This window comes from Sinohyriopsis cumingii, chromosome 3 (assembly GCF_028554795.1).
Source record: "Sinohyriopsis cumingii isolate HCF-2022 chromosome 3, ASM2855479v2, whole genome shotgun sequence".
NCBI classification, from domain to species: Eukaryota; Metazoa; Mollusca; class Bivalvia; order Unionida; family Unionidae; genus Sinohyriopsis; species Sinohyriopsis cumingii.
The window spans coordinates 150,714,219-150,775,166 of record NC_142963.1 but is presented as its reverse complement, the minus strand read 5'-3'; the positions used below and the strand labels follow the sequence as shown (position 1 = coordinate 150,775,166).

The 60,948-nt window shown below is 37.5% G+C and overlaps 1 protein-coding gene across 2 annotated transcripts; it reads right to left on the bottom strand.

The window, feature by feature from the left end:
* Positions 1-630: 630 nt before the first annotated feature.
* LOC149804148 (actin nucleation-promoting factor WAS-like) lies at positions 631-34,420 on the bottom strand. 2 transcript variants are annotated; one of them, XM_089954117.1, is made up of 11 exons: positions 34,250-34,420; positions 31,310-31,450; positions 29,812-29,898; positions 28,943-29,057; positions 28,198-28,242; positions 27,288-27,329; positions 9,440-9,597; positions 7,111-7,252; positions 4,617-4,936; positions 2,266-2,374; positions 631-1,008 (listed from the first exon to the last, which is right to left on the bottom strand). In XM_089954117.1, exons 1-11 carry the CDS (start codon positions 34,364-34,366, stop codon positions 947-949), a joined length of 1,338 nt encoding a protein of 445 aa, XP_089810243.1. In that variant the 5' UTR covers positions 34,367-34,420; the 3' UTR covers positions 631-946. The 2 variants fall into 2 exon arrangements, with proteins under 2 accessions (XP_089810243.1, XP_089810242.1); XM_089954116.1 differs by having other exon boundaries at positions 632-1,008; positions 27,288-27,332.
* Between the last annotated feature and the right edge of the window lie 26,528 nt (positions 34,421-60,948).

Sequence of the window (60,948 nt, the reverse complement as noted above, 5' to 3'; positions counted from 1 at the left end):
AACTTGCCAATAATCTACAGAAATTATGGTTCAAACGTTACTTATTCAAGGGAATGATGTGTAATAACTTTGCTCTTCAACAGGCATCCTGAGTCTATACATAATTGGGTTGTTCCACTTCATGTATTTTACCTAGTATGCAAATGAACCTAATGCACTTCCCCACAGCAGTGTTTGAAGAACTTGACAGCAACATCCTAGGTATATGTATTCTCAGCCAGTTAAGTAATCTATGAAATGGTGGTTGCTTATCCATGTCTTATCTTTCAAATGACCCCATGATAATCAGCTGTAATCGAAGAATAGTTTTATAAGAACTCTAGGCAGGATTGTTGACCATTTATAGATACAACATGCTATATATTTAGTCATGGTCAAGTTTTTCTTTTCGATTTTTAAAAAGAAAATTGTCTTTTTTGAAACCTGACAGCATCAAGGTGTTTGGGTGTCAAAATTCACTAGCAACTCTAAGATTGATACTAAATATGTATATAAAAAAAATGAAAAAAAATAAAAAAATTTAAAAAATTGCACTTGTAATGTTTAATGTTTTTCTTCTTCCTGGGTTTATTATGGTATAAATTGTCAGTTGCCCGATCACATAGCTTACACAATATCCATTACTGTATGATTTGGCAATGTATAGTTTATACCATGATAAACCTGGACATTTTTTGGATTCATTTCAACTGCACATCATACATTTTCATGTTTAATAATAGCAATAACTTGTTACAGTGACAGTAGTATACTGCCAGATAATTTTTTTAAGTATTTTAAGCAGTATCATAGGACACATATATCACTTTAATCAATACTTCAAAACAAAATCCGCAATATCACTATTTTACTCATTACTAAACACATTGACATTGTTGCCGAATGAATAATTTTTGTATACATTTTAGGTAAAAATATATTTGCACAGGCCAAACATTTTTTAACTCTAGTCATCCCATTCATCATCTTCATCTAAGTCATCATCCAAATTATCTTCACTCTCCACATCTGAAAATATAAAAGGATAATATTACAACTTCTGAAACAATGTTTTCAACACTATGATTTTTATAAAAAGGTCGTCAGTATGCCCACTTTTGCCAAGCCGACAACTTGTTTTACCAACAAAAAATATAAATATTTATTACCTCTCTGCCATCAACTTTTTAGTAAAGTATTTTTTAACTGCTGATGATTTAGTACAAGAATACATAGTTTTTAAGAGCAAATATTTTAAACAGAGATGTGTAAAATAATGCATTCATTTCCTTTCAGACATTCCTGTGTTGTTTTAAACTTTCATTAAACAGTCATCTGGATTTATCATGCAAAAACTTCAGAGTTCATGTGCACCAATTTTGCATGTGGAAATTTTCTTTTGGTGTCGATATACCTTGCTATCAGCATAGGATAAACACAGTTTAGCTCATCTGGCCAAAGTTGCATCATCCATCAACAGTATTTTCAAATTCTCAGAAAAAAAACACTGGACCATTTCAACCAAACATGGCAAAGAGCATCCTGTCATTCATTACATTCCAACACCAGTGTTATATGTATTACATTCCAACACCAGTGTGATATGTATTACATTCCAACATCATTGTGATATGTATTACATTCCAACATCATTGTGATATGTATTACATTCCAACATCATTGTGATATGTATCACATTCCAACATCATTCCAACATCAGTGTGATATGTATTACATTCCAACATCATTGTGATATGTATTACATTCCAACATCATTGTGATATGTATTACATTCCAATGTCATTTTGATATATATATTACATTGTAACATCATTTTCATATATATATCAAATTGCAATGTCATTTCATTATATATATATATATATATATATATATATATATATATATATATATATATATATATATATATATATATATATATATATATATATATATATATGGAAGCCAGCATAATTTATTTTAAAAAACCCAAAACCAATGATTAATGAATCATGCTATCATAATAGTAACATTATGACCCCAAAGGTAGAGGTTTTGTTAAAATCTGAAATGTTTCATGGCTGTAAATAAGGATTCATCTACAACTGATTACTAGTCATATTACATGGAGACAAAAGCCATTATATATATGCCGTATCACACCAAATGATACTTTTCAAATTTCTTTCAATTTATGCTGTGTTCATTAATTTACAAATGTCATTTTGCTTCCATGGCCTAGAACTAACAGGGTTTAGATTTCTATACTAAATAGAAGAAAAATACCAGAATCTTGGATATGCTTATGTCTGTCAGCTAAAGCTCTTGCCAAAGCTCCCAGAATCCCATCAATATCCTTCTGGCTTGGTTCCTCATTTTCTTCAGACTTTTCAACCTGTAACAAAAATACAGTTACCATTCCAAGACATATCCTGATTGAGTTTCTTTCCTACAATAAATATTGACAAATAGACATTTAACTTTTTAGTCCAGTCAGGTGCCAAGAATCTTCCATGTTTCTAGATAAACAATAAAGGCTTTTCCAAGTTGCAGTCTGGAAATATGGCCATTTGAAGAAAAGAATAATAAAGAAAACCTCTCTTCATACACTTAACACATTAACCCCTAGCGACGACTTTACGGGGCAGGAGGTAGTAGCTTACTGCCGAGTTCTGTAGCGTCATGGTCATGCATGATACACTAAAGTGGGTGGTATTATGGAAAGGTAGACAGATGTAGCTCTACAATGATACCAAATAAATCTGGAATATCTAGTTGCACTACAAAATACAGATAGAAAAACCTTATTTTTTGGACCCGACTTTTTTTAACCCAAAATTTTCGCCCATGGTCAGAATCCGATTTTGTGTCTGGATTTTAGACTTTTTGGTCTCAGATCTAAGGCAAATTGGTATGAACTGCAAACAGACAGATGAGTCTTTGCAAAAAGTAGGATGAGATGGGCATTTGGAATAAAGAGTGGTCTCCATACAAAAATAATGGCTTTTACCCTTCTGCTCATGCGCGAGTCAAATAGCCAATGAAAAACGATGTTTCTAACACAGCTAGGCAGTATGTTTTTGAAAGCTGACTGGGGATTTGGTGATTTTGAGTCTATTCAGAAATAGCTTTCAAAATGTATTTCCTAGTCAATTTTCAGGCAAAAATGTCAAAAAGCTCCAGGGGTTAATGTGTTAAGAAAATCACAGTCCAAAAATTCTGGCTAAATGCTGATGTTTGCAGAACTTTAAAACAAATATTGTTAAATCATTTCACATGCTTTTAAGTGATAAAGGATTGGGGAACCTGCTGTTTTGCTGAAGTAGTAGTTAGTGACATTTTGAGTATCAGATTTGGGATGGGCCTTCTTGTGGAGTAGGAAGTAGTCCCCCATGAATGAATGTTATTATCAGATTTGGGATGGGCCTTCTTGTGGAGTAGGAAGTAGTCCCCCATGAATGAATGTTATTATCAGATTTGGGATGGGCCTTCTTGTGGAGTAGGAAGTAGTCCCCCATGAATGAGTGTTATTATCAGATTTGGGATGGGCCTTCTTGTGGAGTAGGAAGTAGTCCCCCATGAATGAATGTTATTATCAGATTTGGGATGGGCCTTCTTGTGGAGTAGGAAGTAGTCCCCCATGAATGAATGTTATTATCAGATTTGGGATGGGCCTTCTTGTGGAGTAGGAAGTAGTCCCCCATGAATGAATGTTATTATCAGATTTGGGATGGGCCTTCTTGTGGAGTAGGAAACCTGAATGAATGTTATGTTACAAATGAATAATAGTCGATCAGATATTTTGAGATTAAAAAAAACAAGAGTAAAACCCACTGTGAAGACAGGAAGAAATGATCTGATTTAGGAGGTGGTCTGTTTACAAACAAGTTTATAGTTTGCTTTACCTTTTAAATGGTAATAACCAAGTATGGTTGTGTATGGAGTGGTGCATTAATTGGCTGGCGCAATAAGATATATAGTTGGTTTTGGAGCAAGTGGTCATAGAGTTGGTTTAGGGCTTCAAGTTACAGGGTTGGTTACGGAAATAAGTTTTGGGACAGTTCAGGCAAGAGGTTATAGGGTTAGACTGGGGTGTCAAATAAATATAGTATTAGTACTAATACGGCAAAAAGGTGGATATTTAAATTTTGAATAACTCACGAACCTCCAGTCTGCAATGCCAATAGCCTAAATACATGAACAAATCTAGGTAATATATATAACAATTTAATCAATAATAAATAAAACTATTCAAGTAATTTCTGGATATAAATCTTCCAATTACACTTCACTCATAAATTAATATATTAATTGGCCTGTTAACAAATGCCTTTCTTTATTTCATCACATGAGAGTTAACATCCTAACATGAGAGAGTGTTCTTTCAGTGAGTAGTCCCTTGTACTCATCTGCATTCATTTTCCTCTTTTTGTATTCTCCCTTCTTCTTCCCACACACTCTTCCTGAGCCACTTCTTGTGCTATTTCTCCTTCCTCCTTCACCCTTCCTGTGCTGCTTCTTGTACTCACTTCTTCTTTCTTGATTGCAGCAATAAAGTTTTGGTTAGTCTGGGCAGAATATGCTGAAACTAATGCAACCATAGAGGTTAAAAGAGTTGGAGAAAAAAAATACTTGACCTTTCTAAGAGCATGAGTGCCAGAGCATATTTGCTGCAAAAGCTGACTTCTGCTGTCCATTTCTGGCAGACCATCATCAGGCATTACTTTTTTCAGTGTTGTCCCTTTCTGTGAAGGTTCCAACATGGCAGCTTGTTCACCTCCTTTTCCTGCCCCTGCCATTGAGAAATTTGGTGGTGGTGGTGGTGGCGGCGGTGGTGGTGGTGGTGGTGGAGGAGGAACTGGTACAGACTTTCCACTTCCTGACTGTCCTGGAATTTTAGTTGGGGCTCTTGATGTAGGAGGCCCAGTAGATGAAGTAGTTGTGTCCTTTTTCAGGTCTGAAAAGGAAAGAAATGGATGTGGGTAAATAATAATAATAATAATGAGGACTTACATTATTAGGTCTTTAAGTTTGTTCTTGCAGTCAAAATAAGTGAGTTTTAAGGGCACTCTTGAATGTGATCACTGTGTCTTTGTGTCTAAGTTCAGTGGGCAATTCATTCCACATTGCTGGGCCCTGGTATGCAAAAGAACGCTGTCCATATGACATTGTTTTCATAGTGGGAATAATGAGTATACGATTGTCAGAAGAGGAGCGTAAGTATCTTGCTGGTGTGTACACATGGGTGAGGTCAGATAGGTATGTTGGACTAGAGTCCAACAGTGAAACGTAGCACAGAGAACAAATTTTGTGTTTGATTCTGGATCGAATGGATAGCCAGTGTAGGGTACAGAGCAGCGGGGAGGTGTGCTCTAATCGTGGTACTCTAAGTATGATCCAAGCATGTGTTTTGAACTTTTTGAACAATCCATTTATTCACCCAAAAATCTAATATCAGCGCTATATGGCATATTCAAACTAAACTAAACCAAATGAGTGAAGTCCACACTTCCCACTGTCATCCCAGCCTTCGTTGGACAGCCCAGTCTTTGCTGGGCTCCTTCAGTTTCTGCTGAAGAAACTTTACTCAAGGGTTATCCATTACATTCTGTCAAGGAGTGTCACAAACCAGCTGTGACCTCTGTACAACCACGTTGTGCCATTCAGTAGCCGCTGGATCACTCACTGACAGAATGAACCAAAGCAGTTTCAACAGTAGCAGCAGACACCCCCCCCCCTTGCAAACATTATAATTATAAATAAAAACTTAACTGAATCTGTGTTTTGTTGCGTATATTTTAATGTTATAATAACAAAGTCTCTTGAAGATTGCTGGCAATTGGCAAATTTGCTGTTCTTGGTGAATACACCCTCCAAGGAAAAATTTAGTCCAGCTGATCCAAAATTATTCGATGCAAAGGAGACTATTTATGTAACAGGACTATTCAGTTGTTCACATTCAAAATCTGTTGACTATTTATGTAACAGGACTATTCAGTTGTTTACATTCAAAATGTATTGACTATTTATGTAACAGGACTATTCAGTTGTTTACATTCAAAATCTACTGATGAAGGCTTCTGAAAATTTATGAACTGAGTGGGACAGACAGTTAACTCCAATATATATTTATATGTTGCCTTCGATTAAAATTTTAAAATCATTATATAGTTATGGAATATACTTAAAATCCTGAAATGCTGCTAGAAATGCAGACATCAGATGCATAACAGTTAAATTTACCTGGGCCAAATGACAATGTACTTCAAAGATAGGCTACAGGTAGTGTAGCTGGACAAAGACTTTGAAACAGAACCACTGACACTGTAAGAGGAGAGTGGTTTGCTACTTCCTGTTCTGTCTGTGCACTGTACACATGAAAACAATTATCTAGCACGTCTGAATCAATTTCTTAACAGAAGCTCACAGTGTCAAGAGGTATTATATATATTTATCTATATAAAAAATACAAATCATATGATGAATAACAGTCCTTTCAATGCAATAAACTGACAAAGAACAGAGCAAAACTAGTTTCTAACTAGCCAGAGTGCTTTTGATTCTGTCTTTTTCAAAGGCAAACACAAAACAGAGACAACAAAGAAAAAACGAACAAAATAGAAAAATCAGTGAGGTTAAAAAAATCATTTTTTCTCAACTAGTTCACTTAGTCTTGTCAGATTCAGATGCTGAAAAATATTTTATATAGACCTAAAAATCCATGAGTCATATCACCATCTGTTATTTTATGTAAATTTCTGTATGCGCAAATTATATCCCAGACATTTCAGTATTAAATTTGTTATTATAGGCTATTGTGTGACTAATAAGGATTTCTTTTGTACATTGCTCTCTTTTTCTAGTCTTCTTGGTTTAAACTGTTTGGTTTCAATGCTCTGAGGTGGCATATCCAGTAAGATTCCTGAGGTTTAAACCAAGAAGACAAGCAAAAGACAGCCATGTTCATATAAAATCATAACACCTGGTCCTTGAGATTTTCTGGTCTCAGTATGCAACCATACCTTGATAGATACCCTTAAGACGTTTGGATGATTCAATATATGGATAAATTGCTTCATTCTTTTCAAAACCATTCAAAATTTAATATTATTTTTCAAGTTAAATATTTACCATTTTGCCTATTAAAGTCCCTTTGTACAGCATCCATACCCCCATGGCTCTCTATAAACTTCACGATGAACTCCTTCTCTGTTGTACTGTTCACTCCAAACATCCCAAATAGCTTCTTCATTGTTGGATTTAAATTATCCACCTGAAATAAATTATATTGGATATAGTTATTGATTATTTATTGATTAAATCATATTGGATATAGCTATCAGTTATTTACTGATTAAATTATATTGGATATAGTTATCAATTATATAATGATTAAATAATAGAGATTTAGTTTCATCTTGATTTTATTATTATGTTTAAATTTATTACAATTACCAAGAACTGTCAAGACTTCCTAAATAGGGTTCAAAACTAGCTTTATTTCTAATTTCAATTAACCATATCTCCACCATGATGATATGTTTAAATGATACAAAATTCCAAATTTCAGCAATCTATTCCTGAATTTGTCTATTTTACCAACTGACCCGATTTTGATCCCAAAAGATCCCAAACCCATCAATTTATAAAAATATCTTCTAACTCCAAAGTTTATTGCATGAAATTATATCTAACACAATAGATTGTGCACAGTGTTTCCCAAGGTAGAGTCTATACCAAAAAAAACAAAACAACAACAAACAGAAAATCACTATCAGCATAGATAGTGAGTGTAACATAAAAACCTTAATTCCAGTATCTTAGAATTTTTGCTTGCAATTTCCAACAGATTAAATTAGGCCAATAACACATGCATATTAGTAAATTATTTTTGCTGCAGTGGGTATTTGCAGATTAATTTATCGATATGTTTTGATAATTTTTAGTTCAAAGTTATAACAATTACTCTAATGCATCTACCAATATTATGTTCACCAGCAGACTGGTTGAAGTTTAAAATTTCTAACAAGAAAATCTTTAAGGGGACCTGAGTAGCTCAGTGGTCTAAATTGCTCACCATCATAGATTACTGCCATCTCACCTCAATCTGCTTGGGTTCGAGTCTCAGTCTTGGCCAATGCGGGTATGTGAGAAAATTTGCCACTAACTTCTCATGGGTTGGTGGTTCTTTCCAGGGTTTTCCCAGGTTCTTCCTCCACCATTTATACTGGCCGCCATGTATGGCCAATATAAAGGCAGAAATTTTTATCTTATTTTAATGTCACATTGACCCACATTATGACATGCTCAGCAATAATTACTTTTACTTAATATTTGCTCCTATTATGACACAGTCAGAAATAATTACTTGTTATGTTACACTTAGATTATGACATGACCACAAACACTAGTAATTACATTTTATGTAATATTGCTCACATTATGACATGGTGAAAATAATTACATACATTTCATCGCACATTTGACTCACGTTACGACATTGTCAGAAATTATTACTTTTATTTCAAATCTGGCTTGCATTAAGACATGGCCACAAATAATTATTTTCTGCCACATTGACATGGTCAGAGATAACTACTTTCATGTCATACTGTCTCACATCATGACATGGCTTTGTATGCCACAATGACTTGTATTATGACATGGCCACAAATAGTTACTTTTATGTCACAATGACTCACATTATGATATGGCCACACAAAATTATTTTTATGTCACAATGACATGCATTTTGAAATGGCCACAAATAATTACTTTTTATGTCACATTGACAAGCATGATGACATTCCCACAGAAAATTACTTTTTTCATAAAATGTTTCATCAATTAGAAGTATGATAACTTTTTCCATGTTTTCATATATTTTGACATCAATTTGTGCATGCATTTATGCAAAATTTACATTTCATTTACTTTACGAAGGTGTCATTAATTAAACTCAGTTTGTCAAATATAACAGGAGATACAAACTAAAATCCCTAAAAACATGATAGTTATTATTCTAATTATTTTACAATTATTTTTGTATTGTTTTCTGATTGAGGGTCATCCATCTAATATATTTTCAAACTTTCTTTCAAGAACATGTATCAACCTGCAGTCACTCATTTTTCAAAATTAAATTTCATTATACTTAGATACACTGTAAAACTTTTATTTGAAATATTTCCTATTACATCATACTTTTATATTACAAATTCACTATTTTTCATCGAGTACCAACTTCTGTTGATTTCATCATTGCTACAAACCAATCATTTAAAGACCTAAGGAACACTGATCCTAGGGTGAAAACATATCATTCCATTCAACAACACAAGTTATGGTACATGTAGGTAAAAGTTATCATCTTGCTTCCTTTTCTTTAGCAAAGTTTAATTCACTGTCAACTATTTTACTTTGTAAATTCTTCATTCTGAAAAATATTTAAAATACAAACCTCCATTACTCTGCTGGAAGGATCAAATCCACCATGTTGAACATGCATGAAACCGGTTGGTAAGCCAATATCAGTCTTTGAAACTTTCTTTTTGGGATTCTTTTTTCCTTTCTTTCCTGTGTCTGTTTTCACCGTATTTTTGATGCGCTGATATAAACCTGATATTTATAGTTAAACCGTATCAATCACCATGGTGTACAAAGGTCACATATGTATGTAGGTTCACCTTTCCAACAAAGTTTTTGAATAAATACCACGCACTGAATATAAGTACATTTATTATTATTATTATTATTATTAACAGATACAAATTTACATTATTATTATATTATTAACAGATTTAATTTAATGCACTACTCCGCAAAATCATAAATTACATGTATATTTTGTTCTCTTCCAAAATCACATTCAAATAAAGGTTGCTGAAAAGAATCACCAGCACTTTAAAAAAATATCACCTATCTTTGTATTGTGCACTGTGTTAAAAAACTAAGGTCACTAACTGAGAGCTTACATATGAATGTGAAATAGAGGTCTGACTCTTTGTTTGGACAACCGGCACAATCCAACTTAGGAACAGTTGTTTCCATTTCAAAACAATATCTGGATTAACCAGTTCCTCAACTCACTGAGAATGAAAGTGTGATAGGCATGTTAATAGGGAAAGAAAACAAGCTGTATGTACATTTAAATGGCATATCTATATGTAACTGGCAACCCAATTATCACATGGCATTAAACTGTGCATAAATACATGTGATAGGCAACCCAATTATCAAATGGCATCAAATTGAGTGTAAGGGTTGCATATATATACACATGATAAGCAACTCAGCTACCAAATGGCATCCAAATGTATCTAAGGATTGCATATATAAATGTGATAGGCAATCCAACTACCAAATGGCATCCAACTGTGTCTAAGTATTGCATATATAAATGTGATAGGCAACTCAACTACCAAATGGCATCCAAATGTGTCTACGGATTGCATATATAAATGTGATAGGCAATCCAACTACCAAATGGCATCCAACTGTGTCTAAGGATTGCATATATAAATGTGATAGGCAATCCAACTACCAAATGGCATCCAACTGTGTCTAAGGATTGTATATATAAATGTGATAGGCAATCCAACTACCAAATGGCATCCAACTGTGTCTAAGGATTGCATATATAAATGAGCAGCAGCAGAGGGGCTGAACAGACCACTGTGGGGAATGGTCACCCTTTTTTTACAAAAAAAAGAGAGAAAAAATAGTGACCAAAAAATGAGGTCATCAGCCCCTCTGCTGCTATAATTAAATCATTATGAATCTTCATGAAGTTTATCTTCATCTGTTTCATCTTCATCTTTATTTGTTTTACGTTTTAAGTAATACTCCATTTCTGATGGTGGTTTTTCTATTTTTGGATTTATGTTCTTTCTGTGTTTATAATATATCATTAAACTTCGATATCGATCTCCACCACAATTTGCACAAATCTGATATAATCCTCTAACGCCGTTGTTACAACCAAAACAACTTCGTGGACCAGCATGAGGGTTTTTCTTTAAAATATAATTGTGTTTTTTGCAGTATTCTCCACAGCATCTTTTATCACATTTGTTAGTGGTTCCTTGATGCAGCCACGAACAGTTATTCATTATATTAATGATATCAATTTAATTTTATCATCACCCCCTATCCAAATATGTTATCAAGTCCAATACGATATCTTGTTCTAGGATCGTGCAAATTTATTGTTATAAATCCGTGCAGAGTAGCTTGCGCTCGTGAAAAGAAATTTCTGAATTTAATTATATCCATGTCACCGCTGCACCAGGTTTGATGAATATTTCGCAACATATGTGTGTCTACGCCATTAAACACAACTAAAATATTACAGTTATCTCTGATCACTTTTGGTATTTGTGTGTATTGTTGAGTAACATAAATAACATCGGTATTTTTATGTCTACCTCAAGAAAAAATCCTAGCTGGGTTTGATTGTTTGTCCAGCATCACATCATTGTATACAACTAAATTATTAATAAATCCGTCTATGGAATCAACCGATGGTGCTTCATCAATATCGGTTATAAACTCAATAACGTCGTTAGCATTTTCATTAAAATCCTTAAGTACATTATAACATCGTTGATCATCAACTGACGGGGCTACCAAATATAATTTATCCCATTTTAACCATCTCATTATAAAATTGAGTAACAACTGTGTCTTTCCACTTCCAGATGGTCCTATTATTATCATTCTGATGGAATTTGGTAACGCAGGATGGTGCTTGATGGGTTCTCGTTTTCTTGTCGCTGAGAAATCAATTATATCCATGCTGTATAAAATATCTATGGATTTATATTGTTTACGCTGCAAAGTTAAAACTCCAACCACTGATTTAGCTACAGTTATAACAAAAAATAAAAAAATAGCATATGGTGGAAAATGTTCTGTGTGCGGTAGAAAGAAATTTTCGTTTTTACCTAATAAGCGCGGTGGTGATATTGCTAATTTGATGTCAAAGTTTCCAGGTACTCCGTGGGCTAAATACGCAGGAGAAAAACATCTACCAGGATATAATTATTGCGGTCCTGGTACTCGACTTGATATCAGGCTTGATAATCAGGATCAACCAAAACCAGGCGAGGAACCAATAAACGCTATTGATCGAGCTTGTCATGAACATGATGTCGCATATAAAAGCAATGATCTACAACATAGGCATATTGCAGATGTGAAATTAATTCATGTGTTAAATGTTATAAAAAATAAAAATATCAAAGAAAAATTAGCTAATTGGTTAGTAAGATCCGCGATGAAAGGTAAATTAGCACTAGGGGCTGGTAATATATAAATGGAATTGATTTATTATTCACCAATTGGATACTGGAAGGGTAAATCAGCAATTAGTAAACTCGCCGATGCAGCAGCGGTTAAACATTCTACTGCTAAAGCGTGGTTATCCAAACAGGCAATATGGCAAATTTATCTACCACCACCGAAACGCATTCAGTACGCGTATTTCGATGTTAGAGTTCCTAATGAAGTTCATCAAGCTGATATATTATTTCTACCACATGATACTATGCGCAGAAAAACGTACAAATACGTGCTAACTGTCATTGACGTTGCAAGTAGATATAAAGATGCAGAACCGTTAACGACTAAAACAGCAACTGAGGTAGCCGATGCTTTTAAACGAATTTATCAACGAGATGGTCTACGATGGCCACAGCTGTTACAAGTTGATCCTGGCAAGGAATTTCTTGGTCCAGTATCATCGTTGATGAAACAACATAATACTAAAATACGACGAGGACATACTGCAATTCATTGTGATCAGGCAATTGTTGAAAGATTTAATCGAACACTTGCTGAGCGGTTATTTGGATATCAATACGCGAAGGAATTTATTCAAGATAAAAGATCTCGCGAATGGGTTGCAAGATTACCAAATGTGATAGCAGCGTTAAATAATGAGATTACTCGAACAACCAACATGAAACCTATTAATGCAATTGCAAGCGCGCATATACCTACACAACAACGTAATTTTTCAGCACAACCATTATTAGGTAATATCACTGTTAGGTATTTATACGAGCCTGGTGAACTTGAAGGCGGTACAAAAAGAGCGACTGATCCTATTTGGAGTGTTACCACACATAAGATATCCACCGTGACAAGATCCTCAGCTAGACCCGCAATCTACAGACTGGATTCAGCTGCTCCTCAACGTGGATTTGTGCGTGAACAATTACAAGTAATTCCTAAGGACACACAATTACCACCCAAATCACTTAACTAGCACCACGACATCGATTACATTCAAGACAGGTCAACATGATATTTTCTCGTGTATGACCAAAATTGTTATTTTTTCTATCTACAGTAAATTGTCTTGGATCATTTTTCAGATACCGCCATAGCATTATACAATTACAACTTGCACAATGATTATTCTGTTGTTGTTTCAGCGCATTAATAAAATCAACATCAAGATCAAATTCTCGATTATTTTTTTTATCACACTGTTTATAACCAGATAATTTTTTTCTTATTATATCGCTTTGACAGCCTCGATGATCGAGGTCATCGTTGATTGACGAGTCCATGACGATTCGTCTCAATTGAGATATTTTTCTAACTCGAGACACTGCAAGATAAACCAAGTTCGACCATTCGATACGATCATCAACGATCCAAACAACTGTATCAGCAATAGTTAATCCCTGAGATGAATGAATTGTCATTGCGTATCCAAGTGTCTACGGGGATTTATCAGCATGTAGAGTATCTTCAACAACATCAACGTCAACTGCAACAATATCATTCAATACAAGATTCTGTTTCCTTGACTCGGTGTGTCCTGGTATATCAACGTCAATATTTTGCCGTCGTGTATCTGCTGGTCGATAACATAACGGAACTGACAACGTTGGAAACTTTTCTCGTTGTAACTGAAATAACTCCCGTTGAAGTGTATCACAAACTATCTTTCTACTTGCAACTATCAAATCGTTTGGTCGCCACGCGTGCAAAAAGTCTTTCATGGGTGTTTTTGAAATTATCTCGCGCATTACTTCACACTGTATTTTATTCGGTTGTAGTCTGATTAATTTTTTAAATTCCTTCAACGTTGCATCAAGTGCTCTATGATCATCAGTTATTTCTTCAGCGTGGTCAACGAAATTTTTCAGCCATCCATGTGGAGATGGTCCAGCTACGATGGTGGTTGACCGTGATCGCCGCACATTATCACTGTGGTATTTCTTGTTAACAACCAATCAAGAAATGTTTTTAGTGTTTCTAGTGGTACAGTGCATATTTCATCCCATATTATAATCCTTGGAATGTCTTTCTCGCCCAACCTTAAAGATGTCCATGTATCACCCTTCCATCGGAAAAAGCTGTGCAGGAATTAACACCGTGTTGTTTCATCTCTCGCGCTAGTCTATGTGTAGGTGTTAGTACAATCATATCTGAATTCTGAAATAGTTCGATAGCTCGAGTGGTTTTACCAGAACCGACAGGTCCGTTTAGATAAACCGCTTTGTGTCTAGTTATTGGATCGTATACCGATGGTAACAACGAAGTTGTCAATGTTTGATATTTTTTACAGTAAATATCTTTAACCGCAACATCAGCGGATTCGGAATAATCGAGCATATATTCCTTCTTTATTCTCCATGAACCCCACAATGCATAAGTGCCTATGTTTAATCCTTCTAACAGTATTGAATGTTTTTTACTTATATAAAACGAATCAGTAGCAACTCTGACGGCATGCGTAGAAACCTTATTTATCATCGATAACAGATTTATTGAAACATACGCGAGCATCGATGATCTTAAATGAGTATACTGAGGTGACTCACCGTCCATGTAGCTCACAATGGTACCTAGTTTATTTCCATTTGACAAGAAAACTGTTTCTCGACTTATAAACATGTTCTTGTTCGTTGTATCAGCGATTATAAAATCTAACACAGCATCGTCCATGATCAATCTTGTGCAATGTCGTCTGTGATCATATGCTGCTCCTTGGGTAAATTTGCCAATTATTTTTCTACCAAGATCCTTCGAATCGGTTTCGTCCGAATGTGGTAATCAAACCTCGGTTTGTTTTCGATATGATATAATTGCTTCGCTGATCGTTAGCGATATTAACATCGTACAATCAAGCATATGCCGTAATAGTACTATTGGTGTCCACATTTTTTCTGAAAAATGTTTTCCAAACCAAACATAACAAATTGCATGCAGTCCTTTAGACATTTCGAATGACTCGATACGAGCAAATCCAGTTAGGTCAAAATCCGGTAATGGTCCATTTATCGATACTCGCGTCATTTCGTGCGTCAGATGACCGAATCGCTCAAAATACACAGAACAATCTCCGTATCCAAGAAAACTTCCGGGATAACATGCAACCATATCAACTGAAATAACATCTCTGTGATTATATTTAGTATTCCATAGTCCGCTGTGTCCATATTCGACACAACTGGATACTATGTCATTGAGAAAATCAAACCGAGTTGGTTTCCACGAATTTTTCTTTCTAGCAAAATGAGCCGCAACTGATGGAACAGTAAAACAGTTGCTTAATAGTTCGTCAGTGTCATCAGTATATTGCAGTGCAAGATTTTTCATTTTCTCGTGAAGAGGATTTGTTCGATAAATAACGCCATTTGGTCTCACAAACTGATCAAATTGATTTTTTTCTTCCACGCAAGACTGAAATAACCATACTGACATAGGATCGTTTTTACTTATTTCGTTAATAAAATCAAACATGCCTCCTCCAGAATTATCTGGGGGATAACATTTAACAGCTCGATCTTGTGGAAATATTGTTACTGCGTTAGTCCACGCGTGTGCGTTATGATCAATAATTTCAATCGAAGCTCCTTTTGATCTGTGTTTTGATTCATACAAAATCTCTCCTGTTATCGTCGCTACGGTTATTGGAAATTTTAATTTTTTTCCTAACTCAGCGACATCTTTGATAGACGCACCGGTATCTTTGACCATTTCTCCCCACGTTTTTATTATTTTACGTCTTTTATCCGTTAGACCGTTTCCATGAGTCAAAACGGTAAAATGTTCTGTTACTCGTTCAGCCACACAATTTATTTTTGAAAATTTCATCGGCGCTAGTTTATCAACACTGGGTTTTTCATTTATCACATAGATTCCATAAATAACCGCGGTCACAGGATATGCTTGTTCATAATACGGTTTGTCAATGCCAGTCAATAGACCTGGTTTGGAATCTTTACTTAGTACGACAGTTTTTTTATTACCGTGGACAGGATCATATTTGTCACCGATAATCCAATCATCTGTTTCTGTCAACACAACGAATTTTATTCTGAAAAGATACTTGCGATTATCGAGATAGTTAATGATAATTGCTGCTCGTTTGTCGTTCATCATAGCGTTAATGATATTTTTGTTGCGTATAATCTTAAACGTTGACCAGACATGAGATGCACCATCTGTGTGAAATTCTTTCTTGGCGTCGTGGATTTTCGTGATCAAACCCTTGTTTTTTGGATCAACCAAATCTCGTATCGGCACGTCAGGAGATATTCTGTCGAGGTTGAATTTATCTCCGCTCAAGGGATTTATTCGGGATAATCTATCGAATTCGTTCATATTATATTTCAGACAAGTATTTAAATTAAAATATTATGTATACAATGTCTCAATGCAGATGGCTCATGGTTGGTTCATTGACTCGTTGTAATAAATCCTGTAAAAAGGAATTCTGCGGACAACACATGCAAAACGTTTACCGTGGAAGCTTAGGACCAATACCATGTCTGCGATGTGACGCTGGAGTGCGAGGAAAAACAGAATTACGTGGAAAGTGTGGTGGTAAACGATACAGAGAGCTTAAAAGATATTATGACAAAAAAAATAATAATAGTGAAAATGCTATAAAATCCGTGGAGGATTATCTAACTAAGTTTTCAGACAAACAATGATTTAAACAAATAATATTATTGTATATGGAGCAAAATGAATTTGTCCAACATCCTACAATAAGAAACTACGAATCAAATATTAATGGTATGATAAGACACTGTCGGAAAAAAGTACCAGTTGGTTATATTAATAATCATGGTTATCTATTGTTTACTGTTGGGGAGAAACCTTATCTCTGTCATCATTTCACATACGAGTGTTTCTTCGGAGTGATCAAAGATAATCTTGTGATCGATCATATTGACACAAACCCTCAGAACAATAATTTATCCAATCTTCGAGCTATCTCACAAAGCAAGAACGATACACGTGGTAATACTGGAAGATGTAAAAAAATTATAAGGAGGATGGTAAAGTCTACATATACAGAAACCGGTGAAGAGATTATATTTCGATCGATGTATTCAGCTGCAAAATATTTTGATATTAATCCACCTTCAGTAGGATTTGTCGCGAAAAATATATACAGATCTGCTTTCTGAAAAGTATATAAACAGAAAATCACCTTTCAATATTGTTAATGCGATAAACTATCATTATTACCTTAGATTTATCATCATTACTTTAGATTTATCATCATTACCTTAGATTATATTTATTATTTTGAGTCGCAGTATATCCCCCTTATACTACTGAATTTTTAGTTATGCAAAAGGGAGATTACTTTGTAATATATAGTTTTCTTCGTAAATTTCCAATTTTTATGGTTGTCATTGGTTACTTTAACCATTTACGTCGTAATTAATTACTCGAAGAAGTATATTTATGGTTTTTAAATATTCCCATCATACAACATAGCGGATCTGTTACGAGAAGATGAGGTAATTTGACCGTTGAGGTAGTTATAACATGCTGCATTCACAAATCGATCTGTAGGTGAAACATCTGTATTCATACCGCTTAGGACCGCTGTTATTGATTATCAGGTTGTATTTACAGTCTGTTTAGGAACCGCTGTTTTAATACAGATATATTCAGAAACTGTTCTTTTAATACAGATATATTCAAAAACCGTTGATTTAATGTAGAAATAGCTATTCTAATGTAGAAACTATTCCGCTGTTTTAATACAGAAATATTTGAAATTAGTTCCTTAGCTACGTATTAATTTCTAAAACATATATTGTTAACTGATTTGATAGCTCAATCGGTATCGTATTGGACTGTGACGCTCGCGGTCCAGGATCGAATCCCATGACTGACAATTGGTCGGGTGGTTACGCATATTAGCGATTTTTATAAATAATTGGGGCACCGCCAGCCCCCTCTCCGCTCTCAGAACCCTTCCAACCACATATCACTGGTGGTTGATATATGTTTTGTGTCACCCACGGGTTGATTATTTGGTTTGTGGGTGTTCTGAGAGCGGAGACAATGGCCTCATTTCATTTCATCTCATCTCATTTCATTTTATCTCATCTCATCTAATTACATATATTTCATTACATTACATACTTAATGAACCTGCTAAAAGACTCGAATAGAGGTTCATTCATAATATATGTTTGCACTGTCCTTAATTAAGATTGCCATTCATTCAATGCATACTTAAACCTGCTAAAAGACTCGAATAGAGGTTTATACATTTCATAATATATGTTTGTGCCGTCCTCCCTCTTGGGCCTCCAGACCGTTGTTTGACGGGTTAGGGGCTCTCGCAGAGGGAATATTTCGTGTGCCTGATGAACTTGGTAGATTGCGGTGGCAAGCTACGAGTTCTTGGTTGTACTGTCCCTTCCCCCTTGAACTTGCTAAAAGACTCGAATAGATGTTCATAGGGGAAATATTTTTTTATTTTATATATATATATATATATATATATATATATATATATATATATATATATATATATATATATATATATATATATATATATACTAAATAATGAACTACGAAAATATCAATGATGTGATTGTTGCTATTAAAAAATTGGAAAAAGATGAAATTAATATATCCGATGAACTAAATCCTGAAAAAATAGTTTCTGATTTTGAGATTTTACAAGAACGTAAAAACCAAGGAACACACACACTATCATCTGAATACAAGCTCATGAAACGGATTCAGGTGGCAATGTTTCAGTCGCTAGCTACCGTAGAAGATAATCAGGTAAAGGAATTCGTTCCTCTCTCTGCCGCAGTAGAAAGAATTAGATCGCTGTTATCCCACGAGTACGAGGAAAAGAAAACAATTAGTACTCGCATAAGACTATTAAGAAAAATTATGTTAGTGAGTAACCTAGTTGGTGAAACGATCCAAAGTAATAATTCTGGTGAAAATGAAAATGACTGGCCTGACCACGTGTAGACTGATCAGAAATATTATTCTGAGATTATATTTATTATATTTTTTCAGAGATTATATTTATTCTGAGATTATATTTTTTCTGAAATTATATTTATTATATTTTTTCTGAGATTATATTTTTTCTGAAATTATATTTATTATATTTTTTCTGAGATTATATTTTTTCTGAAATTATATTTATTCTGAGATTATATTTATTATATTTATTCTGAGATTGATGGGCTAGTTGGTACTTAGAATCATGCAAACCAATCAATTTCGTAATTTTGATGGGCTAGTTGGTACTTAGAATCATGCAAAACAATCAATTTGGTAATTTTGATGGGCTAGAACCATGTAAAATGATCAAATTTTCAGAAAAAAATAGAATATTTCAACATTTGTCAAATTACAGTTTTTCGTCAGGTCAAACCTCAAGCGGTTCTATCGATAAATCGTTAAAATCCTCATTTTTTTTTCGAAAATTAACAAAAATCGCATGAAAAATCTCATTTTTTGAGCTACTTTCACTGATTTTTAACGATTTATCGATAGAACCGCTTGAGGTTTGATCTGACGAAAAACTGTAATTTGACAAATTTTCCTTGACAAATCGACTAAAATAGCTGAAAAAAATAACAAATTTGACTAAAAATGTTGAAATATTTCTGATAAAATAAAATAAAATAAAAATATTTCTGATAAAATAAAATAAAATATTTCTGATCAAAGAGCTATCATTATGATAAAAGTCAGAAATTATTATGATAAAAATCAGAAATCTAAGACTTTACATATAGATTTATCACAAGCTCTTCTCCACGCAGGTCAATTAAGCGATTAAGGTGGTCTGTGAGTTTGAAATTTATTCGTGACAAATACTGATTATGTGTGCGTAGATAAACAGGATTGGTTGGTACTTGCACGATCAAATCGCCAGGGGGAACTTGTGGTGTGAACGTGTATAGGATGTATCCTTGTTGAGCCTGATTTGATTTTCCAAGATCTATTTGATAACTGCCTTCGATTACGTCACAAACTAGATTAACCGCGATTGTCGATGTTATATTAACGATTCCCGGAGATACATGTCTGCCGCCGCCGTGTGGATCATTATTATATCTAAGAACAGTTGCTGGTGGAGTTATTTTTGTCCATGCATCAAGTATTTTAGGAAAGAACTCATCAATGACATCATTGACAAATTTTCTTAATCCATTTGGATTATAATCAGGGAACTTAAACGTTACAATGTCAGCTTCGGGTATTTTGTATTTGGTTGCGAAAAACCTTCTGATGATTCAAAAACCAGGTTTATGATTCTGTTATGAAAATATTCAACGGTATCAGCTATATGATTTAAAATTTCTATTCGTTTAATAATTTCTTCACGCGTAGATGTCAAATCAGACAAATATTCATGAAAAAGGGCACGTAAATTAGCTAGTTGTTCTTCGTGATCTGAATTTATGATATTAATGACATTATTGATATTTATATCGTAAAATGAATTATACAGGTTATTACCGTCATCAGCGTTGTGTAAAAGCCAATAATGTTCACCAATATTATTGACACGAAATTGATCACGTTTATCCCATACCCGTTTTTCTATGTTCCACCAAAAACTTGTATAATTCATTTTAATATTATGATGAAAACTGTTCGTTGATGTAAAATCAGCCCGAGTTGGTTCTGGTATCTGTGCAGGTATTTGTGGTGTTATTTCAGGCCAGCCTAGTACGGATCTGATTGAAGATTGATAAATATCAACGACGTAATCAGGGGAGTTTATTTCAACCGTCGAGGACAGGGTCGGCTCATGAACATTAATTGATATTTTTGCTTCTTTTCCTGTTATTGATTTTATTCTACGAGCAAATTCATCATTGATTTGTTCGACCTCATAACTACCAGTTGGTATTCCAACAACAACCCAGTCAGGTGTTCCATCGGGTTTGTTTTTATCAGCAAATACAAGCGAATTATTTGCTGGTGTACCATTAAATGATCTCGATCTGATGTTTGGCCAACTATAGTATACTCGTAATTGCGCTAGTGCAATTTCATTCGCGCGAATTGCAGTTGGAAAATTGATGTTAAATTCAGGATTAATCGAGCTTACCGAGATCATCGTGGTCTTGTGCGGGGTTGTGTTCGTCACGATCTGCTGCAGTAATTCCGTCATTATTGATACTCGTACCTTTAATACCAACGCAGTTGTATACGCTAATCATCTCCGAAAACTCAAAATCGGATATAATTCCATCACTGAGACTCGCTGATAACAACGAGGATAACCTCGTGTATGCGACAGTTGCTATGTGTAATTTTATCTTGTAATCGGATAATTTTTCATTCGTGCAAGTACATATTTTTTTTGCAATGATATTAAGCACACCTGCAATTGTCGTAGTTGCACAAACACAAATAGTCACAGCTACTGGTGCCATCATTGTTACCGCGGATAATATTATTCCAGCTCCAGCAACAACAGCGGATACCGAGTAAACAACAACGTCGATGATAACTAATCGTCGTTGATACTTTTTTATTTTTATTGTATATTGTTCAACTCGATCTTTCAACGCTGCCTGCCATTCACGCGCTTGATTGTACCTAAATCTTTGAACGTCGATAGTACTTATTATATTTTATGCAGTAACCAATTGAGGTGTTTCAGCTACAAATTCCAAGCACCACCAGAAAGATGTTGCGGTTAATTTCTTATCAGCTGCTTCCAGAATAAATATTTCCTCGGTTCCGTTATTTAATATAACAGATACAACCCCGGAAAACTTATCAGTTGAATGACGCCATGGAAACGTTGTAAATATTTCAAATTTTGCACTACTAAACACAGACATCCTGTACACGCCAGTGACTGTTGCGGTATATTTGATAGTTTTATTTTGCTGCGACCATGTTGCAAATCCCGATGATACCGTGTATACGATGTTTGTAATATGCCCGGAAGTTATTCCGGCTGGAATTTTGATCAGACTGGTTTTATTAACAATTTCAGGAATTCCCGCTACGATGTCTTGCTGTGTTTATTTAATCGTGTCTAGGTTAGTATTGATATCAACGAGTTTCATGTCAACGGCGTGCGGATCACCAAAAAATTCCTCTGTGGTTTCATTAGTTTTTCTAAAATTTCTACGGAGATTTGCAAACGCGTTTGTGTGAACGTCATACTCGGCCCGCAACGTGGATAATTTACCATATACGGTGCCATAGTTGACGTCGACGTATTTTTTTGTTGCTGCGTCTTCGTCGGATGTTGGATCTCTTAGTACTACTATCTTATTTCCGTTCATGCTAAGTTCACCTGTCATTATGTCACCGGTATTTCTTACGCGATTAGCGACAGCTGCTGTAATTTGATTTCTGATGGTTGTAAACGACATACTTGAATCTCTGATTCTGCCGCTGTCAGTAAACACGGGTATATTATCCGTAACTGCACCAAGTACTCGTCGAATTATATCATTCCATTTGATATTGCTCGTTTTTAGTTTACCATGTTGATCCTGAAAAATAACAACCTCATCTGAGTCAACTCCAGCCAGGTTCATAATATCAGCGAGGTCATCCTTAGTCGCGTACTTTGACAGATCAACGTCATCGGGCTTTTTCTTAACGCGGGAAGATCTTCTTCCGTAAATATCAACCATTATATAAGATGTAAGATCTGTTTAAAACCAAGCGGTTTCTTGTATAATCATGCACGACTTTCTGTGGCGGTTTGGATGATTTTGATATAGCGTTAAGTACATTAATTACTTCACGGCCGCATATTGGCGGATCTGTCATTGTTTGTGTGGGTAGCGTTGAATACCAAACTCTGCAACCAGAGGTTCTTGCGTGAAGTGGTGCAACATACTTGATAAATTCAACAGGTGGAGCTAACCCGTATGAATCAAAATAAACGATTCCACGTGGATCAACCGCGTATGACACCCAATGAGTGCCGGGTCCGGAACGTTCGTCGAGATTAATAATACCTGTTTCGAGTTTGTTTGGTTGTTTTGGTAATTGATCTCGCATGAAAACACCTTTAAGGCTTTTATTTTTAATCGTTTAGCAGCATCAAGTAAATCAAAATTTGATGCTGGAGCATCTAACGTGGAAGCCTTAGACCTCTTCCCCAACGAGATCCTGGCAATCTTAAGCCGCGTCCCTTTTTTTTAATTCCATTTCCTGTTGCTTTCTTGAGAGCCATTCCAGCAGCTGTTCCAACAGCACCAAACGCGGCTGCTTTTGCTACGGCTGGCGCGGCAGCAGCTATTAACGCTGGAATAGCCGCGAGAAGTGGAAAAATACCACCTGTTTTAATTGAGTCTTTAACCGCACCCGCAGAGAGATTAAGTTTGACGCCTGTTTTTGATTGTTTAGCGTCGTTGAAATGTTTAAGCTGGCGTTCTGATAATGATAGTTTATTTTGACCACCCGTGATCTGATCTCGCTTTAGTGATATTTTCATTCCGCAGTTTTTTGCTGAATTTGATTGAAGGTTTTTAATCTGACCGTGAGTCAGACTGACACTAACGTGATGATATGGCATTTTATGATAAATACTTACCACACTCCAAATGGTGATTAAAGATTTTCCACTGGTGCATCAACGAATCTCATTCGACCACTACCACCTTCAAGTAATATGGCTTTATCGCTGAGTATAACCGCGATTGCTCTATAATTAACATTACCCGTATCTAATGTTGCTTTAAGATGTATATCAACGACAGATTGTTTTGATAGATCAAGATGCTCCAGTGAAAAATAATAAATCGGATACAATTTTTTAAAATCATATTGTGATATTTGCAACCCAGTATCAACATTTTGATCATGTCCCATAAATGACATCAAACGATGATATGCACGTCCTATATGATTTTGTGCATAATTTAGTTGTATATTCTCTGTTGGTTCTTGTTGTCCGTTTATCCGTAAGGAAATATTTGTGAGACCTAGTTGGTCAAATATCATACAAGAGTGAGTTTGTGAGTTTAAACGATTAGTTTCCTGAAACGCAATAAAAATATGCCGTGGTGCAGAAACACCTTGTTGTGATGCTATATGCCATGTAAACTGACCGTTAACGTTAGTTTGCATACTATCTGTGCTTGTTATTAACCATGACAACAAGGATTTACCACCTGTGTCCATGAAAGAAATCAATTTTTGTTCTTCTGCGATCGTTGGAGTCATTACCGGCATCCACAGTGAAAGTTTCGATAATATTACTTTACCAGCATCACCAATAGGTCTCCACAGAGCATCGTTATCATCGTTCTTTCTTACAAGAACAACCGTGTGTCTAGCTCCAAAAATAACCTTTTTAACATTCCTGCAAAATCCAAAAATGTTTTATAGTGGAATTGTACATGAAAAACCTCTATTGCCTTCTAGCAACATATTTCTACGTGCTGCAAATCCCAAGTTGAAATTTTCATTAGAACCATGAACCACCGGCCACACAGCAGCATCAGCGGTATTGGTTTCGTTTCTTGGTCGTCTTATATTATACGGATCGCTTTCAGGGTTATCAGAATTATCTTTCACAAACATCATTGTGGGACCTGCTGATCTTGTATAATCATCAGAATATCTTGCCAACCCTATTATTGTTGTAGCAACGTCGACATCTTTCTCAATCGATTCGATATTTTTTCCATCAATCATATAAGTGGCGCTATCAAATAATGCCATGATCCCGTTGTTGACAAAACCAACTTTTACTGGATCTAAGTAATTAGTATCATCCGTTTTTATAATTGTACCTTCTACCTCAATAAAAGCCTCAGCGGGTAGAAAATATCTACTTGTGTCATGAACTTGTAGTTCAATTCTTCCACGTTGATCTGGTACTCGTGCTTCATAAGAATAAAACTGATAATCACGTACCGATTCATCCTTAAGGACAGGTGCTTCCATGTCAAATGCTGTGTCGGATACGCGCTTGAACATTTTATTATAATTATTTTCGTCTAACACGTTGATTACCGCGTTCGGAAAATTCCACCTCGGGAAATTCCACTTCCGGATATCAAACTTGAGATATTATTTCCCGATTCACCGAGTCATTGATCTGCTAACGCTGCTAGTTTTTGATTTGCAGCTTGATTTATTATTTTACTTACGCCTGCGAGCATAATTTCAGTACTTGGTAATTTTACTGGTGGTTGTCGTTTTCGTCGCAATAATCGTGCTAGTCTATCTTTGATTGCCGAGAACGCCTTACCAGCAACATTGACAACTGCACCAGGAGCTTTTTCACGAACAATATCAATAGCTTTCATCGATAATTGTTTTGCAATAGGCGCTGCTTTTGGGGCTAAACTTGTAAATAATCCCTGAATGACATCGCCAAGTCCATCTCCGTAAATAACCCTATAGATTGGTAATCGTGAGTTTACCGCTCTGACCGATACGGATTTACGATGATTATTGTATACGATCATGTTATCTTATTTACCATTTATCTAATCGCAGTGACTAATCATCAACGAGCTCATCAATGAGTCCTCGGTAAACGCCAATATCCATAATACCGCCTTGAAATAATCGCCGGCAAATATCAACTGCTTCATTGGTTATTTCTGTTGAGTTATTTCCGGCACGTTTCCCCCCCCCCCCCCATGAGAACTTCTAACCGTGACACGTCATTGATAATATTATCAGGACAAACAAAATTATTTTCTCCTGGCACTGCAGTCAGAAAACCACTTCCTACAGCGCCAGGAGGATCATCATCATCCTCCCCCTCCAACCGTTCTCTTTTTTCTGTTGTTTTCTTAAATAGTCTTAAGGGTGATTTTTTTTTTTTTTTAAGTATCTTCTCAGACTTCTCAAGTTCCAACATCAACCTTTGCTGCGGTGAAAGTTCTTCCTGCTGCGGTGGAGGAAGTTGATACTGAGAGAGTTGTTCTTGTTCTAGTTGTTCCAGACTCTCTCTGTAAAGTCTTTTTACTTCTCTACCAAGACTTTCGTATTCTGAACCTCTAGCTTGTTTTTTGTTGTAATATACGCGATATATCCATTTAATGAAATTATCATCAGTTACTTTTTCATGACTGGGTTTTAAAATACTAGATTTATTAAATATACCAAATAATATCATTTCAGGTAATTTTTCTCTTTCAGTATTTCTAATATCTTCAACAACCCCTTCGTTAAATCTTGCAATTAATTCTAAGTTTTCTCCTGCTGGTTTGGGTTTAGATGCATGTTCTTTTTTTACGTCGGCTTCAGTACGAAGTTTTCCAATACTTTCAAGTATTTCCTCACCAACATGTGGAGGCTGAGCCGCAGCTATATTAGTTGGAAGATCTCGTAAAATCTCCTTTGTCTGTTTAGTTCTTCTTGCTATTTTTTCAGTCTGCGCTACAGTTTGTTTTGATACCGGAAGAAGATCTTCTTTGATGATGACAGTTGTAGCTTTCTCAGTAGCTGCAGTGACGGGTTTAAACAGATTTTTAGTTTCTTCTTCGTACTCAACTTGAGCTTCTTGCTGCGCTTGTAGATTTTTTCTGAATGAATCTCTAACAGGAAGAAATTTTTTAATTGCTTCTAATCGTTCTCGAGCTATCCTTGCAGTATGAGATTCCGGATGTACCATTTTATTATAACATAATGATTTAATTATAGCAGCAGAGGGGCTGATGACCTCATTTTTTGGTCAATATTTTTTCTCTCTTTTTTTTGTAACAAAAGGGTGACCATTCCCCACAGTGGTCTGTTCAGCCCCTCTGCTGCTAAATGTGACAGGCAATCCAACTACCAAATGGCATCCAACTGTGTCTAAGGATTGCATATATAATTGTGACACACAATCCAGCTACCAAATGGCATCGAGTTCTGTGCAAGGGTTGCAGAGCTAGGCTGGTTACAAGAAGAGTGAACTGATGGACTGACAGGCAGAAGGATGAAAATAGAAACAACGATTGCTACAAGTATTTCATGTGTCAATGCAGTGCCTTAATGACCCTAAAACCTTAGTCAAGAAACCAACTAGCCAGATGAGGTGTGTATAGTAGCCTACATTACCAACTTACCTACATTTGTTGAAGGTTGATCAGCGGGGCTCTTTGGCAATACTGCTACAAAAATAAAACAAATTAAATATATGACTAGAATCATTTTAATACAATGGAGAAATTAACCAAATATCTATGAACTGAGAATTTTGCACAAAGAGTCTTGCATACCTATTAAGTCTGAACAAAACTAACATCTACAGAAGGAGATTTAAAAAGTTGATATATTTGTCGCTTTTTTCTTATATTATTTAAGAAATTATTTAATAAAAAGACCATGGGGAGAGAGTAGCTTTCAGGTTGTTGTTGTTGTTGTAGGGTTTAACGCCATTTTTCAGCACAATATAGGCTATACATGGCGGCCAGTATAATTGGTGGAGGAAGAACCCTGGAAAACCCCGGGAAGAACCACCGACCCACGAGAAGCTACTGGCAGGCTTTCTCACGTACCAACGTTATAGCTTTCAGGTTAATACTCAGGTAAATGAAGGTCATCAATGTTTTATTCAGCATCAATGGGTTTTTTTGGGGAGGGGTCTCAGACAGAATAGCTATCTGGAATGTGACCTCTGTATAAACAATGCTTTTTCTGATGTACCTCCCTCCCCCTCAGATTGTGTGTAAGGATTTTGTATATACATGTGACAGGCAATCCAACTACCAAATGGCATCCAATTATGAGCAAGGGTTTCAGATCTAGGCTGGTTACAAAAAAGTGTGAACCAATGGACAGACAGGCAGACATGAAAATGGGAAAGATGATTAGTACAAGTATTTCACATGTCGATGCAGTGCCCTAATGACTTTACGAGCTTAGTCAATAACTCATCTAGTAAGATGGGGTATTTGTAGTAGCCTGTATTAACAACTCACCTAGCAACCCATCAATTAAGATAGGGTATTGTAGTAGCCTGTATTAACAACTCACCTAGATCTGTCAAAGGCTTTAAAGCGGGACTCCTTGACTGTTCTTCTGCAACAACAAAAACCCATAATAAATATATGATTAGAATCAATTTACCATAATGAATGGAGAAATTAACCAAATATCCATGAATTGAGATATTTGCACCAAGAGTCTTGCATACCTTTAAGTCTGAACAAATATAACATCTAGAGATGGAGATCTAAAAGGTTAATTTATTTGTCCCATTTTTCTTATACTATTCAAGAAATTATTTAGTAAAAAAGACCCAGGGGAGCTTTAAGCTTAATATTATTTCATTGGTAAAAACAATGTCATCAGTGTTCCATCAATGGGGAGTGTCTCAAAATAGTTTTCTGGGATGTGATCTCTGTGCATATCATGCTTTGAATCAGCACCTTCAGTTTGTTCAATTCAGATACAAAACTCTAACCCCATTGCATTCAGCTTTTAAAACTTTTGAGAAACAACTGAGAGAAAAGTCTGCATATAACATATGCTTTTTAGAAATTCCTTTGTGTAGATTTGGAGAATGTAAACATTATTTTTCACTGATTTAATTGCTTCTTTGTTTTGAGACATAAATTTATCAGTTTTCATCAAAAATCAATCTGATATGAAATATACTTTACAAAAACCGATGCAACACATATTCTTAAATTTATAATGAGCATAACTAATTATTTTATCTCAAAAATCATTTTATATGACTGATATAATTTATGTAAAAAAAAGTAAATATTCTTGCCAGCTCTTTGACTTTTCTCAACTTTCTGTGATTGAAGGTTCAGTTTTGACTGGACAACCTTTTTGAACATATCAGCTTCATCATCACTAGCAAAGTTAAAACCTGCATGACCATCCTGAAAATAAAATTTATGTAAATCACAATGATGTATTTGCAAATGCACAGTCCCTTTTGTATTGTCTTACTTGAAAAATGTTGCATAACTTTAAATTCAATATATGACCTTGACCTTTTGCTTGATGATCAAATAAGCGTGTAATGTCATATGGCAAAAATATTTATAAGACCAAATGCAATCTATTTATGCAAACAGAACTTACAAATGATGTACCCATTTGAAACAATTATACCTTAGGGGTAATCATGGATGGAGAGATTGGGTCATGGGTCATGGGTATTGTGCATGCCATTTCTGTTTAATACTTTTCATGGAATAATAATTTGCATGGATTTTAGAGTTGCCGCAATTAGTATATTCAAAGACGTTACAAATGTTATCCACCTTTGAAAATGAAAATAATCCCACTACCACAACACAAATGTATCATACATATTCACTTACAAGTCCAGTTCAACAACAAAGAACAAAGATCTAGGTCTATGCAGTTTGCAGTTGGACTCTACTTGTGAGTATATACGGTAAGTAATGAAAAAATATATTTTATTGGTAAAATCACTCAAATTTTAACCCCACAAAATTTTATGCACAGTTAACTTATATTAATATGCCTTATCTTTGCTATAAGCTTCCAGTAGTGTGTCTTCTTAGGACAATTCTGTACATCTTTATATCGGTAATATTCCTGGCATTTCTTGTATTTATCTGTCTTCTTTAAAACAAAATATGGTTTGCCTTAAAGGATACTCACGTCTGTTTCAAAAGTATGGAAAAATGACTGAGAAGTCTTGTATACAAGTTGAAGGTAGAGTTCCTGTTCCCAAATTAGCTCTAACTTCTGCAGAACAAAAAAATTATACAATAAATATCATTTGATAAAAATGTAACGTGTCCAGTGAGAAATGTGTCAATATGACACATATGCCCCTGCTAATATGATACAACTGAAGGGCAAAGTTCCAAGTCTCTGACATTTTTAGAAACCTATGATAGTTCTTCAAAATATAGGCATTAAACCAAATATGGTTTGAATCAATAAAGTTCTTTACAAGATAGTGACACTGAATGACAAACTCCCAAGTCCAACAGGGACCATAACAGGATGAAATTTGGTTGAAAAATGGTGAAAATCAAAATTACTCCAAGGTTTTTGTAATGTAAAGTCAATTTCTTTTTTTTAGTCCATTAAGTTCTTCAAAAGTTGTTGAGTGGATATTAAATTGTAATGCTTCACATCAAACACGAGAACTTAATTCTGTGACCCTGTGCCAGAAGATAGTAAAAGATCAAACTTAATCAAGGTCATCTGAATGTAAAGACTCCTACCAAATTTTGCTTCAATCAACTCCGTTAAAGGTTATTGATTGGAAACTGCAGTGCAAAGTTCTCAATCTAACAGGGGCCATAACTCCCAAAATAATTTGGTCCGAACAGATGAATACTGAATTTGACCTATGTCTTTTTAATGGATATCCCCTCACCAAATTTCATTTCAATTAGTCTTTTGAAAGTTACATAATGGAAACAAAATTTAATTAAAGACAAGACGTGACCATATTTGCTTGCCAAGGATCATCGATCTACAGACAAAATGCATCGGTGACATATGGCTAGTATAGATATAACATGGTGGGATGAAACAGACAGACATGAAAAACACTTAAACCTCCTTCTTAAGGGCAAGGCAGAGACATAACAATTATTTGTTGCAGTACAGTTGTTAAAAATCTACAAACAGTGACCAATATTCCATAAACGCTTTAAAATTCCATAAATGTTACAGTGACTACGTGGTACCATGGGAATAAATTCCTTTGTTCATTAATTGCGAAAATAATTACTATTGTAAAATTTGTGAGACCAAGTAACTTATTCAAGTTAAATTTTACACAGTAAGTAGTTGTTCTGGTAACAGTATTTAGAATGGTTTAGGATCTGATATGATCAGACACGTTTTTTTTCCATTGTTATTTATTCTCTCAACACTAAGGAAAGTAAATATGCAGATAAACTTGATTTATCTAAACTTCATTTATTCATATTCCTTTATCGGTTTATCCAAATATGTATTTCCTCCAATCCTGGAGATTTGTTAACCCAAACTCGTTTACCCGATTTCCAGCTTATTTTATGAGCTTAGTTAAATGAGGAATAACTACTATACATATGATTTATTGAATACATGTGTTATTCCATCAAAAGTGTCTTAATAATATGCAACACCAAAGGAAAATAACAAGAACTCTTACCACAATATCATAGACTCGCATGAAATAGCTTCGTTTCAAATTGTCCTTGACAAAGCAGACCACACCGCAGCAGAATTTGTCCCATGTCTGGTGATCAGGTGGGGAGGAAAGATACAGCTGAACTACTCCTGTGGATAGTGTCTGTTGCAAAACAGCATAAAACTGGGATACAACTTACTGGCACAGACTCACTTATAAGTAGAATCCTAGTACAAACTGTACTAAGCCAGATCTGTCATTACATAATACGCTAACATATCTGGGTCTATGCAGTTTGCTAAGAGTGATCAGTAGAACATAAATAAAAATGGTGACTGACCGGCACATTATGAGATGGCAAATCAGGGTCTATATTGTTTGCGGATGGACTTTTTCATTGAATGTTACATGTATACCTATAGCATCACAGAACAAAATTCTGGTTGTGTAATAACACTCAGTTACAAGTCGAGACCAACTGCAAAATTCACAGAATTGGATCTGTCATCACGTAATGTACCTTCTGATCTACGTCTATGCAATTTATTAGGAGTAATGAGTACAACAAAACATCATAGACCCTCATATACCAGTGCATTGTGGGACAGTATATCAAGGTCTATAATATTTGCAGCTGGAATTTGCTTATGATTAAGTATACATGGTAATTGTTCACAATTTACGATGGAATGAACATGTGTGCAAGACCTATGCAAAAAAAAAAATAAATATTCTCTGCGGTTATTAAACATAATTAGACCGTATTTGTCATCTTTAATATATGATAACGTATTATATATTTTAAAAAATTATTTAAAAAAAACTATATTTAACCATATCAAAATTAATGCAATGATGTCCAGGGAAACACCTCTGATAGGAATGTTTACAAATTATTTGGTCAGAATAAATAAACATAAATTTACCCCTTATAACATTTGGCATGAAATTAACAAATTTCTAACAGTTAATAAAACATTTTTCCTGAAAAGGCTAAATTTTGCACCAAATTTCAAAAAGCAAACTCCAGTGTTTCTGCAGATATTATCTTATGTTAGAGAGTGAGGCAATGTTCCATTTTCTTGTTAGAGAGTGAGGCAATGTTCCATTTTATGTTAGAGTGAGGCAATGTTCCATTTTCTTGTTAGAGAGTGAGGCAATGTTCCATTTTATGTTAGAGAGTGAGGCAATGTTCCATTTTCTTGTTAGAGAGTGAGGCAATGTTCCATTTTCTTGTTAGAGAGTGAGGCAATGTTCCATTTTCTTGTTCCCAAACCAAAGAACTATTTTAAAAAGTGTTCACTAATCCAGTTCATCTCATTTTGAACAGGATTGCAAAGAAAACAGAAGAAAGTTTAACAGTAAGTTAATTTTGCTATTATTTAGCAAACGTAAAAGTCTTGGTTTAATTTAGATACGTGTATTGTACCCACTTCATGTATATACGCCGTCCGCTTCATTGCTTTTTGCTAACTATACTGTATAAATAAGTTTGTAAATAACTCAGTTTTATCATGGTCTTGTATATAAATGTCTCAACATATTGTTGAAACATACATAATGTAATGAGCATGATTTTACTGTACTCACTCTGTACAACATATTGTGGAAACGTACAAAGGTAATGATCATGATTTTACTGTACTCACTATGTACAACATATTGTGGAAACGTACAAAGGTAATGAGCATGATTTTACTGTACTCACTATGTACAACATATTGTGGAAACGTACAAAGGTAATGAGCATGATTTTACTGTACTCACTATGTACAACATATTGTGGAAACGTACAAAGGTAATGAGCATGATTTTACTGTACTCACTATGTACAACATATTGTGGAAACGTACAAAGGTAATGAGCATGATTTTACTGTACTCACTATGTACAACATATTGTGGAAACGTACAAAGGCAATGAGCATGATTTTACTGTACTCACTATGTACAACATATTGTGGAAACGTACAAAGGCAATGATCATGATTTTACTGTACTCACTATGTACAACATATTGTGGAAACGTACAAAGGTAATGAGCATGATTTTACTGTACTCACTATGTACAACATATTGTGGAAACGTACAAAGGCAATGAGCATGATTTTACTGTACTCACTATGTACAACATATTGTGGAAACGTACAAAGGTAATGAGAATGATTTTACTGTACTCACTATGTACAACATATTGTGGAAACGTACAAAGGTAATGAGCATGATTTTACTGTATTCACTATGTACAACATATTGTGGAAACGTACAAAGGTAATGAGTATGATTTTGCTGTACTCATTAAAAAAAGAAAAGAATTTTCCTGCATTATATTTACGCAGAAGTATGTTTTCATATTTGACAAAGAAAACACCCGAGAGAGAGAGAGAGAGAGAGAGGGGGGGGAGGTATTTAGTTTATTAGCAGTCATGAAATAATAGCGGGCTACAAGGTAGATTAATTTAGCAAAACTGCGTTAGACTCCATAAATAAAGACATTATTATTATTATTATTATTATTATTTCAAATTTCTCCTGTGTCACTTCGCTAATTCTGCACAAAAAGTCACAAGGCAACTTTTTTTGTGATAAACTGAATCTAATGAACAGGCACATAAACAGATATATGAGTGGACAGAAGGGAACACACACAGACACGCCTGTTAAGGAGGTCACCTCCATTAAGAAATCACCTGTCTCACAATTTCACATTGCCGCCTTTATGTCCTTATTACTGTAAATAAATAAAGATGCGTGAAACAGCCTCAAAGAGATGTTATGTTTTACTATGCTGCTGACGATAGACATTGTTAATAGTGAAGTATGTTCAACTACTAATACACGTTGATAAAGAGATCCAGGTTTCACCATGAAGATAACTATTGTAATATACAATTTTATACATGTAGATAGTTCAAACAAGGTTAGAATCCACTTTCAAACAAAAGGAGTATGTTTTGCTTACCACACATTCCTGTCCAAGTAAAGTCAATAAAGCATCATTTTCCTCAGGTGAAAGTAGCAGAGACGGTTGATTTGTTGCCTTCTTTCTGGCTACAGATTTACCACTCACACTGGACATATTTCATGTTTTGATCTACACGCCTGATTACAGGGAAGTACAGCACAACGAACAGATATTTATCAGCGGTCTATATATTACTTATTTTTGTTTATCTATGCATTTCAAATCGCATTTCAGAAGTTACCATATATATTCACTTAGCAGTTGAGTCCGGTTACAAAGAATATAGACCCTCATCTATGTTTACACCTAACAAACTGCGAAGATCCAGATCTGCCAGTGCGTTATGCGAGCGCAGATCTTGGTTTGTGCAGTTTGCAATTGGATTTGGCTTATGAGCAAGTATATATGGTATGGGTAGATAATCATACTATGTTATAACCGAGTTTGATATGTAGCGAACTTAAATTTTAGAACGTATTTTGTCATGATTACTCGCCACATTTTTCCCATGACGATAATTTACGATTATGTACTTTAAATCTAATTTTTGATAACTTTTTGGGGCAAAATCTCTATCCAAAACTAAACCTAACCACAATACCAACAGAGCTTTTACAACACATACCCGATAAACCAATCACAGTAGAAACAATGTCTATTTATCTAGTGATTAAATTGTATACTTTTAGCAATACAGTAATTATGAGTGGCATGTACAGCTAAGGCTGAAACGTCCACATATGAAAACAGCTTGCTTTAGTTTACTGCCTGTATTGAATGACTGAAAACTCTTAAATAGCTTCAAGAAAGACACGTACTACAAAATGTCGGATATATTCAAGAAGCACGTGTCTTACAAACTGCCGGGTAAACTCAACAAAGACACGTCTTAAAAACTGTTGGATACAGCCAACAATGATGGGTCTTACACACTGTCGGATATATGCAACAAAAACGTGTCTTGCAGTCGATATATTCGACAAAGACGAGTCTTACAAACCTTCGTATATATTCAACAAAGACATGTTTAACAAATTGAAGAATATTTCAACATAGACGTTTCGTACAGTCAGATATTTTCAGCCAAGACAGGTCTTACAAACTGTCGGATATTATCAACAAAGACGTTTGTTAAAACTGATATATTCAAACAAGACACGTCTTACAAACCGTCCGATACATTCAAGACGGGTCTTACAAACTAAAGCATGCCGGACGTACAAGAAACGAAACAGGCGCAAAAGTTGAGTACAGCATGCACATTATAATAACTGTTCAGTAAAATTAGAAGGTATGAGGGGATACGCCTTAATCATTTTGAGTCGACAGCATCATTTCAGTTATTGCAAACCCATGTTCATGTTTAGACATTTGGGCAAATGTCTCAACCATGTGCATCTTTTTACTCGAGTAGCGACCTTTTAATTATGAATGTTTGACCTTAAATAATAAGCATCACTACTGACCGAAAAGAATTTCCAGGAATCCAACATTAAAGACCGTTTCTTCAGTTGGACAGCTGAATATTGTAACCATCTCCGATATTCTTGAGAATTTCCAACAATCCAAACTCTGTAATAAATATATTTTTCTTGCATGTCCAAGTTAAGATAATTGCAAGGTATCCCAAAGTGCAGACCAAAATTCTGTGTCATGGCCATTGACCTATATCATGATTTGAAAAGCAGCTAAAATATACCCACGTGCTAAGTTCATCTTTATAAGTGGCATTACTTAGGAAATTCATCAAAGATATACACAGAGGATTTGATATTTTAAAAAATCCATTTATACTGGTTTAATTTGTTTTGTTTGGTGTTTTACAGCACAGTAACACAAGTCGATTATTTTAGTATCAATGCAATTAGAGTAAAGTGTCTTATCCATGAATATACCAAGGTCGCTGACTAGAGGACTGCCATGAGACTTTAGAAACACATGTATCCCAAGGTCAAGTTGGTCCTAAATGAAAACGATGCTGCAAAGACATTCAATATGACTACTACAATGTCCGTCATGTAAATGTCATCACTACTCCTCCTGCATTGATTCTCATATTGACGTGGGTTTTCACAATTTATATATATATATATATATATATATATATATATATATATATATATATATATATATATATATATATATATATATATATATATATATATATATATGGCCACCCTGTTAGTCATCTGGAAAAATATTGATGTCGCAACACAGTTTAAATGGAAAGTTATATTGACATGGGGTTTTTACCAGAAAACTCTTTATAATGTATAGCATTTTTTTAAAAGGTGCACATCTTAGTAAGACCAAGCTATGTACTCTTATAATCACAATTACACCTGTCACTCATGCACCAAAATAAAGGGAATTCAGGTTCTTCGAGGAATACCTAAGAAATACAAGGTCTTTTTTTAATAGCCAGCATAACCAACAAGGAAAACCTGCAATGTCTTTTTCTTTAAAAATCTAACCCTATTCAAAATACGAAACTGTTGAGCGCCACAAATAGATCCAACAAAAGCTAACATGCAGGTCTGACCTTGGACAGCACATCCAACAAAGCCATTTTCCAGGTCTAACATGGAACAGAAGATCCAACAAACCGGACTTCCTTGTGTGACCTGGACAGTAGATCCACAATACGGACTTCCTGGTCTGATCTGGGAAAGTAGATATAACAAAGAGGACTTCCTGGTCTTATCTGGGAGAGTAGAGCCATAAAGCGGACTTCCTGGTCTTACCTGGGACAGTAGATACAACAAGTGCATTGTTTTCTTCTGAAAAGAGGAGGTCGGCTACAGTATAAAGTTAAAAACTGACATGACTTCAATCTAGCTAAAATATTAGTTGTTCATTCTGTTTTATAATCCACCGGCAACTTAAACACAATTTGGTATTATTGAAGTAAACGTTGGGAGAGGGGTCTTATTTGACTGTGATAGGAGTCGTTTGGAAGAATTAATAAAAATATTACTCCAATTTTGGATTTTAAAGGCCAGTTTGGCTTGTAAAGGTCATTTGTTTTGCAATTTATATGAATGACTTAATAGACAGACTGGACGTTATTATGCCATTTGAAACAAGTTGTTTGAATCTAAAATTTAAAACTTCCCCACTAAAATCATGTAGTTAAACATACTGTAAGATATTATTGTTTTACCCTTGTAAAACATGCGCCTAGCTGTCAGAATGTATGTATGTGTATGTAAGTATGTATGTATGTATGTATGTACGTACGTACGTACGTACGTACGTGTAGTGTAGTGTAGTGTAGTGTAAGCCGTAATCTAATTAGCTTTGAAATATCACTTGACAGTAAAAGTAATCAGATATTCCACACTGGATTAGAACTGATACACACCAACAGCTGATTTATGTTATACATTCACCAGGGTTTAAGTTCCATGGGAAATACATTACCAAGGCAGTCTTTACTCCCCTTCCTAGCTGTATTGATGTCTTGTATTTAATAAATAGTATAGAACGCCTTCTGCAGTAATTTTGTAATAACATATAACATTACATGCTGGCAGCGGTAAAACACAGGAATGAAATTATCAGAGATGAAAATGGCTTTATTTCAATTTACAAATCCAGACTTTGACTTTTCGAGACCTGAAACTTTGGACAAGTGGTCAGCGCTTTGAATGCTTTCGTCAAGCGTTTGGACTCGGTGAAAAAGATGAAGAAATTTAAGTAATTACCTTGCTTTATTCCATGGGAAGTGATGCTGATGACATTTTGTCTTCGTTCAACCTGACAGAGGAAGATCAAAAGAAGTGGAAGCCCGTGACAGAGAGATTCGTGCAATATTTCATTCCAAAGAGGAATGTAAATTTTGAAAGGGCAACAGTTAATCAAAGAAAACAGGAAGAGGGAGAAAGTGAACAGTTTTGTTACTGCTATCTATGTGTTAGCATATAATTGTAATTTCGGGCCACTACAAGATGAAATGATCAGAGATCGACCTGTAGTTGGACTGCGAGATTCAAAACTGTCAGAAAAATTGCAGTTAGATGTGAATCTAACTCTAGAGACTGCCATTAGTCAAGCTCGACAAAATGAGGCTGTGAAAAAGCAACAATCAACGATACGAGCAACTGGAGAACGAATGACTGAAATGGATGCAGTAAAATCGTCTTCACTGAAATATGGGAAACAGAAACATAACACCTCAAAAGTTCAACAGAATAATGTCAGCATAAAAGGATGGATGAGATGTAGAAAGAAAGATAATCATTCTCGAGACCAATATCCAGCAAAAGAAGCAGAATGCCACAAGTGTAAGAAAAGGGGACACTATGCAAAATGCTGTCTGTTAAAATCGGCAGTTCGCACAATAGAATCGAGAGCGGAACCTGAATTTCTAGGGACTATTAGCACAAAGAAGGGTCAGCCGTGGCTAAACGCGTGAGATTGAACAACGCTTCACTTTTATTCAGGATTGATACTGGAGCTGATGTGACTGTAATTCCTGAGAGGGATTTACGAAAAATCGGAGACCAAACTCTGATCGAAAACTGTATGACCTGGAAACTCTGAACTTAAAGTGCTGGGAAAATTTACATATGGACTGGAATCAAACAATGCGTTCAGTGTACAAGACATATCTGTTGTAAAGGAACTGAATCAGGCCCTCTTGGGTAGGCCCGCGATTCAGGCTCTCAAGATTATTGAACAGGTAAATATATCCTCAGTAAATATCTCAGATAAAAACTCACAAAATGCAAGCAAAAGTCACGATAAATCTATACATTTAGATAAGGATTATCGCGAGAAATTCCCAAATTTGTTTAAAGGTCTAGGGAAAACACAATGGTTCTATAACATAACTGTGGACAAAAATGTCAAACCTTTTGCCTTATCTACCCCAAGAAAGGTTCCTGTCCCTTTACTGAATAAAGTTCAAGAGGAGTTGGATAGAATGGAAAAAAATGGGTGTTATTTCAAAAGTAGATGAGCCCACTGAGTGGTGCGCGGCAATGGTTGTCGTTCCGAAACCAAACGGTACGGTAAGAATTTGCGTGGATCTAACTAAATCGAATGAATCAGTTAAAAGAGAGAACCATCCACTACCATCAGTTGAAGAATCCTTGCAAAATTAGCAGGTGCGAAGTTTTTCACAAAACTTGATGCGAACTCAGGCTTTTACCAGATAAACCTCCCAGAAGATTCACGCCGCCTTACAACTTTCATTACTATTTTTGGTAGGTTTTATTTTAATCGCATTCCATTCGAAATCGGTTCCGCGCCTGAACTTTTTCAAAAAAGGATGTCAGAACCCTGGAGCGACATTGCGGAAAACTCTGTCACATGGACGATGTTCTTGTTTTGGGGGAATCGCAGAAACAGCATGACGACAGACTAGAAATGGTGAAGAAATCAATGCAATAGGCGGGCGTCACTTTAAACGCTGAAAAGTGTGAATTTTCGAGACCATCTGTTAGATTTTTTGGGCATGTTGTTGACAAAAATAGTTGCAGACCTGATCCGAAAAAAAAATCAAAGCTATAACTGAAATGGAAACTCCGAAATGCGTAACAGAGATGCGACGATTTCTCCATGGCAAATCAGCTTGGCAAATTTAGTCCAAATTTGGCAGAAAAATCAAAACCATTACTGAGCTTTTCAAAAGTAAAAACTCGTGCACTTTTGGTCCAGATTAAGAATAAGGTTTTAGAGATATCAAACAAGAAATTATATCTTCACCAACTTTAGCACACTATGATCCAAACAGAGAAATAGTTGTATCTGCAGATGCATCTTCATTTGGACTAGGTGCTGTGCTACGGCAGAAGCACGGTAGCACTCTGAGACCGGTGGCGTTCGCATCGCGAGGCATGTCAGAAACTGCGCAACGCTATGCTTAAACAGAAAAAGAGGCCCTTGCAATCATTTGGGCTTGTGAAGGCTTCAGTAGCTATTTAATTGGGTCACAATTCAAACTTGAAACTGACCATGAGCCATTAGTACCACTAATGAGCACAAAAATCGTTGGAGATTTACCCCCTAGAATTCAACGCTTTAGAATCCGTTGATGAGATTCAACTTTTGTCTAGTTCATGTTGCTGGCAAAAATCTATTAACTGCTGATGCTCTATCCAGAGCACCTTTAACTTACCACTCTGAGAGTGACAGAGAATTTCAGGCTGAAACTAACGCCTATGTTGATTTCGTAGTTAGTAATATGCCTGCATCAAATACTCGACCTGAGCAAATAAAGTCTGAATATCGAAATGATTCGATTTGCAAAAAACTTGTACAGTTCTGTGAAAACGGGTGTCCAGAGAAATCTGCTGTTGACGGAAATCTTCAATCGGACTGGGCAGATCGAGGTGAATTTAAAATTCAAAATTGTTTTTTATAGTTAAATGCCGAGAACGCGCCAGAACATCAGTCTGGTTGAAAAGACTAAGTACTCAGCTAGAACACTTGGTAAAGTCTTGCCCAAACTGCATCGAAAACTCAAGAGATCAAGCTGAACCAATGATACCAAAATGAGTTTCCAAGTCGACCTTGGCAAAGAGTCGCTTCAGACTTGCTTGAAATAAACGGTCAAACAAATCTCTTGGTGAGTGATTATTTCTCACCATTCATCGAAATAACACAGTTGCAAGGCAAAAGTTCATAAGCAATTGTCAATCATCTCAAATCAATCTTTTCGCGACATAGTATACCAGAAGTATTAGTTTCAGATAATGGTCCGCAATATATATCCGCAATACTCAAAGAATTTGCGACAAATTATTGATTCAGGCATATTACAAGTAGTCCCAAATATCCACAGAGCAATGGTCTCGCTGAAAAAGCTGTTCAAACAATTAAAAGAATGCTTAAAAATGCAAACGATCCTTGCATATGTCGCGCAACACCATTACCGAATGGATACAAACATGCCGAATTCTTGATGGGAAGAAAATTACAAGCCACTTAGCCAATGACACCAAAAAACTTACAACCGAAATGGCCAGATTTAATAAAACTGAAGAAATTCAGATGATGGCATCCAATTATGTGCAAGACCTGCAGAACTATACTGGTTACAAGCAAATTGCCATACAAAGATATGACGTTACCTTCAAGGGACATAACTCTATCAAATATGGAATAGACGAAGATACATCAAGGTCTGTGTGACAATGACGCACCAAATTAATTCAGAATAGGTTGAATGGTTCCTAAGCTCTACGATAATGGAGATTTAATTTGATAGAACAAGGTGAATAGATCTGAAAAATAGCAAATCTAACTGTAGTAGGTAATTCATTTACCAAATGTTATCCAGTTGTGTTTTAGGGTAGCAGAGGTAGCTATAAAAGAAGTGCGAACAGATGGACAGAGAGATGGATGGAAAAACAGAAACAAATAGTGTCAATAGGGTTCTAACATCTCATTACATATGAAATCCTTGTCACAGTTGTCAAATCCTAAAAAAAATTTTATTATTTCTACGATGTATCAATCCGTAAAAGTAAAAAAGAGTTCAGGAAGAAAGTCACCCAAGCGCATTAGCAATGTATTGTAAACATGACAACAGTTGAGATACTTTTTGAATGTGGGTCAGTAAATGAGTGATAGGTTATTATGGCTGGCCATGTTTGTAGTACCAGATGAACTTTATTCAATATTAAGGTCACCCTAGCTAGGCCGTTGTGACCCATCTATGTTACACACTGAAAACTGCCCGGAAAGAAGTATATGGTGGCCTTAAAACGCACACAAACACACTACTCCAGCCTTTATTGCTGAACTAAGTAGTGCTTCACACACTATTAATATGTCGGGTCAGTAGTCCACTGTAGTTCGGAGGATGCAGCAACTGAAAGTTGATGCCAGAGAGGTTGAATATTGATTTTAGTCCCTATTGCCTCTCTTCATTATGGGAAAATTTCTTGCAGAATTCTTGAAAATCAAAGTCAAATAATGCATATATAGACTGGTCTCTTGTGACAATTTTCATGCAATAAAATTCTGCTTTAATTGCATAAATCATCAACATAAATGACCAAATTAGAATTCCAAATACCTTCCACCAGATCTACAAACAGTATTTCTCCCATGATACAGGGCTAAAACGTCGTATAAAGTGAGAAGTGGGCGTTTTAATGAAACCATTTTTTCCTAGTAAAATATGTTTCTTTACTAACATTTAATCGATGATAATATCTTATGAGAAATACAACTACTACCGCGTAAATCCTTCCCTCCCAGGCAGTTAGATAGGATGATCCCCAAGGCATGGATAATGTCAGCCAGAGAACAACTTCACTCCAGTGGTATGCTTGTGACGAATGCCCCAACATCGTGAGCCCAGAAGCGAAGCAGATTCATTTGATCTGGAGTTACTTCTGATATATGGAGGGAATAATTCATTTTATCCTGGTCGAAAGTGCACGTGTTGATAGGCCTTTCCCACTTTGAGGGGATAAGAAGAGGCCTCATCTCCGACGCAGTCCTTATCAAGTACCACTTTAGAGTTGCACTGGGTCTATAGGCGACTTAATATGAAGTGTCTCGAATCTATAAAAAAGCGTCGACTGCCCAAGCTGTCGGATTCATGGTTTGGAGTTTTGAGTCCCCTTTTCTATCAATATATCCAACAATAGTCGATCCCAGAGGGCACCAGTGCGAGTAAAAACCGAGGAATGAAGCGACCATTTCTCTTGTATTGGTTGATTCTCCCGGGATAGAGTCCGATGATACCTGTAGTCGTCCTAGAATATAACGAACTTGGATTTGTCAGCTAAGACACCAGCTTAGAAATTCCCAAAGAAGATCGCAGAGGTCTGGGGACTTCGTTCCATCTAGTCTTCTGAGGATTCACCACAATGAAATTGTCGGATAGAACGAGAATACCATTTCCATGTAGATTCTTCATCCTTGTGACTTTCATCTCAAAGAAACTGATATGCAATAGACGATCCTGACAGAGCCGCTCTCCTATTGGACTAGTAAATGACGATGTGCACACCATCCCGTTGTAGCTTTTCGCTCGCGTCCGTTACAAGTCCGACGTTATGCCAAGTCATGTTCTCTTATCTCCTTTGATGAGACCTTGGCCGTATTGTTTGTTACAAGGATCAAAGTTCTGGTCGCCACTGAGGCAATATAATTTTAATGGTCTCATAACTAAGCGATCTAGGACAATGATGTCCACTGCCGCATTGAGTACCTCAGTAGGCGAAGGATCCTCTGACTTATGCACTGTTCTTTGTATGAACTGTTGAATGATTTAAAATGCATGTTCATGCTGGGAGACAAACCCTGTTCAGGAGGAACTGTCGGGCTGAAATATGATTCTTGCGAGGTTTGAGCTGTCAATAGTGAATGGGGACGATATGCGGACAATGGGGATTAGCATTAAAATTCCCCCCCCCCCCCGGGGCAATATACGGACAAAATTTATACGGACTTAAGGTTGGGCCTGTATACGGACAAGGAACATTTGGGCCTATATACTGATAATATAAATTGAACAGGGGTGATGTCACGGTACTGGACACTGGCAACAATGTTGCAAGGGACTGACCTCAATCGGGCGGACCAGTTTGGCAAGGGGCTAACCTGAATAAGCGTTACGGTAGGGACAAACAGAGACATATAAATATACAAACAAACAAATACATCAACATGGCAAAGAAAGAATAGATATCTTTTCGAGGCAATGGAGCGGCCCTGTAAAGAGCCTTCGGTCTTTTTTATTAACACCATTCAGTTAACATAGTAGGTATTGCACGGATCTTCTTATCTTCCTCAAACTTCGTCCGACCACTGGACCGTAGATTAAGACTCGCTTCAGACAGCCTTGTCTCTTCACATAGATCCTTCGTTTCCAAAGTTCCGTCTCTGTAATCTGGGTAATTGCCCATGATGATCTGACATACATGGGATAGTCCGTGTTGAACAGCATTGACGATATGAGGATAGACGATTGTACGTTAGTCCACATCTTGTGACGAGAACTTTGAATGGAATGAAGTGAACTGCGGTTATTTATAGTGGAAGAGCGCATGGAAACGGACTGAGTTCTTTCACGAATCCTAACACGCGTTACAAAATTCAGTCAGAGTGCGAAGTTTGTCTTCCAATCACATGAGAGCTACCTGTGACGTCACATTCTCTATATAGGTGCGCTAGCGTCTGTGCACAGTGAATCAATGCGACAGAGTTAGAACATGACGGAAACTAAGAAGACCATGAATTGAGGTGCACGGGCTGTGGAGACGATGAGTAATGGTATAGTAGCGGCTACGAAAAAAACAAACACAATCATTCCTCCAGAAGAGAAGGATTTTAATTGGGATTTAGCGGATTTTCTCTCTTCACAAAAATTTGTTCCGGTATTAGTACCTTCTCCGCTTTCTTTTTTCTTACCGTACGTCGAGGATTTTAAAAAGAGGCAGAAAGACGAACTGGAGAAGATTCTACAGCAGCAGAAAGAAGCGGAACAAGCCTTTATCATTCAACAGCAACAGCGAGAAGAAGATGAGGCAAGAAGAAAACGACAGGAAGATGAAGAAGCAGAGAAGAAACAAGGTCCAGGAGAGAAGGAGGACAGTGAAAGTCAAATGGTGACGGTAGTCTTAGACATTTCGGCAGAGTTAATGAGTCTGAAAGAAATGTATCAGACTTCTTTAATACGACCCAAGAGAAAAAGACCTTCCCGGGCTAAACACTCCAAACACGTTAACACTCCCAAATCTACCAAATCATCGAAAGTAGCAGGTCCAGAAGTAGGTCCTGGCCGTGGCAAAAGGGTAAGGCAGTTACAGCTCATTACCTCCCGTTCGTGAGTTAAAAAAAAAACAAAAACGAAAATACACACCCCAAATACCCAACGATCCTTTTCAGGACCTTTCACCTCTCTCGAAAAGAGACTACCCCATCTTTGCCAAAATCAAATAAAACTCAAATCCCTTTTTTTATATCCACGATGGATGGACATGTGTTAGTGCGTGAGTGTAGGTCCTTATAAAAAATCAAAACCAAAGACACTTACGTTTTTCTTTCTGGTATACTCAGGTAAAAATTACAATCCATTTTCACAACACATCACTTTAAAAGGTTCATATTTTCTTCTTTTATTTTCACTCTCTCCTTTTTTGAAGTTTTTCACTGTCACAGGCTTATCCTCTTCTTCCTCACTTTCTTCTCTTCTTTTCTTGTCTTTCTGGAAGTGTCTGGGTTCTTCCTTTTCGGAGAGTACCTCTTCTTCCTGTTCGGAACCCTCTCTACCTCCTGCTCCTGCTGTTTCTTTGGGCAGTCAGAAGATCAATGTCATTTCTCTTGACAAAATGATAACAGGTAACTTGACCTTTGTCTCTTTTGACGTCTGTCTTGTTTTGACGTTTGGACGTAAGGACACGTCGATTTTGGTCAGCATATATAAAGGGAAAACGTCAAAGACCGATAGTTTATTGTGACAACGATTGTCAAGCGAGAAAGATGAATCTTTTCAAACAGACACCATTCAAGCTGTAGACATTCTGAAGACCAATTCCCATTTTTCTTACAGATAGAACAAGTATCTTGACTTTTATCTCGATAAGAGAGGGAATAGTTTGTCGGCTTCTCTGACAAAAACTTTGTATGACAGATCGCAAAGCTCTGATCAGAGGTTCCATCTGTGTTGGTAGGATTCAGAGTGAAACGAATACTTTGAGGGGCGATACTGACCCTTTATAAAGGGAAGATACTGGCCTTACATTGATATATATGGGACCATGGCGTTTAAAATGTAGTCAGTTGACATTTTGCAATCAAGGTCAAACGATCGCACCATTTCGTGAAGAAAGGAGAAGAAAGTAAGAGGCAGAAACGTGACCTATCGCCTCGCACAGATGCTGACGCCATGGCTCAGATCCATGCCAGCGATGTCGAAGATGGCATGAGTGAGCCAGAATACAGACCCAGAGAGACTACGTCAAACCAAAGTCCACCACCAATAACCCCTGAAAACTAATACCACACTCGAAAGACGGACAAACGCTACTCGAAAATTTAGAACCACGGCCTAGGTCTGACATACCGTTGGAGAATGCAGAGGGATTCATAACGTATTTGTGGAATTCTTTGTTAACCGCACTGAAACGGCAATGTCGAGCGAACGAAGACGATCCCTTATCACTTTCCATTTACCAAGACAGTATGAAGTCACCCGTTTGGGTCGAGTTTAGCAGGTCATCAAAACTGACACCTTCCCAACTCATTGACAAGATTCAACATGTTCAGCAGTCCAACGACAAGTTTCACCAATCTAAAAGCGACACTGTACATGGCCCACGTTTTTCTTCCCCAAGGGACCGGACGCAAAAAGGTGTTATTGGCGAACGAACTTCTCAGCTTCAGGTGTAGCCTTATCCAAATTAACAACCCTCTAGACAAAATGTGTATTGCCCGTGCCATCGTGGTGGGCCGAACGTATGCCGGGAAGAACGACAGAGCAGAATGGAAACGAGCCTGGCAAACTATTCAAAAATCGAACCGAGCTAAACAACGAAGAGAAGCAGAACTCCCTTTCAGCAAGCTGATCTATCTAAAGACACTGATGCGGCATTCCTGAAATACAAAAATGCAAGACGCCTTAGCTCCAAGCTACACCTTGAAAGTGCACCCTCAAGAAGTGCGCGGATGAACATTTCGATGCCATTACCAGTAACACTAGATTTCTGGGATACAGTTATTATTGCCAGAAATGTGATATGGCTATAACAATCGAGAGCAACACAAGCATTTTGGATCGAAATGTGAGGGATGTTTGGCCTCTAAACACTGTCTTGACGAAGGACAACAACGAGTGCCATGCACAGCTTGTCAGCACACTTTTGTCAGCCCTACATGTTATCAACAATATCTGTAGGCGCAAGGTTCATAGCAGAAAAGTGCTTGTCAACTCCTGAGATGTTGTTCTGCATGTGGACAAGTCATACGTACCAATAGTGCCAAGTTACAGGTATGTCGAGGAAAGAAACGATATCACATTTGTCATCCCATAGTTGACTTAGAACACGAATGCTACATTAAAAAATACCAACCTCCCCAGGAAGAAGAAGAAGAAGATCATGACCAAAAGAAGAAAGGCAATTGCATCCTTATCTATTTCGAATGCATGCAAGAGATCGGCATTCACATTCTCAATTTAAGCGTGGCTCATCAAGCGTGCGAGAAGTGCATTCCAGAGCATATCCTTAGTCATGAACCTCATTGTAGCAAGATTCCTGGAGGACGTGAAAAAATCATTCGGGGACCAAACACGCTGACCGATTTTGAGCGATGGATCTTAGATCCTATTGACGAAACGTGGAGCCAAGAGGACGTCGAACGTTACGGAGATTGCCATCGCTATGCCACGGTGATGGCTCACAATTTCTCAGGAAACGATGGTCAGTTTCTTCTGAGATAATATACATAACAAAGCACCGAACTTCCTAAAGTCACTTTGAACGTAGCCAAGAACATTTCCATGCAAGTTGGACAAGTGTAGTTTAGAGATTAGATGAGTTACTTGACCATGCCTTTGATTCGATTGCCTAAAACATTTGGAATGCCAGAAACAGCCAAAGGTTATTTCCGCACCTTTTCAATACCGAAGCGAATCATCACATCATTCTACTCCATTTGCATGATGCTAACTACTACGAACATGCACACTGAACAACGAGAATCTTTCTACTCTTGGTACCAGACTCACGCCTCGGACCACTTCGACTTTCAGGAAATATTAAAGTATTGTCGATCAGACGTGGACACTTCACGGCGTTGCTGTGGAAAATTTCGAGAATTGTTCATGGAGCACGGAGAGATCGATCCATTGAAAAAAGCCTGCACCATCGCCAAACCATATTCCCCAGTGTATCGCAAATGATTCATGCCCGAGAAGACCCTGGTTGTCATACGTCCTCAAGCGACGAACTTGCCAAAGTGATGTTGAATTGTTTTGTTTTTTTTTTTTGGGGGGGGGAATGGCACAACGACCGTGTTTACCCAACACGGACTATCTGACAGAACCTTACCGTTACTTTCAGATCATTCACGACACAACCAAATACGTGAAACACGTGGACGTCCTTCGTGAAGACTTGATCGTAGTCAATTACGAAGAAGAACTAGACTTTGTACAAGCCGACGAATTAGGAAATATCATCATTGCGGCCTACGTAACAGTCCATGCTCGCTTAAAATTGTACGAAGCGTTACACCAGTTAGGAGACTGACTCTTAATTACCGCACGAGTCAAGCGGTGAACTTTGCGATATCTAAAGAAGCCTTGCAATCTGGAGAGGATCAACATTTTAAAGTAACCACACACCAAATCATCAGTCGATCTTTGGAAAAAGTGTATCAAATAGTGTGCCAGAAGCGAGTGCGACTTCCCAGCCACATTACTTTGCCGTACGGACACGTCGATCTTGGTCAGCATATACAAATGGGAAACTTCCAAGTCCGATAGTTTATTGTGACAACCATTGCCAAGCGGGAAAGATGAATCTTTTCAAACAGACACCATTCAAGTTCGATGATTCTCAAGTGGAGTGTCATGCTGTGCTTTGAGATGACAGGGATGCCGAACCCTATGACCACAGCGATTCAGTACCACATGGTACCTGCCATGGAAAGTGATGCTGTGCGTGTCAAACCTGGCGGATGCGAAAGCGCTGACACTCGTTACAGAACACCTTATCACTTTACTGGCTTTCATGTGTCATCCTCAACGTGAAGCCATGCTCCTACCACCGTACGGATATCATACATATCTGAGCAAACTACTGAGGGTTTCACCGAACTATCATCGAAATGAACCTGTGAAAGAAGAACATTCGTTCCCTGTGCGTTTGCCTGATTACTGTGACTTTGAAAGTTGATTCCAAACCTTCCAAGGAAAGTGGCCTAAATATCTGGGAGGACCAACCCCCGAATACTTAGGTAGATCCGGATTTATCTACTTCGGCAAAGGTAATAAAGTCGAGCGCTTCAGTGCGGTGTGTCATTCACCAGAGGGAGCAGGAAGATTCAGCTTACCTAGAACATGCTCGATGGTCTTCGCACTGTCACTACCTAACTTTAGTAGGACGATCTCAGTAATCTCGTGTTAGATACTTTACAAGAGAACATTCATATTTTGCCTGTGGAGTTGAGAGAACGCATTTACCGATAGTTGGTCAAAATACAAGTCCAACGCAAAGAACAAATGCATCATTACGTTACCAAGGTTGGAACCACTGGTACCTGAATACTATTACAGGACTGATTCATTTGAAAGCGTTCCAATGGTCAGACACTGATCAGCTGGACGCGAACCAGAAGACTTTGTTAGCTATTCATCCTACTTCTTATAAGCTAGACATACTACAACGAATTCCAGAGGAAGAGTTAGAGGATTACCAAAATCTTTCACGCTATAAAATTTTGTCTGTATAGGAAAATTATGTGCAGTGTGTAGTGTGTGAGCTAGTGACTAAAAAATTTGGACAAGCCACTGGAGTACGATCAGTTATGTGCATAAAGTACACTTATTACCTCCGAAAAGAAAGCATTGCTGTGGATGTCTAGTTTAGAAGTATAAATTTAGAATCTACCTCTGGAACTGAGGGAACGCATTTACCGAGAATTAGTACAAATATAAGTAAAACGAAAAGAACAATTGCATCCGTTATGTCACCGATGTAGGAACCACTGGTATCGGAATGGTATCAGAAGATTAATTCATTTCAAAGTTTTCCACTGGTCAGACATTAATGAATCACGTGAGATTCATACAGTTTTGGATGCCACTCTTTCTATTTACAAGGATACCATAGTACACTGAATTTCAATGGAAGAGTTAGAGGATGCCAACAAATCTTTACAAGGACTATTCTTGGTTCAAGAGGAAACTTCTGTGCGACGTGTGGAATGTGAGTTAGTGATTAAATAATTTTGGTACGGTATTGAAATAAAACCGCTTCTGTTCAAAAAGTACATTTATTACCCTTAAAAGAAGGTATAAAAACTGGCTACCCTGCCACGACCTTTATCATTAGTGATACAACAGATTACGTGGAAGGAAATCAGTGACACTATTCAGACTGTGGAAGATTACCAACAATTGTCACAAGAACTGCCCATTAAATTGGGGTCATCGTGTGGTGTGTGTCTTACTAACTTCCTTTCTAGGATTTCGTTTACCAGCCGATTCCTTGTGAACTCATTACGAACAGTACCTACCACCAAAACCATAGGAGTAGTACCTTTAAAAGTGCACGATAGACTCATTCTGTTAAAAGGCTCGTGCTTTCATCTCGATACTGATCGAACTCTGCGTGGAAAAAAAAAGATTCGTCAACTTTTAGGCTCTGAAGATGTATACGAAGATGTGTGTGTGTAGGTTGTGACTTACATCCTCACTGTACGTGACTGGAATCTTGGTTTCAAGGCTTGGAAAAAAGAAGTGGCAAACTATGCCCAAGATTTGTAATCATCAATTCAAACATTAAGTGAAAAAGTAACTTGTAAACCTATGTTAGCCACAGTGTCAGAAGAAGAACCCGACACCGAGGAAAACCACCCTCTTCAGAACAGGACTGGCATTGACATGGACATCCACGAAAGGCAATTTCGTCAGGACAACTGTGTGACTGTGCCAAGTGTGGTGACTCCTAAGAACATTACAAAATGACCCTTGGACACCACACTTTCGTCACCAAAAATGTTGTATAGTGACTTGTTCATATTCCACTTTGATCGTTTTGATGTGTAATTTATCGATGTACCAAACCATTTGGCTTTGATGTATTTTTGTCTTTCGTGTTCAAGTCTAATTTTTTTAAAAATAAATGTGTCTGGAAAAAGTATAAAAACTCTTGTCTTGACTGTGTTCGTTTCAAAAGTGACATTCCCTGCACTATGGCTACCTCTACTGTCTCTGCTCCCTCTTCATCCACTTTAAAAGTCATCGACGATCGTGCCAGTTGGGAGGCATTGTTATCTTCGTCATCCTTTTATCATGTTATTTGCTGGACCGAGCGGTTCAGGATAAACCGAATTTGTCAAACGTTTAATAGAACATAAAAATCATTTGATCGATCGTTCACCTCAACGTATCGTGTGGTGTTACAAAGAGTGGCAATCTGCGTACAGTCTTATGCGAGAAAGTCAAGGCCATTCCATCGTGTTTGTGGAAGGCTTTCCTGGCGAAGACGATGGGATCGTGTCTGACCCCAGTCAAACCCATCTGGTCATCCTCGACGACACGTTAGGAGAAGACGAAGAAGAAACTAAATTGTGGCTTACGGGCAAAGGACATCATCGTAATGCCAGTGCCATTTACATCACCCAAAATTTGTTTAAACAAAATAAAGCCCATAGCACCATCAGTATCAATGTTCATTATGTGGTCTTGTTTAAAAGCCCTATAGATAAATAGCAAGTGCAAGTCTTAGCCAAACAGTTAGGAACTCCTTGGCTGACTCATGCGTTCGACAATGCCACTCAAACCCCTCACGCCTATGTACATGAGGATTGAAAATCCATCACTACCGATCGTTTGAGATTTCGTAACCATCTGTTTCACTACTGGTGCCAAGACGGAAGGCCTGTCCCAGCAGCAGGGAGGGCGAATCGGACATTTTGTCCAAACGTCATTTGGCTTAATTAATACCTTCTGCACTCAGCGGATCCAGCGTCGTCAGCGCCTGGTAAAAAAAAAACGACGTCGTCGTCGGGGGATCGTCCAATCGTCATTTGGTTTAATTAATACCTTCTGCGCGCCGATCCCAGCGTCGTCAGCGTCCGGTAAAAAAGCGCGACGACCGCGTCGATGTCATCGCCCTCCCTGCTGCTAGGAGTTACAATGATCTTACAAACAGAGTGATCACTAACTCCTCCTCTTGTAGATCAATTAGGTTATTTGACTGATCGGTAAGTTTAAAATTAATTCTCGTTAAAAACCGATTATGGCATCGCATATAGACCGGATTAATTGGACTCTCAACGATTAAAAATCCCGGAGGGGCTGTTGGTGAAAATGAATAAAGGATATACCCCTGTTGAGCCTGATTTGATTGCTTGGTATCCACCTGGTAACTCCCTTCGATAACATCACACACTAGATTAATCGCTATCACAGACGTAATATTTACGTTGTATGGAGCAATATGCCTACCATCCTCTCCGTTATCGTGTCTGAGGATAGCGAGAAAATCATTAAGAGATTTTCTTAGTTCTGGCGCGTTGTATCCTGGAAACTTGAAATCAGGTAAATCATTATACTCGGTTAGGAATTTTTGTTTATTATCATCGCTGTTAGCAGATATTGTTTCAACGATTCGTTCATTAATATATTCCATGTCTGATATAAGTTGATTTAACACCTCAACGTGTTTTCGTGCTTTCGTTTTCCGTAGCTGTTCTAGTTGTGATTGGTAATTACGATTAATCTCGGCAAACGCACCAGTGATATCATTTAAACTAACTGTGACCACGGCGGACGATTCAGGAGTTTCCTTATACGGAAAATACCATTGCGTGGTATTCCTGTCTTGAAATATAAACCTGCTGGGTAATAACGTGTTTTTTATAATAGACAAATCATCTCGATAAGTGGGATCAATCTCATGATACGATTGCACATTCGTGTGCAAGTCCGCGGAGATTTCATGAGGTGGATTCTTAGGCCATCCTAGTATGGTTCTTATTGAACTGTTATAAATATCAACCATATACCCCGGTGTGCTTATTTCAATCGTCGACGATAACGTCGGTTCATGAACCGTAATAGCGATTTTTGATTCTTTTCCTGTGATCGATTTTATTCTGCGTTGAAATTCTTTATTGATTTGTTCTATTTGGTATGACCCAGTTGGTATTGTAACCTCCTTCCAGTCTGGGGTCCCATCGGGCTTATTTGTCCATGCAAAAACCAGCGAGTTATTAGGTTGTTGTCCGTTAAATGCGTCCGCTCGGATATTAGGCCAACTGTGATATACTCGCAATTTTGCCAGCGCTATTTCCTTTACTGGAACCGATGATGGGAAGTTCACACTGAATTCGGGTTTCGTTGACGTTATCGATATCATACTTGTTTGTACCGGAGTGGTGTTTTCCGCGATCCGTTGAAGTAAGTGAAACCCTTCGGGGTTCAGCGACATTATTATTATTCGCTGTTTTTAGTGTTTAATTTCAACACCGAATATTAACAACTTGCTTGTTTTCAGAAGAATGTTTTAAGCCCATTGAAGTGGTTTCAGCGACGTGGTTTCCGGCTTCCAGTTGAAAATCCTCGATTTTTGACATCGCGGAGCCATACAACTGGACCATTGTGGAGAATTCAACATCTGATATGAACGAATTATCGATCGACAACGAGATCAACCCGGATAATTTCGAGTACGCGTCGGATACTATTTGATGTTTTACTGTATACTCGTTGAGTTTTTTTTGAGAACACGATGATATCTTTCTAGTGATTGCGTTGGCGACTCCAGCAATTGTTGTCGCCGCGGAGATAGCGATTGGAACAGCGATCGGGGCCATCATGGTCACCGTGGATAAAATGACACCGGTACCAGCTACTATACCGGACACCGAGTACACGGCCACGTCGATGGTGGTTATTTTTCGACGGTATTTTTTTATTTTTACACGGTATTGTTCGGAAAGCGTTTTCAAGTTCGCGGAGAATTCTTTTGCGGTATCGAATCGATATTGATGTGACGTCGGTGATACCTCTGATTCAATTACCTTGGTGGTCATTTTTATTCTAAAAGAACTATTGTTTTCAATTACTTACTTAGATCCACCACGAATTCTGCATACCATGTAATGTTTGTCCTAAATAGACCGCTATCAACGGCTCTAATTATAAACCGTTCGGTTGCATTCTTGTCAACGATTGTTGATATTGTATTGTTAAACCCGGATGAACTCGACGATGATATATTAAACTGCATCGCCGAAATCAATGTCAATCGATAAATACCCTTAACAATTGCGGTGATATTTACTACATTATGCGTAGGAGTCCAATCGAATGATCCGTGTTGAACCGTGTATACGCTATTGCCGATGCTCCCATGAGGTGTTTTCATTTTTTCGAGTTGCTCTGTCATTCTAGGTAGTCTGTCTTTAATCGCTGTAACATCAGTTTTGATCGTTCCTATTTCCTGTGTATACGCGTCTATATTATTCTTGTTCGCTGTAACCTTAGTAATGAGTGTATTTATTTCCCCTCCATACGCGTCTACATTTTTTTTGTTCGCTGCAACCTTAGTAATGAGTGTATTTATTTCCCCTCCATACGCGTCTACATTTTTTTTGTTCGCTGCAACCTTAGTAATGAGTGTATTTATTTCCTGTATATTCTCGGTTATACTTTTTTTGTTTGCTGTAACCTTAGTAATGAATGTATTTATTTCCTGTGTATTTTCGGTTATACTTTTTTTGTTCGCTGCAACATCAGTTTTGATCGTTCCTATTTCCCCTCCATACGCGTCTATACTTTTTTTGTTCGCTGCAACATCAGTTTTGACTGTTTCTATTTCCCCTGTATTCGCGTCTATACTTTTTTTGTTCGCTGCAGCATCTATTTTGATTATTACTATTTCCCTTTCATGCGCGTTTATACTTTTTCTGTTCGCTACATCATTAGTTTCGATTGTTCCTATTCTCCATTCATGCGCGTCTATACTAGCTTTGATTTCTTCAACATCAGTTTTGACTGTTTCTATTTCCCCTGTATTCGCGTTTATACTTTTTCTGTTCGCTACATCATTAGTTTTGATTGTTTCTATTTCCCCTGTATTCGCATCTATACTTTTTTTGTTCGCTGCAACATCAGTTTTGACTGTTTCTATTTCCCCTGTATTCGCATCTATACTAGTTTTGATTGCTGCAACATCAGTTTTGACTGTTTCTATTTCCCCTGTATTCGCGTTTATACTTTTTTTGTTCGCTGCAACATCAGTTTTGATTGTTCTTATTTCCCCTGTATTCGCATCTATACTTTTTTTGTTCGCTGCAACATCAGTTTTGATCGTTCTTATTTCCCCTGTATTTGCATCTATACTTTTTTTGTTCGCTGCAACATCAGTTTTGATTGTTCTTATTTCCCCTGTATTCGCATCTATACTTTTTTTGTTCGCTGCAACATCAGTTTTGATTGTTCTTATTTCTCCTGTATTCGCATCTATACTTTTTTTGTTCGCTGCAACATCAGTTTTGATTGTTCTTATTTCCCCTGTATTCGCATCTATACTTTTTTTGTTCGCTGCAACATCAGTTTTGATTGTTCTTATTTCCCCTGTATTCGCATCTATACTTTTTTTGTTCGCTGCAACATCAGCTTTGATTGTTCTTATTTCCCCTGTATTCGCATCTATACTTTTTTTGTTCGCTGCAACATCAGTTTTGATCGTTCCTATTTCCCCTCCATACGCATCTATACTTTTTTTGTTCGCTGCAACATCAGTTTTGATCGTTCTTATTTCCCCTCCATACGCGTCTATACTTTTTTTGTTCGCTGCAACATCAGTTTTGATTGTTCTTATTTCCCCTCCATACACGTCCATACTTTTTTTGTTCGCTGCAACATCACTTTTGATCGTTCCTATTTCCCCTCCATACGCAGTGATATCATTTATAGTTGTTGTAATCTCATCCAGCTTGGTATTTTTTTTACCAAAGAATTTATCAAAGTTGTCATCGATCCTGTATTCGCATCTATACTTTTTTTGTTCGCTGCAACATCAGTTTTGATTGTTCTTATTTCCCCTGTATTCGCATCTATACTTTTTTTGTTCGCTGCAACATCAGTTTTGATCGTTCCTATTTCCCCTCCATACGCATCTATACTTTTTTTGTTCGCTGCAACATCAGTTTTGATCGTTGCAACATCAGTTTTGATCGTTCTTATTTCACCTTCATACGCGTCTATACTTTTTTTGTTCGCTGCAACATCAGTTTTGATTGTTCTTATTTCCCCTCCATACACGTCCATACTTTTTTTGTTCGCTGCAACATCAGTTTTGATCGTTCCTATTTCCCCTCCATACGCAGTGATATCATTTACAGTTGTTGTAATCTCATCCAGCTTGGTATTTTTTTTACCAAAGAATTTATCAAAGTTGTCATCGATCCTGTTAACATTTTTTCGTAACGTGTAAAATTGGCCCGACAGCGTTGTAAACTCCGAAATAGTAGTTTTTATCCCCGCAAGATTCGGTTCGGTTACCGTCGGGGTCCCAAAAAAACTAGCGGTAGTGAGTTGTATACCGGCGACAGATTTTTTCACCTCGGTGACAGATTTTTTCACCTGCGCGTCGAGTTCGGTCACCGATCTATCTAACCTTGTAAAACCGTCTTGGACTAATGCTACCCTATTCGTTATCGTCGATAGATGTTCACCCGGTTTGAGTCGTCCGTCGCCGGTATACAACGCGATAGTGTTCTCGGCGGCATCACGCTGTCGTGTTAAAACGTCATCCAGCGACACATTACTGGATTTCAATTTACCCTGGCGGTCTTGAAATACAACTATTTCACCTGGGTCAACACTGGTCAGGTTCAACGTATCGGCGATTTCATCCTCGATTAGTTTTTTTATGTCATCGGTGGCGGGCGTTTCCGTGGACTCTTTCAGCGCCGAAATAGGTCGTCCCCAAATATCAATCATCGTTATTGTAAAAAAAAAACGGTGTTTTTAATTTACCCGCCGGGCCTCTACGACCCCACTAGTGTATTCGTTTACAACCACATGAGGTGGTTTCCGCGATGATGAAATCGCCGCGAGTACGTTCAATACCTCACGGCCACATATCGGTGGGTCACTTAATTGCTGTGTTGGCAGCGTGGAATAAAAAACCGGGGCTGAACACGCCCGGATATACCGCATGAACTCGTTCGGCGGGGCTAACCCGTATGAATCAAAATAGACGATCGCACGCGGATCAATCGCGTACGCAACCCAATGAGTTCCCGCTCCGGTAGAATTATCCAGGTTAATTATGCCGGTTTCAATATTCCTTGGTGCCGCCGGTAATTGATCCCTCATAAAAACACCTCTGAAGTTTTTTATCGCTAACGCGTCGGCGGCGTCTATTAAATCAAAATTAGACATAGGAGTCATTAAACGGTTCCCGGTAGTCTTAGACCCTTTCCCGAATACCATGAATACGGGGTTCCCGGTAGTCTTAGACCCTTTCCGGCCACGGATCGTTTTTTTTTATAGCCTTTCCCGGTTGCCTTCTTCAATGCCATCCCCGCCGCGGTACCAACGGCCCCCAAAGCCGCCGCCTTAGCCACTGCTGGTGCGGCCGTGGCAATCAACGCTGGAATCGCAGCTAACAGCGGAAATATCCCGCCGGTCTTTTCCATGTTTTTAATCGCTGCGGCCGAGAAATCTATTTGAATACCCTTTTTATTCTTCATCGCATCATTGAAATGTTTTATTTGACGCGCCGTCAACGATATCTTATGATTACCACCTGCCATCTGCGACGGCTTCAGCGTTATTGTGGTTCCGCATTGTTTAACCGACTTTGATCGTAATTTCTTGACTTGACCATCAGTTAGTGTAACGCCGACAACACTATACGACATTTTATTGTAAACGCGTTTGTGTTTTCAATTACATGTTTTCCACTGGCGCATCAACGATTCTCATTCGTCCACCAACACCTTCTAGCAGCATCGATTTATCGCTGAGAATGACAGCAACCGCTCTATAATCGGCACCACCCGGGGCTATACGAGCTCGGAAGTGTATATCAACGACGGATTGTCTCGTTAAATCAAGATGTTCCAACGAAAAATAATAAATCGGATAAATGTTTTGAAAATCAAGTTGTGATATTTGCAACCCGGTGTCGACGTTTTGATCACGACCCATGTATGACAGCAATCGATGGTACACACGTGCGATATGGTTGTTGTCGTAATTAAGCTGTATATCCTCGGATGGTTCCTGTTGTCCGTTTATTCTCAGCGAAACATCCCTGACTCCTAATTGATCAAATATCATATGGCTGCGTTCTTGATTACCCAATCGTTCCCTATTCTGTAGCGCTATAAATATATGACGTGGGGACGAAACGCCTTGTTTTGATGCCAAGTGCCATGTAAATGTGTCAGCGACATTATCCTCTTTAGCATCAGTTGTTACCGCTAGCCAACTCAACAACGATTTCCCCCCCGTTCCATAAATGATAACAATCGTGCTTCCGTGGTAACTGATGGAGTCAACACCGGCATCCACAATGCTATTTTAGTTAAAACGACTTTAACGTTATCGACGCCAGCAGCATGCCATATTGCATTGTTATCATCGCCCCTTCGCGTTAGCGCGATTGTATGCTTAGCCCCATAGATAACTTTTCTGACATTTCTGCAAAATCCGAATATGTGATGGAGTGGAATCGCGCATGAAAACTGTCGGCGTGGTCCTTGCAACATCCCTACTCGTGTTGCGAATCCTAGATTGTAATTACCGTTAATACTTTTTATAATATTGAAATCAGCGCCTGGCCTTGCCCTGCGGTCTGGGTTAGCTGCTTCAGCTTGATTAGCAACTGAAGTATCTTGTGGTGTCAGCACGTTAATGTACTGAAGGTGGTCAGCGCTATTAGTGATGTCCTTTGCGAACATCATAGATGGGCCCGCCGATCTTGTATAATCATCCGAGTATCTCGCTAACCCAATTATCGTCGTTGCAACATCAACCTCGCGTTCTATTGATTCAATTTCTCGCCCGTCAATAAGATATCTGGCGCTCTCAAATAACGCCATGATACCGTTGTTGACGAAGCCAACTCGAACACGAGGGTCATCTGCGTATGGTGTATTAGCGGCGACATTTGTCACGAGTTCTCCCTCGATCTCGATAAACGCTTCACACGGCAAAAAGTATCTACTGGTATCTTGGACTTGAAGTTCAATTCGCGATCGTAGGTCGGCTTGTGGTGGTTGATAGGAATAAAATTGATAATCACGGACAGAGTCATCCCTGCGCACTGGGGCATCCATATCAAACGCGGGATCAGCGGTTCGCGCAAACATTTTATTATTTATCATGTTGATGTTTTCAATTGCAATTCATCAACGTCGTTTTCGTCGTAAATTCTTTGAATTTTGTTTAAGGCCACTTCCCGCTATCGCGTTCATGAGCGCGTTGGTTGTTGCATCGGCGGATGACTGAGCCGCCAATGACTCTAGTTTTTCTTCCACGGCGTTATTTATTACTTTACTGACATTTGCAGGCATCACTGTCGTTGATGGCATCACCGGTGGTTTCTGTTTTCTTTTTCTCACCAACGATGCTAGTTTATCTCGTGCGGCAGAAAACGCCTTTCCGGCGACATCTCCAATAGCACTAATTCCCCTATCACGAATAACATCAATAGCCTTCATTCCTAATTGTTTGGCTAACGGCGCCACTTTTGGAGCCATTCTTGTAAATAACCCCGCAATGGTGCTACCGAGACCGTCTCCGTACCACGCGCGGTATACGGGTAATCGTGAGTTTACCACGTAGACGCTGACTGGTTTATCATGGTTGTAGTGTATAATCATCTTTATTATAAAAAGACCTGTTTTCCAATTAATCATCCACGAGCTCGTCTATGAGCGTTCGATATGCATTAATGTCCATGATACCGCCTGCAAATAAACGCCTGCAAATATCAGCGGCCTCATTGATTATTTCCGGAGAGTTATTTCCGGCTCGTTTTCCTCCGATTAGTACTTCCAGCCGTGATATATCACTGAGAACACTACCAGGACAAGCGTTTTCAACCACACCGCTGTATCCTTCTCCTTTTTTTGGTTTTGCACTTTTAACTTTATCGAGGAATGCTTTGTAATCGGAATCACCACGTGGTACCGTCTCTCTATGTATACTCGCTAAATACACCATTCTTGCCCAATCCTTTAACTCCTTTACATTTTCCTCGTAACCGCTATTGATATGCTTCTCATCTCGTGTGCTCTTAGCAAAATTTGCGACAGTAAAATTAACTAATTCTTCCCCGCCGCCGAGGCCTCTAATTTTATCTATTGTGCCCTTTTTAAGTACATTACGGGGTATATTCTCCCCTTTCTCTTTTTTTTTCGGTGTTTCTTCCGGTGTTTCTTCCGGTATTTCTTCTTCTGGTTCTCTTGCAGTAGCACCTAGTTCTTCTTCGTCGGCCATTGTAACATAAGGTTCTTGTGGGTCCGTTATAGCGAGTGGTGGTGGCCTCCGTGTTGTAGCAACCGCTATTTCCGCAGGAGGTGTTTCTAAAGACCTTTTTGTTTGTTTGGTCTGAACCGCTATCTTTTCAAGTACGCCAAGCAGTGGCGCCTTTTTCTTTCTTTCTTCGTCGGGAATATCCCCGTATATCGCTGTTTTCACATCCTTGGTTGCACTCGTTATCGAAGCAAAGAGTTGTTCACTTCCAACAGTAAAATCAGTTTGTAGTTGCTGCCGCGTTTGAAGTTGTTCTCGGACCCTGTCTCGTAACGGTATGAACTTTTTAAGCGCCGCTAGCCGCTCTCTGGCTAGCCGAGTAGTAAGTGATTCGCCTACCATTATTGCAATTGCTCCGCAATTTCTAATTTCCCGCCGAGTGTGGCGGGGGGATATGTGCCATCGGGGGCTCCACGGAGTTTTCGTCTATAATCCTTCTAATGTTTTTGATCTTACTAGAAATCTCACGGCGTCGTTCATAAACACGTCCGAGTTTTTT

Coding starts and splice junctions, on each gene's coding strand:
- LOC149804148 (XM_089954116.1), bottom strand. CDS start 34,366: ATGTCCAGTGTGAGTGGTAAATCTGTAGCCAGAAAGAAGGCAACAAAT. Junction 9,598..27,287: donor TCAACCTTCAACAAATGTAG/GTAAGTTGGTAA, acceptor TATAAATATCAG/GTTTATATCAGCGCATCAAA. Junction 4,937..7,110: donor GGACTTTAATAGGCAAAATG/GTAAATATTTAA, acceptor TTTCCTTTTCAG/ACCTGAAAAAGGACACAACT.